Source organism: Nipponia nippon, unplaced genomic scaffold (assembly GCF_047370975.1).
Source record: "Nipponia nippon isolate SJK-2023a ecotype South Korea unplaced genomic scaffold, ASM4737097v1 scaffold_35, whole genome shotgun sequence".
NCBI classification, from domain to species: domain Eukaryota; kingdom Metazoa; phylum Chordata; class Aves; order Pelecaniformes; family Threskiornithidae; genus Nipponia; species Nipponia nippon.
The window spans coordinates 2,538,625-2,606,770 of NW_028262353.1; the positions used below are offsets into that span (position 1 = coordinate 2,538,625).

At 48.3% G+C, this 68,146-nt stretch overlaps 5 protein-coding genes and 1 long non-coding RNA gene across 6 annotated transcripts; 5 read left to right on the plus strand and 1 right to left on the minus strand.

Moving 5' to 3' along the window:
• The first annotated feature begins 3,984 nt into the window (after positions 1-3,984).
• Positions 3,985-9,472, plus strand: LOC104019217 (keratin, type II cytoskeletal 4). The gene is made up of 9 exons (XM_087771584.1): positions 3,985-4,443; positions 5,283-5,497; positions 5,827-5,887; positions 6,544-6,639; positions 7,241-7,405; positions 7,511-7,636; positions 7,914-8,134; positions 8,448-8,476; positions 8,994-9,472. Exons 1-9 carry the CDS (start codon positions 3,985-3,987, stop codon positions 9,470-9,472), a joined length of 1,851 nt encoding a protein of 616 aa, XP_087627710.1.
• A 14,366-nt stretch (positions 9,473-23,838) lies between these two features.
• On the plus strand, positions 23,839-30,463 carry LOC104019216 (keratin, type II cytoskeletal 4-like). Its single transcript, XM_009472443.2, has 9 exons — positions 23,839-24,390; positions 25,588-25,802; positions 26,952-27,012; positions 27,270-27,365; positions 28,164-28,328; positions 28,774-28,899; positions 29,303-29,523; positions 29,925-29,953; positions 30,069-30,463. Exons 1-9 carry the CDS (start codon positions 23,839-23,841, stop codon positions 30,461-30,463), a joined length of 1,860 nt encoding a protein of 619 aa, XP_009470718.2.
• LOC148053989 (uncharacterized) lies at positions 24,197-28,800 on the minus strand. The gene is made up of 3 exons (XR_015707786.1): positions 28,630-28,800; positions 24,596-24,664; positions 24,197-24,310 (listed from the first exon to the last, which is right to left on the minus strand). It is a non-coding gene; the product is annotated as an uncharacterized LOC148053989 (long non-coding RNA).
• Positions 30,464-34,944: 4,481 nt separating the features above from the next.
• Positions 34,945-40,390, plus strand: LOC104019215 (keratin, type II cytoskeletal 75). The gene is made up of 11 exons (XM_087771856.1): positions 34,945-35,236; positions 35,279-35,341; positions 35,450-35,622; positions 36,441-36,661; positions 37,252-37,312; positions 37,809-37,904; positions 38,028-38,192; positions 38,311-38,436; positions 38,784-38,989; positions 39,109-39,143; positions 39,909-40,390. Exons 1-11 carry the CDS (start codon positions 34,945-34,947, stop codon positions 40,388-40,390), a joined length of 1,920 nt encoding a protein of 639 aa, XP_087627982.1.
• Positions 40,391-45,671: 5,281 nt separating this feature from the next.
• On the plus strand, positions 45,672-52,138 carry LOC104019197 (keratin, type II cytoskeletal 5). The gene is made up of 9 exons (XM_009472424.2): positions 45,672-46,247; positions 46,856-47,070; positions 48,804-48,864; positions 49,373-49,468; positions 49,770-49,934; positions 50,476-50,601; positions 51,079-51,299; positions 51,682-51,716; positions 51,843-52,138. The coding sequence occupies exons 1-9, from the start codon at positions 45,672-45,674 to the stop codon at positions 52,136-52,138; spliced, it is 1,791 nt and encodes a 596-aa protein (XP_009470699.1).
• A 7,739-nt stretch (positions 52,139-59,877) lies between these two features.
• Positions 59,878-64,349, plus strand: LOC104019195 (keratin, type II cytoskeletal 6A). The gene is made up of 9 exons (XM_009472422.1): positions 59,878-60,381; positions 61,413-61,627; positions 62,168-62,228; positions 62,427-62,522; positions 62,749-62,913; positions 63,129-63,254; positions 63,501-63,721; positions 64,015-64,046; positions 64,153-64,349. Exons 1-9 carry the CDS (start codon positions 59,878-59,880, stop codon positions 64,347-64,349), a joined length of 1,617 nt encoding a protein of 538 aa, XP_009470697.1.
• The last annotated feature ends 3,797 nt before the right edge of the window (positions 64,350-68,146 follow it).

The following is a 68,146-nucleotide window of genomic DNA, read 5'->3' on the forward strand; positions in this document are numbered from 1 at the left end:
GTTAATTTAGCAAGTGCTTTACTTTAAACCTGTGACCAGCCTCTCTGAACATCAGCGCTCCATGAGTCAGCCAGGCGTTTCCTCAGCCGGTCAGCAGTACATCGCAAAGCTGCCCAAATCAAATCAAATGTGGGCTTGGGCACTGGGGCTTTAGCCTAACAAAAGGAAGAGTTTGTCTCCTGCCGGCTGAATATGCTTCCCAGGAGGACCTGACCCAGCTTCCATGGGCGATTCCTTCTGTATGGCTCAGAGACTCTCTTCTGCCCAAGAAAACAGCTTCAACTGGAAGGGATAAGAGCTCCTGTAGGTTTATAGGGAAGTTGCTGTAACCTAATAACAACTGCAGTATTTTTTTTCCCTTTCCTAATCTTTCTGCTTTAACAGGCAGTGTGATGCCATCCCATTCAGGGGCCTGGATTCCCATACAGCCCACATTCATTTCCATTGTGCAATTCTGTGGGAGGAAGACATCAACATGAAAAACATCAAAACAATCCTTTGCTTTGTTGCAAGGCTCAGCTTTACAGGCGCTAATCACCGCACGGAGATATGATATATGCATGCATCAGGAACTGAGCAAATCTAGAGAGCATGTGATGTTGTGTGTACTCTCATTAAGACTTCAAAGGTGCTAAAGAAATTTGGCGCCCAAAGGGTGGGACTAATTTCACCTAACTTTAACCGTCCAGAAGTGGGGCGCCTGGTCTAGTTGTCTGGTTGTCTAGACTGCCTCTGGTAGTCAGTAAGAAGAGAGGTAAGTACCTCCAGAGGTGGATTCCTCCCACCTGACTTAGCTGCCTATTTTAGGATGCGATGACTCACCGTCTGGAGATGCCTATCTCTTTCTATTAACCATAGATGGAGTCTCAAAGATGAAATTAGAATACATGGCTAGTTTGATGGCTGAAGTAGGGAGGAAGGTGCACCCAGGCGCAGTGTTTGATGAATTTTATGAGGAACATCCTTTGAAAATCCCAGCCTTGACTTCTAACATAGAGCAGATGTAGGCTAATGAGAGGAAAAAATACATGACCAAATTGAATTCCCTTGGACAACTTTGGCTTTAGGATACAAGGGAATGAGGCCGCACTAATCAAATCAATTCTTTAACAGCTCGTGAATGACATGGACAAGAGTCTATGCAGTCCATGAAACTGTGTGTATAAAAATACATGTTATGACCCAATCTTACATCTATCAAATGCTGTTAGCACAGGTAGGTTATTGCCATTGTCCTATCTGAATGCAATGAGTTTTCTATGGCTATGGATAATTACAGAGATGGAGCATGGCTCTTTGAGATTATCGCATAAAACATACTTTAAGAGCTAGTTCAGATTCATCTCCAGAGGCAACAAACAAATTAGTGAACTTCACATGTTCTTGTAATGAATTCCATTTTCAGCAGCACATTCAGGGAGAAGAATGCTGACAAAGGGAGAGATTGCAAGTTGTCAAAATGACTCATTCAACCCCTCACCAAAATATTTTCCTTTTTTGCTTCCTCAGTCCTTCCCCTCCTTTTTTTTGAGTCAAAAAGATGTAATTTTTGCTTCGGAGTACTCTCCCATTTCCCATGTCCATACTCACAATAACAAATTGTTGATTCCCGAGATCTTAGGCACCAACAGGCAAAACTCTCGTTGTTCCTTGGAAAGACCTAGAAGACATTAAGTGAGCCTTCTGCATAGCTGCCTTCTCCCTGGGATTCAGGAGCAACAACAGGGATTTGGCTAACACAGAAATTTTACCCAATACCGGGCAATTTATGCCCAAAATCTCTTACCTCTCAGGAAGCCAGTGGCTCTGGTGAGGCGTTTTGGAACTGGGGCTGCTGCAGCACAGTCGGTTCACAGATGTTTAATTGCAGTCTATGATATGTTCCAGGTGTCTCCCACACAGCCGCCGCGTATAATGGGGTGCAGAAAGGGAGCAGTGGCACAGCAGCCTTCAGTCTGACTTCTGGTCCAAGATGCAGTTTTCCTATATAGAGCTCGTAACAACTGGCTTTTGTACTCGTCTTTGGATTCAAATACGCATTTTGCTTCTGATCAATCTTTGTTTAGAACTTAAAGGATCTGGGAAGCTACAAGCTTTAGCTTGAAGTCTCTAATATTTGTTTTAACTGATATTGCCAATTGTGCTGGCAACCCGGTATAAACTGTGAGCCTAAAACACTATAAACAAAGGTGTAATCTGAAAGTCATGCTGTAAATATGTTGAATTATCCCATTTGTATAGGGCAAAAGTATCAGCTTAGGCAACTAATTTATACCACCAGCCCCTCAAACTCACATAAGTTGCAATTACACGTTCAATTAATAGCCTTGTGAACCTCGGTGCTGCAGTCACGTCCTATGGTTTCGGTGTGCATGTGTTCTTTTTAAGAACTTGATATTAGAAGGTTTAATGTCTTAAGGAGGCTTAACATTGTTTTTATGATTTGCACCACATGATCCTAACTCTTGGAAAATGTTTTCGGAGGGGGTTAATGAGGATGAGGGAACACAGCTACGAGGTGTCTCCAGATACCCTCATGTTGTATGTATAACAGGCAGACTTCTCCAAGCGTCGCTCCCCTTCAGTTAGGAAGGGCTGAGGGCATTTAGTTATTTGCACTATAATGTCTCTTTTTCTCCCAAACATTTTACTCTCAAAGAGCTGAAAGAGCCCTGTTGTTCTGACTTTCCAAACGTCAGTTTGGAGAAGGCCCTGAGATGGTTGGCAGCTAGGTTCACTGTCTCACCTCCTTGGGCTGGTGATGAGGACAGAGCGAGAGAGATTCATCTTGCCAATGTGAGTCAAAGCCATCTCTGGTGTCCAGTCTAATCTACTCATTAAGACTTCCTCTGTTGATGGAGAAAGACCAGCGCCTGCAGAGAGTGAATCACCCCAGTTCCCCTAAGCACGGACCCAGGGGCTGTCATCTCTCTCTTGGAGGTATATCTGCATTGAATGTCAAGGATGTGTCTGACAAACTCGCCCCAAATTTTAGCGGCTGCTTCTTGAATGCAGTGGATCTCACCAGGCTGAAATGTGCTACTGTTCCTGTTTTGTTCCCTGTAGAGACTACCAGAAGATGAGTCAAAAAGGTCTCTGACATCCAGCTTGGTAGGAGCTCCAGTACAGCGAGGGCCAAAGATTCAACTGTGTCAAATGGACTTCAGGTTAAGAATTCGCAGCATTACTCAAGTGAAAATGTCACTGCCTGCACAGAACATAAACCTAGTAAGAAAACTGAAATATGCCAAATATGCCTCAGTTCCTAGATGCAGCCTGCTCTGGTTTGGTGGTGGTTCATGTGGTAAGAGGTCCGTGTGAGATGTTGCATGGGAACGGTTTTGGGGGGCATTTTGAGTCCTTGCATATGAATCCAGACCCATAACTCAGTGAATTTGCTGGTGTTTCAGGCACAGAAATGAGCCATCTGTCACAACACAACTTCCACAGTGTTTTTCCATGGTTGACTTTCTTTTTTGTTTTGGTTACTTTTCCGCACCCAAACCAAGCCTGGTGAGAGAAAAAAGGAGAGATTGTGAAATTACCCCCACAAAGTGCAAGTCTGCAAAACATGCCATCACACACAAAAACCTATGAGACACAAAACCCCAAGCGACACACTGCAAACAAATCACAAAGAGTTTCTTCAAAAATGTTTGCTAAACTATAATTAGTGTAAGTTAGGGGAACACTTCAAACCGTAATATATTCTAAGCCAACTTGCAAACAGAGCACTTTTAGATTCCTTTTTATTTCCTCAGTAGTTAGTATTTGCTGGGCTGTTTTGCATTTTGAGCAGCATTTATTGCTGCCAGGCAAACCAAACCCTTAAGCACTTTAAATTAATATCCTGATCCTATCAAGGCCAGCTTCCCAAATGTATATAAGGGGTAGCATCACTGTGTCACTTCAGCGGGATCTCTGTTCCTCTCCTGCAGAAGAGCTTCCCCTAAACTTTCACATTCCACCTTCAAATAAGCCACGATGAGCAGACAGGCACCTACAGTGAGATCTGTCCTGGGACGAAGAGGCTTCAGTTCAGCTTCAGAGATTTGTGGTCGAAGCTACGCTGCCTCTGCCTGCCAACCTGTCCGATGCGGAGCTGGTGCCTATAGCAGCAGGAGCGTCTGCAACCTGGGTGGAAACAGGAGAATCTCCTATGTGAACGGGGTCTGTGGTACTGGATGTTTTGGAGAGTTCGGCTTTGGCGGTGTAGGCTTCGGTAATGTTGGAGGAAGGGTTGGTCTTTGTGGCCCCAGGGGATATAGTATTGTGAGAGGTTACCCCGATCGCAAGGCTGATGGCATCCAAGGTATCTGCATTGATGAACGGCTTCTGAAGCCCCTCTGCGTTGGGATCGACCCGCTGGAACATGAAATACGCTGTCAGGAGAAGGAACAGATCAAGACCCTCAACACCCAATTTGCCTGCTTCATCGACAAGGTGAGTGCAAATCTGCTCTGTACTTGCACTTCTTTTTGAGAAAAATAAACCACAACCAGTCTCCTCTAAAGCCCCAGCCCAGCTCATGCCATGAATCACTGAGCCGGGTCCATGCAAAGGTCCAGATTCCCGCAGAGCCATGCTGGTCCAGGGTGAGATCTTCAGCATTAGGGAAGGACTCATTTCAGCCACGTACCAGTCCTAGGATTTGATGGTGTTTGCGTCACGGCCACGGTAGCACTGGACTTTCTTGCAGGTGTCTCCGCTCTGGACGGTCTCAGTTCAAGGCTGGATTTCTGATTGCAGCCTTGTTTTAGCTCAGCTGGAAGTTACAGCCCTGACGGGCTCATCCTTCTGTCCTGCATTAGACCCTTTCCCCCCCTTTGTCTTTAAATATATCGACTGTTCCAAAAACATTCCTGAAGGTAAAGGAGGTTAATCTTGATTCAGGCACCTAAGCATTAGATATCTAAGTCTGAGCTGTCACCTTAGGCTCCCTTTGTAGAAAAAACAGAGACAAACAGGTTCCACCCTCCGGGGACTCAATCTCATCCTAAAATTCATCAGAGGCATCATCCAGAGGAGCTTTATTTCTATTCATTGGTGAGAAAGGCAGATTTACACAGGTGACTTTTAGATTTCTAAACAATTTAGACGTGACTTTTAGATTTCTAAATAAGGGCAGATAATTTCATCTTCATCATGGCACATCACCTCTCACTTCCCGAAAATCCTATTCTTCCACTTGCAGTTTCACAATGAGAGCAGACAGTTAAACCAGGTGTCGAGGCATTGCCGTCATCCCTTTATTTGAAGAATTGCTATTTTTTGGCCTGCAGGTCCGATTCCTGGAGCAGCAGAACAAAGTGCTGGAGACCAAGTGGGGCCTCCTGCAGCAATACGTCCTACCCAAGAAAGGGAAAAACCTTGAACTGTACTTCGAGAATTACATCTGTGACCTGCGGAAGCGCCTGGACTGCTTGCTATGCGAAAAGCAAAAACTGGGCAGCGAAGAGTGTGCCACAAGCCAGCTGGTGGAGGAGTTCAAGTGCAAGTAAGGACCTTCAGGTCTCCTCTAGCCATTGGCATTTCACTTCTCCTCTGGTTCATCCCAGGCAACATCTCCCAGACATGTGGCACATCCCCTTTGGGGATGTCACATTCTTCTGTCTCACTTGCAAGCTCTTTGCATTGTTAATGGTGTTGTTCATGAAGAAGCTTCTGATCTTGGGATGGTCTAATGTTCGGTCTCCAGACACTGATCTTACAGTGCCTGATGGCAGTCTGTGAGCAAGCAAAGGTTGTTATTTATACCTGATGGTTAATGTCTGCGTGTCTGATAGTACTGCTTGGCTCAGCCCTTTTCTTCTCCTTTTCCAACAGATATGAAGAGGAAATCAACAGGCGTACAACCGTGGAGAATGAGTTTGTGGCACTCAAAAAGGTGAGAAGCTCAAAATACATGAATCATTATACCTATGATAGGTTTATTTGGTGTAAAGCTTGGCTGAAATAGTGCGTTATTAGCAAATACCTGGCAAAAGTGTTATAATGAGCAGGAGTGAAGAGGCACAGGGTCAGAAAAAGAGGCAAATGCAAGTCGAAAGTAAAATAATGTATCCTCAAAGCTTATATCATCAGCACTACAGCAATACTTTTGTTACCCCAAGCACATTCTTGAAGTGTAATGGGAAGGTGCATTTGTAGAAGGGGGACAGAGTGGGAGAGGTCACACTGGAATAGCTGGTGTCTAAGACACTGGTTATTTTCTGTCCGTCTCTTCACATCCTTTATACTTGGACATCAGAAAAGCAGAAATCATTTGGACAATATTAAAAAATTGTGTTTAAATACTCATTAGTCAATTCTGAGCTTGCAGCTAGGTCCTAATAAATAAACTAATCCCTGTAAGTCACATTGGAATGGTTTTGTTTTCCTTTAGGAGACACCAGGGCATCTTGACTCACCCTCTCACACCTTTCTGCTCTTGAAATCTTGTTGAAACATGTTCCTGTTTTATTGGCACTGCCTGTGTCTTCTGTGTGTATTTCTCCAATGTTTTCAGCGAGATTGGGCTGGAACGTGTCTCCTCTCTTTCAGGATGCAGACTGTATCTTTTTGAATAAGGAAGAGCTGGAGGTGAAGGTGGATCTGTTAAGAAGGCAGTTGGAGCTGTTGAAATGCGTGTTTGAGGAGGTGAGTTTCTCTGGTCCGTCCCAGGAGTTTGGTGGTGCTGTATCATCCTTCAGGCGCTCCAAATTTCTACAGCTTGAAACCTCTTGGACATGTCTCATCCCAAGCCCTGAATACTTGAAAGCATGGAAGTACAAGGTTGATATAATATTAACATGATTATGCTGGAAATAGGGTGGTTCCCCCTTTCTTAATGCAGCTCCAGGTATGAATGGGCTGTGTCCTAACTCTGCCCCTGAGAAAAGAGATGCATCGGTCTAGTTCCTCCGGATTGCAGGTGTCTGATTAGAGCTAAAGAAACTCCCAGCTTCATCCTGTCATTAACATCAGTGAAGCAGCTGAAGATGACAGGATACCAAGGGTTAAGTCACTCAAATTCCTTGCCCTTGATGTGGGCAGAATTGCTGCAGGTCAGCATGTAGGTCAGCAGCTGACATGTGGCAACTCATCCAGCAAGGAGGATTTTCTGCTGAGCCAACCTGAGGGACATTTCTTGACTTGTTATATCCACCAGCTGAGCAGTGTGGCTCTTTGTCCCAACCCTTCCTTCACTACAAAGTCTGTGAATTGCTAACAGCTGACTAAGCTGTTCCCCAACTTGTAGGAACGGGCTCAGGTAGATCGCCAGCTATGCGACACTTCGGTCATCGTGAAAATGGACAACAACCGAGACCTGGACATGGAAAGCATCATCAAGAATGTTGAATGCTGGTACCAAGAAATAGCTCAGAAGAGCAAAGAAGAAGTCGATGCTTTCTACCAAACCAGGGTGAGTAGGAAGCAAGCTGGGTGTCTGCCTGGCTGCAGGTCAAAAACAACCTGGCTAACAGGCTGCAGGTCAAAAAAAGATGATTGTGTTGTTTCTTGGTTCCAGTTTCAGGAGCTTCAGGATAAGAGAGGCAAGTATTGCGATGATCTGCAAAGCAACAAATGCGAGATTTCGGAGCTAACCCGGATGATACAGAAGCTGCAGTGTGAACTGGAGAATGTGAAGAAGCAGGTAGGAGAGGCCCAGAGGAGATGTTTCCAGAAAGGGCAATGTCTTGGAGTACAGCTCAGATATGGGGGAAGATGACGCATTGGCCTTTAGTAGACTTAAGACCTGCTCTAGGCTGTAGTTGGAAAGTGTATAGTTGAAAAGTGGATAGAGAGAAGGGACACTGGTGTTTTTTTAATCTGTTTGCAATTGGAAGAGCAGATTAATCCAAAACCAGAATGCCCAGGAATTAGGAAACAAAGCCTTGAAGACACTTGCACTGTTATCCTCCCTCTGACAGGTCTCCTGCCTGCAAACCTCCATTTGTGATGTTGAGCAGCGTGGGGATTGTGCCCTGAAAGATGCCCGGGAGAAGCACGTTGAGCTGCAGAATGCCCTCCAGAAGGCCAAGGATGAGCTGGCTTGCATGCTGCGGGACTACCAGGAGCTGCTGAATGTCAAACTGGCCCTGGATATTGAGATTGCAACATATAAGACTCTCCTGGAGGGCGAAGAGAACAGGTGGGTGACAGAGACCTTGTCCCTTTTCTCCTGTATATCAGAGGCCAGAATGATTCCAGCTCCGAAGTGAATTTTGCAGCTCCAGGATCCTTCCAGGCTCATGGAAAGTGGGGCTGGAGAGACGGCTGGAGGCCATACAGGCCACCCTTATGCCAGCAAAAACAGTTCCTGTCCTAGGGATAGTCAGACGTGTTACAACAAGGGAGTAAGTGGGCTGGATATATGGCTGGAAGTTATGAGTAACGTCAGGTTTCTAGATGTGCATGCAACTGGTTAATAGGATAACATGCATTTCTCTTCTCTCCCCTAACAGGATATGTGTGGGGAACCCAGTGAGCGTGTGTAAGTAACCTGAAGATTTTCAGCCATGAGGGTTTCTCATTTTAGGAAAGGTGGTTTATGGAGTAGCATTATTTGTCTGCCCCATCTTCCTCTGCCTCCCTTTTCCATTTCAGCCCAGGCTGATGTTGAAGGTTTAGTCCCAGAAATCTCAAATACCTCTGAATTTTAAAAAAATCAGCTTTTGGATGGAGGGGGTTAAGTCAAATTCGTGACCCTTTTCTGCTCTTGGAGGCAACAGTGAGTTGTCCTGGTGAACCTGCCAAGCGATGCACCGATGTGCATTGAACCTGGGAAAGAATACGCCACCAGCCAGATGAGCAATGTGGGAACTGGGAGGATCTGTGAGGGGATGTGTTGGGACATGGGGGAGGAGTTGGAAGGAGCAGGGGCTCAGATACGTTGGACAAATCTAGAGGAAATCAGGTTTGGTTGGTTCTGTCACTCATGAAACAACTTGCCTTGTGGGACTCTTCCAGTTTTCCTCTATAAATAATTAATTCTGTGGGCTGTCTTGCAGCTGTGGTCAGCAGTGGCTACAATATCCCCGATGACTGCGCGATGCTGGCTGCAAACGGGGCTGTGTGTGGCTACAGCTCCCTGGGGAGACGGTCCGGACGACACAGCTCCCAGACTGGAGCATTCAGCTCCCGGAGTGCTGGGATCCACCCCAAGAGAGTCATTAGCTCAGTGGCCAAGCAGTGTGTCCCAGAGGTGTATTGCCAAGCCGGAGGGGTCAGCTGCAAAAATGGAGGATTCAGCTCCCGGAGTGGGGGGTACCCAGCCCGCACCGTCATCAGCACGGGAAACGGGGGCTTGAATGCTAGGATGGGGGCTTGCCAAGCTGGTGGGGTGGTCAGCTTCGGGAACCAAGGCTGCGTCATCAGGCAGCTGGGGGGCTCTCCCGTCGTCGTTGCAAACAGCCCTGAAGTTGTGGCGTGCAACAACGGCATGGTGGGGAACTACGGGGTTGTCAGAGACCCGTGCGTTGTTCCATAGGGCCATCAGCTGGGGAGGTGGCACAGCCAGCAGTGTCGGAGGGCAACGCTCAGACGCGCCGTTCCTCCAATTGAGATGATGCAGGATAGTTTCTCTGCCCACTAGTAGCAACATTGGTCACCAAGCCCATTCCCACATTTATTAGCATCGGTTATATACCCCACCAAGTTATGTTTTCAGAGTCCCCAACCCTAAAGACACATCTAGCAAGCTTCTCCAGTAGGTGCTCAACACAGTATTATTTCTCTGAGTTTATACTGTCTAGATTATCACAGCTTTAAGGGTTTGCTTGTTGCACTGCCTTCTCTCTCTGGCTTTTCCCATAACGAGCAGATTCATCAACAATGTTCTTCTTTACAAGACACCTCTTTTTCTTCCAGCTCTTCCCAAAGCATTTCAGAAAAGAGAGTGATGATTTAACTTTCCCAGGAGGTACTGCAAAGAGCACGCTCCCCCCCCCCCCCTTTTTTTTTGTCAAAGAAGAAACCCTGAGCTGCAAATTTGAGCTTAAATTTTAAACAAGGCAATTTCAGCCTTCAAAACACCTGCTAGTTACACTGCAGCCATAGGCTTTTTGTGGAATTTGCTTACAGATGAATACGTAGTACTTTCATTTGCTTCTGCATGTTAGGGATGGCTAGTTCAAAGTGTGCTGATTTTTAGAAGAGCTCCCCTCCCCATCCCCCCCCCCCCCCCCCCCCAAAACGCCAAGGGAAGTTATTGGTGCATAAATCTTCTGAGTTGACATCTTGTACTCACATAACCAGAGCTTCTTTCATTGACCGCTCAAACTTCCCAGCTTTTCACTGCGCCTTCAATAAACTGCATTGAAAGTACATGGTTTGTCTCCGAATTTTTCCACAGACGGTATTTAAAGAAATTACAAAATGGGTGAAGAAGGGCTCTCTCACAGTCTATGGGGGGAAGAAAGGACCAAAGAGATCTTTTGATTCTCTTTAGGCAGTTTGGAGCATGGTGGGACTCAGATGCCAGGAGAGTCCAATGGGGTTTATTCTGTTTGATTTACCTCCTTATATCGCACCACCTATAAGATATTTTATAGCGCAAGTAACAACTGATGTCAAAGATTGCCAGAAACCCCAAAATAGTTTTAAGCACTGTAAGATGTCCTCTACGACAAGTTTGCCAGCCTGTAGCTTCATTTGTCACTGCAACCTCAGAACAACCTATTTGTGTGGCCCTTCCATGTCACAGCAGTTGAATGAAGACAGATGCTAATGCTCACCTTCTGGGCTCAACGGGCTTGTGATCAGGGCTGTGTTCTGCCGGAGTCATATGTATTTCAGACATAAAAACCTTTGCTTCAGTGGCATTAGGGCTGACAAAGTGTGACATTTACCCTGCATGACTTAAAAGGCAAAGGGATAAGTTATGAGATCTCGTGGTCATAACGAGGTGGGATTGACTTTGCCTTAGTTTTGAAGCTTCCCACGTAGAGCTCAACATGTGAGCTGCTTGCTGGGAGCTCATTTCACGGCAAGAAACCAACATTTCCATGGGTTGATTCATCTGACCAAACACAGGCGTCTAATTTAGCACCAAATGCATCAAGCTCTAGACTCTACTCACTGCATCAATTAGACCTCTCCCGGCTTTGCAGGCAGCCTGGGGCAGGGATATTAGCGCAAATGGAGACATCACCATGCGAGACGCCTGCATGCACTCAGACAAATACACCCTGCCTGTCATCCGCTGGATTTGCAGACGCTGTTATCAGAGCGAATTTCTCCCTGTCTCCAGCACATGAAGAATTACAGGTCACATGGCACCACTAATCTCCCCGCTCTCAGAGGGCAAAACTCTAATTGCAACCTAAGAAAAGTGAATATTAAAGACTGACAAAAGGAAGAAGATAAGCACCTTTGGGGAAGGGCATGAGATGTAATTTCTATGCTAAGAGTAGAAACTGCCTCATCTAACTTTGACCATCTGCGTGTCAGACTCCAGCGAGGTGAGGTAGACAGTCCTCCACTTGAGCCCCTCTCTCAAACGAGGAAACCCAGTTCAGCAGTTTATCATCTAACTTTTAAGTGGCTACAATTAGATGAGATGGAGCCCATCTAGGTGGGTAATTTTGCATCTGAGCTTAATGCATTCACCACTTGCAAATGTAATTTGGAAAGAAGGCAAGCCCGATGCCTAGAGTCCCTGCTGAGCCATTAGGCAGCTCCAGTTAATTGCCTGAACGTCACTAATTCCCTGTACGGTTTCAAGACGTCACTCTGGGCCACAGCCAGGCGGTGTGCACAGGATGACTGTCCAGGAACCACTGTAGCTCCAAGTTTGGGTCTTCCTTGTGGCTATGAGGAAGCATGGCCATCCCTTTGCAATCCATAGCCAGAACGACGCGGCTTGGCTTTGTTTCAGAGGCCACTTTTCATTAGGTTTTTGCTGTTGTTAAAAAAGACAGTTGCTTGAGAAAGAGGAGGTGGAGAAAGCCACAGCTTTGGGACCTGGGCTTAGTCCTCACCAGCTGCTGCTGGTTGACTCGACCAGTTGGTCTCGCCATCGCTTGCTCTCCCTCCATGGCCCGGCAAAACAGGAACTGGCTTTGCATGACGTTCCCAGCCTCGAAGGGGTGAAAGCCCAGCAAGCCCTAGGTTTTCCAGAGCTTTCCCTTCTTGATCATTAGAGTCGGGACACCAAGGTGTCCCCAGATAAGAGAAGACACAAGCCTGGGCTGTCGGTTGCAGTGCCTCATTCTCTTGCTTCAGGGATGAACTGCAGACAGGAGTCTAAAATAGCTTCCTAACATTAGCAAGGGTGACTTCTCCCATCCCAACCAAGGAAGCAGTAGGCGACTGCCTAATTTCAGTGGGAGAATAATTATCTTCTAGTGGACTGAATAATAGAGAGAAGAAAGGAAGATGATACTACCTCTTCCAAAACAAGGGCAGCTCCTTCCCTCCTCATGTTTGAGCCAACACCCAAATATTCTTAGCTATAATTTTAGCAAACCAAAGAGGAAAATGAAGGCTGCATTTATTTGTCTCTATGGCTACAGCTGAATGGGCTAGCTCTTAAGGTTTTGTCACAGTAGCAAAAGGAAAAGGTTCATCTCAAATGGTTTTCAAACTATTCATTAAAGCTTGTATTACAAGTTCAGGAACATTTCCTGATAAGTAATTGCTATTTTTCCTTCCTAGATTTTTTTTTTTAAATCTTGAGTATTGTTGACTATTTTTTTGCTCTTCTTTCTAATAGCAATTATCTTAAACAAACAGTTGTTTTAAGCTGGGGAACTGGATTTTCTGTCAGTTAAAAATAACCAGAGAAAACCTTTTGATAATTGAGAAATGTTTCATTCAGTTCTTTTAGTAAAAAAATATTAATAATTTAAAAATACCATTCCAGAAATTTTATTCTATGAAATGTTTTAGTTTTGATGTTTTGGCTGACCAATACAAGCACTCCAAGCCAAAGCCTACCGTGGTCAAGAAGATGAAGAAGAAAGTGGGAAGAAGCAAAGCCATGGAGACTAGGTGCATGGTCCAGGTCTCCCCCATCACCCATGGGGACAGATGGGCAACTCGGAGGGTGCCCCCTCCGAAACCCAAGCATATCTTGGGTGTGTTGCAAAAAGAGCAGTATGAAGACAGGGGTGATTGTACTCCTGCGTCAGGCAACCTCCTGTAAATATGTCACCACCCTTTATATCCAGCATTTTCCAGTTCAACCATCCTGTCCAGGGTGGAATGCTTCTGCCACAAATTCATCTTCCAAAAAGACAGCCTTATCACACTGACCTACTCAATTTATAGACTAGAAAGGGTGACTCACCTTCTCCTAAAGCATCTCTCGGCACTAAATACACCAAGACAAGAATGCGGGAAGAGGAGGAAGAGGTGGGACTCTTACAGGAACAGAGAGAAAGTCATCTCCACGAAAGTCATCTCCACAGCGTGTCTCTGCAGTATGAGGCAGAAGAGATGGCACAACCACAGCAATCAACTCAAAGAACACACTTTGCAGTAAATATTTGAACTGGTAATTAACCCAAGTGGAACACATTAAACAAGGAAGTGTTCTCCGAGCCAAGATTGCCATTTAAGCTTTTTTACTTGCTCATTATTCTCTGTGTGTGTGTGTGATAGCTACTATAATGTTTTTTCATGTCAAAAGCAGCTACCAATTACCACTAGCCAAACAAAACCATGCAGGCTCAAAGACGTTTGTCTCATCCAACCATGCCCAACATAAGGGATATTTTCAAAGTCTGCCACTAGACGGGCTCTTTCCCTTCCTGCTCTGCCCCTTCCCTGCAGGGAAGGTGCTCTTTTCTTCTCTCCCTACCTGGAATGAGCTAAGGATGCAACCTCGGCAGTCTAGCATTGGACAATGGATCTTTGCTTTTGTCTTTTCTGCTGCTTGTGAGCTAAAAAGGCCTCAGACTCATCCAGCCTTTGAATCAGTAGCAACAGCAAGAAATCCGAACAGGTTTTCTGGAACAAGAATCCCCTTTGGTCTCTGCGCAAACCTATGGAGACCTTGGTGGAGGACCACACACAGGATTCAGCGAGGGTGGCACAAGATGTGGAAGTACGTACCATAGATTTGGCTTTAAAGGTCTCAGAGATTGCAGGAACCCCAGTGAGTGCAGAAGGTCTGGAGTTTATAGCAGCAGAGGAGCTTGCAGGTTGAATTATGGTGGTGGTGATCCTGGGCCCATTCATTCTGCAAGCAGTGAAAACAGCCAAAGCATCAGCATAGATGAAAGCTCCCAGGAATGGTACAGCTCTGGGGCTAAATCATCTGGGACTACGAAGTACATAGATAAAGAAATCTCAGGAGCAAATCTGCCTACTTGCTGATAAGGTAGGTGAAGGAATTTTGCTTTATTCTGCAGTGATTTCCTTGCAGAGCCAAACTGGGAAGTCCCCAGCCACATCAGAAAGATATGGTTTGGAATATCCCACTTAAAAAAAAAAAAAAATCAACTTGTTTAATTTCAGCTTTTTATCCTAGGCATTAAAAAAAAAGTTTACTAAGTCAGAGTTTCCTGGAGGACAGAAGTTGCATTTTTGTGGTCTGACAAAGCAGATGTGGATTTATTGCATTTTTTTACCATTACTCAGGGAATCATTATCAGGGATCATTTGCCCCCCCCCCCCTTTTTTTTTTTCTTCAGATATCCAGTTTTCAAGCTACGTATCCAGCACCCAGAAAGCACAGTGGTTTCATTTCCCCTTTCTGACCCCTGGACCAAATGAGATTGCCTAGCCGTCTTCCTGATACGTTGCTTTCTGTTCTTCAATGAACACACCATTTACTGGAATCATTACTGTATTATCATTACTACTAGCACACAGGGTAGGCGGCCAAGTGCGGTGTCTTGTGGCTGCACAGATGGGAAATCCCAGGCTGTATTTTCAGCCCTGCATCTGCAGCCCGAGGAAGCGGATAGACACTTTGCACGGCAGGTGGGAACAAACGATACCCAAAGAGCCTGCCACAAAGCAGATTGTGGATAAATACAGGTAAGAAATTAGCCAGTAATTAGTTCCTCTTGTGAACACTCATTCCTTGCAGCCAGACGGCTCCACAATCCACATTATATTCAAAAGCAAGCTGTTTCTTGTGATGTGGTCAACATTACTAACGGGAGGGAGAAGGAAGCTTTTAGTCAGAGATCTCACTTGAAAAGGGATGGATCAGGGTAGGAGCAAGATATTCTGGGCTTGTGGTCCAGGCTCAGCTTGTGGGTGGAGGATTCTCCACCTCCTCGGGTACAAGCAATATAGGATCGTGCTGGCTCTTTCTCACCTCTGTTTAATAAAACTTCTTTCCTTTTAAGGTGATTTTAATGGAAAACCATCAGTCGTCTTTGGATGCTTCAACTCAGCTGCACCAGAACAAAGTGAATTTTGGACCTTTCTGTGTGGTGGTCAAACCAAACATCCGGGTAAATTCTGACCTGGCTGCCCCCAAGAGCTGTTTTCTGCCTTTGGTCAGGATTTCAGAGTTTCCCTTCTACATCAATAAAACCTTTTCAGGAGGTCTACTCTTCTCAAAACACCGGCAGATTTAACTTTCCTTCTCCGCTTTTTCTAGGCTTGTGTCATTGAGGTGGCTTGAGGAAACTCCTAACTGCAGACAACACGATCTGCAAGTCTGCTTAGAATAAATGAAGGGAGCCCAAACCCAAACCAGCCATGCAAACCAACTGGCTAGTTGAGTGTGAACTGCTCGGTGTCTGCTTGCAGCTGCTCCTGCATCAGCTCCCAAGGAGCTGGACGGTGCACGCCATGCCATGACAGAGCCATGGGGCAGGGCAGATTTGTTGAGGCAGGAGCTGGAATTGCCGAGATGTGTGTTTGAAGAGGTAGCAATTCCTCCCTTTCTGTCCACAGGGAAATGCAGGTTATGTTTTTTTTCCTGGAAACACCCTCATCTTTAGCACAGCCCAGTTTAGTGCAGGCAGAGTTGGGTTTCGGAGCTGGACCGTCTACTTATCCGACAAATCTACTAATCGGGCTTATGTGCCAGTTGCATACGGGAACAAAAAAGCCACTGATATTCTTCAGGGTTCAGGTGTTACCTACATGGGGAATCCTCTGTCTATACCCAATGCTCGTTGGCCATGGTCCAGTTCAGTAGGTGGATTTATCCTTTTTCAGGATTAAAGGAGGCTTGGTATATTCCAACGATGAATCACTCCAGGTCAGATTTTAGCTGCAGGATGAAGACTCTCATTATACAATTAGTTCTGTGTTTCCCCAAAAGTGATGCAAATGAGGGGGAATCGCTCTGGACTGCAACTTTTTTTCAACCTTTAGGCACAAGCTTTGCAACACCACCATCACTGTGAAAATGGACAACCAATGGCAGATGGGCACCGTCAGAAACCCCAACACTGAACAGAGCTCAGAGCAGACATCAAGGCTTTGGGCCATAAACGAAGGATGCATCAGCTACTGAATACCATCGCACAAGTGCAACCCCCAGCTCTGGAGGAGCCCAGATGTTGACCTAGGACAGTGTGTTAAACAGGATCTCTGCTAGCTTGCTTGAAATGGGCTATTTTGTACAACAGAAATTAAATTAACGATGTTATTATGTGAAGAAAGCAAGCAGGTGGAAGGGTAAAGCATAAAAACCTTTTCTGTTTTAAGGTGCTCTTTCAGTTCTGGGGTCAAGGAAAGACGATTCAGTGTAACTGAGAAACAGGGTCTGAACACTCAGCGTCCGAGACCTCTGGCTTTGGAGCTGAGACCATGAGCTTGCCCAGCTGCACTCTGCTTGTGACAGCGATGAAGGGTTTGGGTGGGAAGGAGGTGCTAAACCTCTGCAGAGCAACTGGCAATTATGCCAAACCCAGTAGCAATCTCATAAGCAACTGGTTCTCTTTATCATATACTCTTGGAGTAACTTGAAAGAAGTCACTCAAAGGGAGTATGACGCTTTGGGGACAGTGCGCCTTGGGTGTTTGTCCGTCCTTAATTGAAATGAGGACAATGAAGCCACAGCTGTCATGCTCAGTAATTAAAGGGAAAGTAAAGCCAGCCGTCCGTCCTTTGACAGGTAGCCTGTCTGCAGACGGATATTTGCGATGCTGAGCAGCGTGGTGACAGCATTTGCAAAAATGCCTGGGAGATAAAACACGAAATGCTCTCTACGTTAAGCCAAGGAGGAGCTGGAAGGCCAAGTGTGCAATTATTAGGATGTCTTGAACACCAAGCTGGCTTTTGGTCATTGAGATTTCCACATGCATTTCCACATGCATCCATTTCTGGATGGAGAACAAGAGAGGCAGGTGCTTAACACTCCCTGGTATCACACGCAGAGCCCAGCAGGTGGATTACCCCATAGGATATTCAAGGAGAAAAGCAACCACATAATAACAAGAACAAAGAGAATAACAAGGCAACACACCGATGCGTGGATGTTGCTTCAAGTAATTACACCGGAGTTCCCCAAATTAATCTCCTCAGTGTGTGCATCCCCACTGAGTGGAGGAGGAAGACGGGTGCCTGATTCACTCGGGATCACCTGGGTGCAAAGTTAAGAGTAGCTGTTAAATGAAATAATGAATTTCTAGGATCCCACTCAGCGCAGTTTCTTCTGGAAGCGGCAGATTTGCCTAATAACGTATTTCCTTTTATCCTCCAACAGAGAGTGGCCAGGGAGTCCTGTTGGCACAGCTATGAAAAATGTATGATTCACAGGAAGATTTTCTCTTTTCCATTTCTCTGTGCCGTTTCTGGGTTTCTTTTCCAGTTACTGAGCGCTGGGTTTTCTCGCAGCGCAGGTTCCCAAGTCTGGTGCAACGGACGGTGATAGTGGCCCAGCTGGATTTCAAACTCAGTATGGGCACATCTCTGGCCACGGAAGAAAAAGTTTCCTAAAACAGGAGATTTAGATCGAAAAGTGAAGGAATCCACCTCAGAAACACAGTGAAATCAAAGCGTGACTTTGCATGTCTGAAGGCATAGTGATCTTGCACGCTGGAGGACATAGCTGCGGCAGAGAAGCGTTTAGCTTTGGGAGGAAGGATTACTAGTCCAGAGGTATAATCATTACCGTTGCTTGCCTTTATCTCCCTGAGCGTGTGGTTTGCTAGCAATTCAGAGAGTTAATCTCTGGAAATGGAGGTTACAACCCTGTAGGCTTGCTGAGCTGGGGAAATAAAGACTGTGGTGCCCAATGTTTCAGCTGGCTGCTCTCCAGGGCAGATAGCACCGGGGCTTTAGGGAGCAGGTGTTTCTGAGTATTAGGGCTGTGATGAATAGAAGTTGGTTGCAAATTCCTCTAGGACAAATACTGCTCTTTATCTCTAGTTAACGCAGTGGAGACAACCATAATACAGAGCTTGTGCACCAAGCCACCACCTCTGGAGTGACACATCGCAAGTTTTTTGCATGTTGGTGGCAAAATGAATCACAAAAGTGACTCCAACCATTCATTAAGATAATAGGTATGTCCTCTAGAAGCTATACCTTCTGTAATCTCCTTAATCTGAGTGTCCATCTGGCAAGCTTAATGAATAGGTGCTCATAAACACAGCATTGTTATTTCTCCTGGTTTGTATTTGTCCTTTTATTCTGCTGAGGCTGGTAGCCGCGTACAGATATCACCTCTGCTCTTGGATCATGCCCCCGTGGCCCTGCAAAGCGTGACTCCTTGTCTCCAGGTTCTCCTAGGCTGGTGACTTTAGAAAACAATCTTCTGTTTGATGACACCAAGCTCTCTCATTAACTATTCATGGAGGCCATGCCTCTAGTTTCAACTTGGTGACTAGTTTGTAGGTAGCAGAATTCAGGTGACTCCCACGCTAGAAGTGTTTTTATTCTTTTATGTTATCTTGCCCAAGTCATTTTTACAAGGCCAGCAATAGGGTTTGCTCTCTACTGAACACATGTCCTTGTCCCTCTCTGTAGAGTGATGCTTTTTAATTCAAGACGGCACACAGAGATTGTATTGCTGATAAAAGCTCGGTGTTCTCTGCTGCCAATAAACTGCACACAATGTTTGTGCATTGTCTCTACTTCACCTTTTTTTTTAAAGAAACCTGTTTATAAGTTTGCAAAATTAACTCTATTACCTTAACCACATGCACTGAACAGCTACTTTCTATGGTCATTATTATATATACTCGTGTGCACGCACAGACATAGATTTACAGACCTATCGATGGGAACTAGTTGAAATTCAGTGGCTGAATTTCCCTCCTCCCACACTCTCCTTTTTCACTCAGCTGCTGGAGGGCATCTCTGGAGTCCCTGGTTGGCTTTGTGCATGAAGGAACATGTTTTCTGGCTAAAAAAAGTCTGTATCAGGGAAGAGACGAGACAACTGTCCCGTGAAACAGCGCAGCAGTATTTCCAACCTCAAAATCTGATGTGCTTCTCATGGCTGCTTTTTACAAGGATTGCCCACCTTTCCCCAGAAAAACACTTTCAGTGCGAACCTCGTGCCCTTCCCTTGGCATGCGGTTGCTCTGCCTCTGCAGTGGCAATTCCCAATGCTTAGTCCTGGCTGTTGTGCTTTCGTCATGACACTGCCATACCAATTCCACCCCATTACTCAGAGCCCTAATAGTCCACCGGGCCCCGAGCGTTAGCAGAAAGTTGGTTAGATGACGCAAAAGTGCCTTACAAATTCCTATGCAAAAGAGGAACGTTACAAAGGAAGGGGGTGGACACCCAGGGTGTTTGGTACGAAACCTATTTGTCTCTTGCAAAATAAGATGGTAAATATGAAGGAGAGTTTCTTGGCTTAGGTCACCTGGTAACACCATCAAAAGGGAGATTTTAAAAATCCAAACAGGCTGCCTTGTGCTGCTGCTGGCACCCTGCCTACTGCAGTCAAACATCCAGAAGTCGCAGAAGCTCTGTCTGAAAGATGCATGCAGCTCTGCATCCAACGCCCAGGTTTTCCACCACATGAATAAAGAAAGAACTGCCCAGAACATGACAAAGTTGCCCTGAACGAAGCACCTGGATTTGCTGGCAGGGCACCAAGCGTGGCCAGTGCATCACAGTGGACACAGGCAGGGCAGTCATCCAGCTCTGGCTAGTAGGTAGCTCTCCATGTTCCTTGCATGAGACATCGCCTTTGGGAGCTATACTCTCTTCTGCTTAGCTACTGCCATGATAACCCAATGTCTTCTCACCAATACTGGTGATGTGACTGACATTGGTCACCTACAGTTTATTGTTGTCCGGCAGAAAGACTGCAGAAAGAGGGTAAAGGTTTTGGCAAGGTCTTATTTGGATGCACTGCAAATTCAGATGATGCATATGGACAGTGACCACCAATGCTCTGGGCACAGCCTGGAAGGAACCTCAGGAATTATCTTGTCCATCTTTTTGCCCCAAAGCAGCACAAAAGCTATGTAATGGCCAGGGACAAGCCAGGCTGAGGGCGAACAGTTGCTGTGGAGCAAGGTTATGGGGAGCAAAGCAAGGTGCCCAGTGGCGATGGAAGGAGCCCAGACCATCATCTCTACCCTGCTCCCCACAAATCCACCATCTGCTTTGATGTGGGAGCAGAATCAAGTTGCAGTTAAGAGACCGGGAACAGCCACCTTTGGAGGGCTGGACCCATGAAACTAAAGGCAGATGTCCCAGGGGCCTCATTAGCCATTTTAATGGTGACTTCGCGGTCCCTTTCACAAGGAGCCACAAAAACTGCCCAGCCTGCAGGGAGGGAGGGAAAGCACCAGCATGGCCAAGCCCTGCCAACCCTGTTTTCTCAGGAGAGGGTCTTAAAAAGCGGTTTTCTCTCTGGGAGAAAGGCGGCTTGGATGGCTGGGTCGTTACAGCTGGAATCATCACAGGAGACTGGAAAAACCCCTAGGCTCTCCCTATCTGCATGGATGGCTTAACAGGTCCCAATTTAGTAAGGTGCTTAAGCAGAATTAATTTATCGTAATGCACCTGGGTACATGTAAATCTCAAAGGCATAAGTCTCATGGAAGCCACCACAGTTCAAGGCATATTTAGGGCCAAGGACCTCAGGGGTTTCCCCAGTAAATCTGGGTATAAGATACTGCTTTAAAGCTTTGCTGAATCCCATCAGCGTGAAAACAGGAGTTTCATCTCTTCCTTATAAAGAGGAAGGTTAGTCCCTTTCTACTGCTCTTCAAACACTATCTGACGTGCAATCAACCAGGACAAAACATGGAGACATGAAGAAGGTCTCTACGAAAAAGGGATTTGCATCTGACTTGAGCCAGTCCTGTGCATGTGTGCGGCTGATAAAATAAAAGTGATTGCAATCCTTCTCTTCAGAAGACCAGCTCACATCAGAGCGCTTCCTCCTTTGAAGCTGATGTAACCAGTGCTCAGGGCTTCCACCATGTGACTGCGAACCGGCTTTGTGAAAGCTCAGCAGATGGAAACCACAAGTGCTGCCCTGAACTGTCTCTCTCTGATGTGCAAGGCTGGGCACCTGGAAGAAGCCACTTCTTAGGGCTGTGAGGAGGAGCCGAAGGTTGAAGCGCAGGTTTGTTGCTTTCGATCCGCGGGGAAACAGCCTGGCAGCATGTCGTATGCAAGAAGGGATCTCAGGGCTCGCAGCTGGTGGAGGAACGTGGATGGTTGTCCCACAAGTGGCATTTTCCCTGCTTTCCAACAAAACCAGGGGCTTGGAGGGTCTACAGCCCTCAGATTGTGCCTGTATCACCCACTTGGCACAAGGCACTCTACAGTGGGCAGCCAAGAAGAGATATGGAGGAAAGCAGGGACCTGATCCGAACCAGATCCAGGTTTCTCACAGCTGGAAAAACCGGCAAATCGCTGCCCTCAAGGATGAAGGGCCGTGTCTTTCTTGCCATGAAAAGGAGCTGGCGTCTCTCTCTGTGCTTCTGCTGGATGGGAGAGCTCGGAGCAGCGGCTGCGTCCCTGTATCTCTGATCACCATCTCTGATGCCACGTCTCTGCCCCACCGCAGCTGCATCAAGCCAGCCCGCCTGGCTTAGTCACGCAGAAAGCAGGACCACAGCCAGTTGTGCCACTGATGGCCTGGCTTCTCCCTGTTTTTCAGCTTGTCCATGGTTATGCCCACCTAGAAGAGTTCATGGAAGTCATGTTGTATGGACCTACCCAAAGGCTAAGCGATGCTTAAGCCCATCCATGAATGCCCTATTCCTAGGCAGTGCTCCAGGTTTGGCTTCAGACCAATCTGTCCTCCGCACTGCTTGTACCAACACTTCAGCACAAAATAAAATAAATTTCCAAAATAATTCTCCCTTTCACTTACTAGCAAGAGGTCCTGGTGCTTGGATTATCTTGGGCAGAACGACATGAAGGACGCAGTGCCCAAAAGCTCCTCTGTTTTCTCCAGCTACCTCAATCTCACAAATGAAAGCACATCTCATTGCAAGACGTGCATCCTAATATAGTCAGACCAATGCAGCTACAACGGAACTACTGCTTGATTATAATTGCATATAGTATTATATAGTTCATTTCAACCCACTGCGAGACCTGTAAAAGAAAAGGACGATCTTTACCTAGAGAGACTCCGCAAATATTCTAAATCATCATAATTCCTTTGCATTATTTTTAATTCAAGACAACCTATTTCAAGTTTACAATAGCATTAACTAGGAAGCCTTCCAGAACCAGTTAAGTTTGCCCCAGCAAAGATGCAAAGCCTTCTTAGGGCAAGCCACGCAATCGCTTGTGATTCTGTGATTAGACCCCTTTGTTAAGGCAAAAAAGGAACTTTATTTGTTTCCAAGCAAATTCAAAAATCTTTTTAAGAATTTTAATTAAGACGGTATGGTACCTTCTCATTAACAGATATTACTAGAATAATTTAGAGTCAAATAGGTGTGTCACAGGAATACGAGGAAAAAAGTTCACTCCGGCTAACATTTCTCAACCTGTTTGTAACACTTCGCTTCACTTCTTTATTGCATCTCCAGCTATCGTTTGCATGAATTCGCCGTGTGCGCCAGTCACATCACACCCAGATACTAAACACAATTATCGCCTTCCCTAGGCACATAATTCGACAATAAATCGCTGTCTACAGTGAAGCTTTTCCCAGAAATGCCTTACCTTCAACTCCATATATTCTAAGGGGCACACAAAAGCCAGCTGGACCGGTGCCTCAACTTCATGTGCATGAACCCCCAATTTGCCAGAGCATCCCCCCCCCGACCAAACTCGTCCTCGACGCCATCTCGCACAGTTCAGTCCATCGATAAGGAAACTGCCAACCCCATCCTGCTCCGCTTATCAGCCCGCGAGCCGGCAAACACGGCTGCAACCAAATCACCGGCGAGAGCCGCAGCCATACCCATGAGAGGAAAAAAGGAATGCTTACAAGAACGCTCCCGACAACGTCAGTGCTGTGCTTTGGCAGATATGCCTTCCTTCTCCCCTGTTGCCACCGGTCATTGCTCAAGAGCCAGCCCTGAGCTGGCGCGAGACCCTGGAAGAGGCGGCATTGCCACGACATTTTTGCAGGAGGTCCTGAAACATAATTAAACGCTGTGGTGAAACCGAACTGTAAACAAGCCATGAATAAAAACCCCTTGAATTATTTTGCTAAACTATAATTACACAATAAGGAAGCAGATTAATTAAGTAAAATATAAGTCCTGAAACTGAAGCTTGCAAGCAAAGCAGTTTATTTTAATTTCCACATTATTTCGTATGAGATAGAAGTGTTTGCTGTGGGTTTAAAATGTTGGAAGCCATTCCTTGCTGCCAGGCAGACCAAACCCAGTGGATAAATTAAATTTTTGCATCTCAGGCACCTCCTGAAATGTATATAAGGAGAAGGGCTCTGCCTCAGAGAAGCTAAAGGAGATCTCCTTCTTTCACTCCCTGCTCCTCTCTAGCTCTTCTTCTTTGCCGTTACTGCTTCACCGCCCGTCTCCCCCCGCCACCATGAGTCGACAGTGCTACACCTCCAGCTCTCTCCTGGGAAGACGGGGCTTTTCCTCCGCGTCCGCCGTCTGCGGCCTCGGCAGGGGCAACAGCAGCTCGGCCTCCGTCTGCCAGCCGGTGGGACGCAGATGTGGAATCGGTGGCTTCAGCAGCCGGAGCGTCTGTGACCTGGGGAGAGGGCAAAGGATTTCCTTCGGCGGGAGCTGCCGCAGCGGGGTCTACGGCGGTGCCGGCATCGGACGTTGTGGCGTGGCTTACGGCGGAGGCCGCTTTGGCGTGGGCACGGTCGTGGGGTTTGGTAACTGCGCAAACTACGGAGGCCTGGGCAGCTACAGAGGTCTCGGGGACGGTGTGGCTATCGGAGGCTACGGCGGCGGCATTGGCATCGGCCTCAGCGGAGGTAGATCTGAAGGGATTCGGGGCGTCAGCATCCACCCGGAGCTCCTCAAGCCCCTCTGCGTGGGGGTCGACCCTGAGGAGTGCCAAGTGCGGACCCATGAGAAAGAGCAGATCAAGAACCTCAACAACCAGTTCGCCTGCTTCATTGACAAGGTGAGACCCCGCTTCCCTCCGCGCAGGTTGTTTGTCTCATGTCTCTAGGCTCTGACGGATGGATTGTCTCTAGAGAGACAATGTCGGTAGCTATTTTCTCCTGGCACCTCGATATTGTAAACATTTCTGATAGACCATGGTGGTCCTGACCCGGAGACTGTTTGGATTTAAGCCTTGCACCAAGGCAACCGCACCGGTATTTTACCTTTTGATGGTCACCAATCTGCTAAATAGCTAAATCAGGAGCAGCTCCGGGGATACAGTAAATCAAAACCTGTGAGAAAAGAGATGGAGACACGGAAATGTAAAAAGGCAAAATGGGAAGTTTTAGTACAAATGTATAATCTGACATTGCTATCATACCTCTATAAACTCCAAAGGACTTTTGCATTTTTAAAGTAGTTTGTGTGATGTAGAAAGACAGATGTCTAGCTAAAATGAGATGAGCAATTTTAACTTCTCTGTCCCTCCACTCTGAATGAAATGATTTGGTGATTTCCTAAACAGATGTAATTTATCATTGTTTTCTTAGCTAAGCTTAGGTTTTCATTACTGTTTAGAGATGTGTTATAGGAAATGATTTTTCAAATGGCAGAGAAACCTTTGCTCTGGCTGATCTTGATTTTCCTTGTGAGTTGTTCTGCAGCTGGAAAAACCAAACCCACGTAAGAGGAGCAACTCCGCTTCCTCCCATTTGAAAAATGACTTATTCATGATCCATAAAGGTTCTCAAGTACTAGAGAGCTCTTTAATCTAGAAGTGAAAGGCATGATGAATATCCGTGGTTAGAGTTGAAATCAGATACATTTAAATGAGATCCTGGATGGAGCTTTTAGTGCTGCGAAAGACTCGTTACTGTACTCAGCCCATCAGGGGAGGCAGCGGATGCTCCACCAGCCAGTCGTCGCAGGGGAAGAGGTGGTGTTTGGCTGAACTGAGCTTTGGTCAAACAGATGATTGGCCTCAACACAGAGCAAACGCACCAACGTTGTTCAGCCTGTGATACGAGTCCTGGGTGGGACCGGGTTTAGCTCAGAGAAGATGCTGGTCTCACTCAGGCTGCTGAGAAATCAGCGCTTAACCATTTTCATTTCTGATTTTATTTTTACTTTTTCCTTTTGGAAGTGGAGAAACCCAAAGCGCCTTTGCCTGGGACAAGAGGGGGTTGCGTGACTCTCGCATCTCTTGCTTCCCCAGGTCCGGCTGCTGGAGCAGCAGAACAAGGTGCTGACCACCAAGTGGGAGCTGCTGCAGCAGTATGTCCTCCCAGCCTCCAGGAGAAACCTGGAGCCCGTTTTCGAGAACTTCATCTGCAACCTGAGGAAGCAGCTGGAGTGTGTGCTGGGGGAGCGAGAGAGGCTGGAAAACGAGGAGCGGTGCCTCAGGGACCTGGTTCAAGAGTACAAGTGCAAGTAAGTAGTACGCAGAGAGACGCTGCAGACCGGGGTGTTTGCTGGCCTGAGCGGTGTTTCTGAGCGTGAAGCCAATGCAATTGCAAAAATGGGGGCACAGGAGGGGAGCAGGGCAGGGCATACCAGTACTGGGCTGGTTTCCTGTACTGGGGTCCCACTGCTGTACCTCAGATGCTGGTGATGGACTGGGAGAGCTCTTCAACCACAGTGTTTCCTTAGGGAGAGGGACAGGGAACCGCTTTTCCTCTCCCTAATGCTCCTGCACACCATCGTGGTTTGCCATATCAAATCTCCCACATCATTTTTGCCTGTGGCTCCCCCAAATCTCATGTCCCCGGTACCATCCGTTCCCCCAAAACCCTCAGCCTATTTGTCTCCAGCCCACGCTTTATCCACATCGTCTCTGTTGAGGTTCATTCTCTCTTCCCAGAGGGAATGTGGGAATTGGTTTTTTAATCTAAGCTGCAGATATTCCTTAATAGCTCCCTGTGTGCTCTGCTAAGCCACGAACCAGGACACTTGGTGGTTGGTGGGCTACAGCACCGGATAAAAGAGTAATCCATTCTCCAGGGATCTTACAGGCAAGCATCTCAGATGTTTTTTCTTGTTGAGCCACCACCAAGAAGGTCAGACTCATAGAATCATGGAATCATCTTGTGAAAGTTCTTCTAGGTCCCAATTACTTGGTCATTACGCACTGGCTTTCTTTCCCATTGCACCTGGGAGTTTCAGGGGTTGCTCAAGCTCCTGACCTCCCTTGGGGCATTTTGGCCACAGTCTCCCCATAAACACTCAGAGCAGAGTCCTGGATGCTTCAGAAAAACATCACACAAAGCAGCAGGGCTGGAAGCAGCAATCCAAGCCTTCAGCTGAGGAACAGGGTTTTGCATTTCTAGTGGTTTGGCCTGATTTACTGCCATCTCGCTCCAGCCACCGATACTGCTGGCGTGGACTACTTAAAACTGCTGAACAAAGCCCAGTGGGGAGGAAAGAAACAGCAACAAAGCAAAAATCAAAAAGGAGGTACAAAGGGAATAGGGAGAGGCTCTGGTTTTAATCACACTTCACACGTTCTGCATTGGCCGCTTGGGTGGGGGGGGACGGGACCCCCGGGGCTCAGCATCCCACCCCTCTCCTTTCCTCCTGCAGATATGAAGATGAGATCAACAAGCGCACGGCTGCGGAGAACGAGTTTGTGGTCCTCAAGAAGGTGAGTCAGGCCAGGGGGAGAAACGGGGAGTCCTGGCACCATGACACTGCCCGAGTCCTCGTCGGGTAGCCCCAAAATAGAGGGAACCCAATGAATTTGGAGAACCCCTATCAGGTTGTAAGCACATACAACACAAACCCAGATAGTCTTAAGGGCTGGAAATTGTGAGGTTTTCTCCAAATCTAACCGAAAACATGGGCTTTGCCACAGTCCTTGTTTCTTCACCTCTTTTCACCGAATACGTGGTGTCTCTCCAGGACGTGGACTGTCTCTACCTGACCAAGGAGGAGCTGGAGGTGAGAGTGGGCCTCCTGCGGCAGCAGCTGGAGTTCCTGAAGTGCATCTACGCCGAGGTAAGAGCTCCCGGCTCCCTGTCTGCTGCCCCCCGAGCTCTTACACCAAACCTAAATGCAGGGAAAGGGGTCTTTTCTAAAAATCCTGAAATTGCATCCCAAAAATCGATATCTCTTTCTATGTATTTGACAACAAGACTGTTGCACACATTTTGGGAAGGCAAAGGGAGTTCTTGGTTGTCTCCCATATGGCTGGCTGCAAAGGGAGGGATCTTTCGCACACAAAAGCCCCTCAAATCCTAATCCAAACCATCCCTGCGAACTGCTGAAACATTTCACTCCTCAAAACCCAAATATTTTTGGCACTTCACCTTTTAAGCTACATTAGTCAAAATATTTTGCTGAAAGTAACACTTTTGTCTAAAATAGGGCAAGTTTTTAACAAAACACACAGGGAAGGCTTTGTATTTGCCCCTTTTCTAGCCAAACAGCTCCCAGCAGCCTGTAGGCAATGGGGCCCAAAGCACGCACCCCTGAGGGATTCACAGCCCAGAACACTGCTGATGCAGCCAGAAACACCAAGTCGCAACGAAGCGAGTTGCTCCACCGGGATTCCCCACCCTTCCTTGGGGAATTGCATGCAGCAATCCCATATTGTGCCACCAAAACAGCTCCCAGCTGCCAGCTTTTGCTGGAAACCAGTCACCCACCTGGGCAACCCCATGTTCTAGTTGGGTGTTAATGGGAGAACCTCCCCCAGCCCTCCACCTTCTCACCAGACCCCCTTTGCCAGGGGTACCTGCATGCCCGGCTTGGGCTGGTTGAGGGAAGGGGACTGACATGCGATGGATCTTGCAGGAGAGAGCTCAGCTGGATTGCCAGCTGTGTGACACCTCTGTCATCGTGCAAATGGACAACAGCCGGGACCTGGACATGGAGGGCATCATCAAAAGTGTTGAGTGCTGCTATGAGGAGATTGCCCAGAAGAGCAAGGCTGAAGTGGAGGCTTTCTACCAAACCAGAGTGAGTATTCACACCACCAGCACAGATGGCAATGAAATCCCTTGGCCAACAAAACTCTGAGGACCATTTCTGTCCTCCATGACACAACTTAAACCACCCCACAGTTTGCATGCACTGTAGCTTGCTAAAGAAAGTAATGCCCCCCCCCCCCCCCCCAAACCCCAACCTTAAAACTGTGGTTTAAGACTTCTCTGTAAAAACAGAGCACAGCAGATCACAGTGGTGCTTCAGAGAGGTCTCCTCTCTGCACACCCACCAGGAACACCATCCCCTTCCCAAAGGGCAAATGCTCAGGACCTACCTGGGACTGTTGTCTTGTCTGGGCTGAGGTCATGTCTGGGTGCTTCCCCAGGAGCACCGACGTCAGCGTGGCTCCGGAGAGCTGCCACCTTCCCTGGAAGGGGCGATTCGGGTGCACTAACGTCATCCTCTTCCCGCGCAATAGCTGGAGGAGCTCCACAGCAGCAGGGGCAAGTTCTGTGATGACCTGAGAAACAACCAGAGCGAGATAGCCGAGCTGAACCGGATGATCCAGAAGCTGCAGTGTGAGTCGGATAATGTGAAGAAACAGGTAGGACGAAGGGTTGAATGCTGCCTGGGTAGCGGGGTGTGCAACTTCTCCAGCAAAGGGCTTCATCCCTTTGCAAAGAACCCCTTCACCCCAGCTTAAGCCTGTATTTGTAGCTTCTCATCTGCTGTCGATACACAAAGAAGCAGATTTATTTCTCACTTAGCAAATACGCAGAAGCCAATTGGTTTGGGTATATCAGAAACAGCATTTGCTGTATGCTTCCTGCTGGGGTGCAGCCAACAGGTCCCCTTCATCCCAAATAGCTTGGCCATCACATGTGTCCAGCCTAAATCTAGGCTTTCTGGCAGTTCCTAGCTGAGAAACATGGGGGTACATCAGCAACCCTGTGGAGATGCCTCTTAATATCACCACTGGCCACCCTCTTGCCCGTTACTGTCCACAGATTGCAGCTCTGCAGACGGCCATCTGCGACGCTGAGCAGCGGGGCGACTGCGCCCTCAAAGATGCCCGGCAAAAGCTGATCGACCTGCAGACTGCACTGCAGCAAGCCAAGGACAAGATGGCATGCTTGCTGAGAGACTACCAGGAGCTGCTGAACGTCAAGCTGGCCCTGGACATTGAGATTGCCACTTACAGGACACTGCTGGAAGGAGAGGAGAGCAGGTAGGAGCATCCCTGGCTGCACCTTGTAACGATAGCTGGCAAAACCCACTGGGAGGAGAGAGACGCAGTGAGAAATGCAGGGTGGAGGCAGCTCCCCATGGGTGCAGAGAGGACCATTGGTCCCGTTCCCTCCTCATCCTCCCAGGGCAGCTGGATCGCAGCACAGCAAGCATGCTGCGGTCAGATCCCCTGCTTGCGGTACAGAAAGAGGATGGGACATTAAGGTGTCTGTGGGATTTGGGGATCCAAGCCCGCAGTGCTTCGGTGGGCAATTTGGACCAGCACCTCACACCTGGGTGCACAGAAAAGCAGGGTTCCTAAGGAGGCAATGACCTATTTGCTTCTGTATTTGGGGAATATTTCCCTAAATACATCTTTGAGACATTCCTTTTCTTAAACAGGATATGTACCGGCAACCCTGTGAGCGTAGGTAAGCTAATGAAGCATTCCCTTAATTTCCTTACAAGTCTTTTAAGCTTATAACTTTCCTTATAAGCTGGGTTTTAGCTGCTCTGGGAGTGACTGAGCCTGTTTTTCTCCCACAGCTGTGGTCAGCGGCGGTGGCACCGTTGGGGAGTGCCGATCCCTATCTGGAATTGGAGGCAAATGTGCCGTCAAGACCGGAGGGGCTGGCCCGGGGATAGGGGTGATCTCCTCCTTCGGTGTCGGCGGTGCCAGCTTTAGCACCCGGAGCGTAGATTGCCTCCCGAGGGTGGGGGGTGGATTTGGGGCGAGGAGCGCGGTCAGCTGCGTGGGGCGAGAAGTCATCTCCGGTGCAGAGGGGGTGCAGTGTGCCACTGGCGTGGGCAACCTGGGGAACGTCGTGTGCGCTGGCGTGGAGCAGTGCAGCCCGGGAGCCGTCATCATTCCTGGGGCAGGGGTCTGCGGCACCGGGAGCAGGTACAGCACAGCTGTGCGCGTGGTCAGAACAACCCGGTAGAGACCGGAGGGTAACAAGACATCATATTTTAAAATAATCAGCATTTCTGCAATAAAACAGTATTCCCCTTCCTTCTGACAGCTACAGGGATCACACAACCATGCGCTGCCCATGTCCACACAATTAGGCTAGTTGCTCTGCCGAAAACTCTTTGCATGATCAAAACCCACCTTCTCTTGCATGCCCTGTTGGGGGGGAACTTACCCCCACGGTCTCAGCCAGGGAGATTTTCATTTCAGAGAGTCCATACCTGTCTTCAGACATCATCTTGGCTCTTAAATCAGTCTTCTCTGCTTGACCCCTTTTCAGCAGGAATTTTCTTTCCCTAATAATGCAGCTATTGCAAAAACATGAACAGTTTGGTCATCCCAACTTCAGAAAGAGAAGCCACATTTTAATTGTCCAAGATGGAGCTGCAACTATTATTTAACTTCTTTAATGACACCAGAAACTCCAATTTTTCCTGTTTACGAGAGGGTTGGTAATGCTTATGTAAATTGGTCCAAGTTGCTACACCAGGTTCGGTAGAGCAGATTTTAATTACACACCGATGAGCACCTTATATTTCTGTAGTTAAATGCATGCGTTGTTTTTCCTGTGTGTGTACTAGATAGACAGATTTAATGCTTTTAATGTGTAAGTGAACAGAGTTGATTATCCTTCGCTTACTCCAAACTTTCAGCTGTACCTTCAATAAACTACATGCATAATTCATGCTTCGCTTCATGGCTTTTATTTCCCTCCCTGATATTACAAAAGCATAGATACTTTCTCAAATATGACTCTCCAAATGGGTGGGGTTGGTAGCTCGCAAGAAGTGGAGTTTTAACAAAGCGTTTTTGAGACTTTGCTCTCCTTCCTGATGCACTTTTGCATACCTTTATTCCATCCAGAGATGAGTTTGGCCACCAGAAAGTCTGGAAATGCAGTGTAAACCAGGACATTTAACCGCTCGTGGGATGTGCGGCTCACTTGGGATCTCTCACACTGTCTGGGATCTCTGGGGGCAGAACAAAAAAGCAGCCAGGCCCTTGTTTAAAGAAACCGGTGAGAACCAGCTCAGGTAGTAACAAAAAGAAAATAATCCCACACCCCATCCCTGAAACCCTCTCACAAGAGTAGGCTAATTTTAAAAGAAAGCAAGAGAAAAGTGTACCTTCCCAAAACGCAGCATCAGGGCCTTTCTTCCTCCGCCACCCCACCTTCCTTAAAACACATGAACAAAGAGCAGAGTGCGTAGGCTGTGCCTGGACGTCCCTCTCCAACATCCCGCGCAGGGAGGAGAAAACCCTCTCCCATCATTTTAGACTGGGATTTAGGTGAGATCAGGTTGCCCCTTCCCTTTTCTCTGTGAGGGTCCCCAGTTTCCACGGGATGGTGACACCCTGCAAGGTCTCTATAACATGGTTGGGAAGGGCTTGCCACGGTGGCATTCATCCCAGCTGGATGCACAGCTGGATACCGGGAAAACCAGCCGGCCCTGCCGGCTTCTTCCCTCCCACGGCTCGCCTGGGCACAGCCGAAAGCCCCTGAGAACTTCGCTCTGAATTGCCCTTTGGAGAAATCCGTCTCTCACCCAGTCTGGAAGCAGCACAGGGTGTGGACAGGTTAATTTATGCCATGAAAGGTACACCGAGGACCGGGTGTTGTAATTTATTCCCCGACATCCCGCTCTGCTTCCTAGACTTTACTGCTGACTCACGGCTTGTCTGCCCCAACTTCTCCATGGCTGAAGGATGAGTTCAACCACCCCGCCAGGCTCGGTCTGTCCACGCCGGTCTGATGGTGATGAACCCAGCACTGGTTCCCACTGGTTGAGCATCTGCCTCTGCTTCTCTCCCAGCACAGAGGCTGTGCCGAGCGTGGTGGAATCTGGCTCCCCATGTCTGCAGTGCTTTTCTGATGGAAAGCAAGATGGTTTATTGGATGTGATCAGCAGGTAGCAGATCACTAATTATTTTTTAATAAACGGCATGCCTTAGCAACACTTTCTGGACTAGGGGTTGGTGAAATCCAAATGGATCAGCCCTTCCTGAGAAGGCAAAACCCACCCACCTAAAAGAGGATGTTTTTCGAAAGGTTATCTTCATCTTTTCTGTCTCAATGTATACCACTTGGACTTCATCTCATTTGTATGTAAATAACAAGCAGAAACACTCAAACAAGAAGCTCCCATTGCCCCAACAGCTCATAATTTATGTTGATCTCCTCCCTGCAAAACAAAACCTGCACACAAATAACCAGCCGGCTCCCCAGGGTACCAAAGCAGCCCAGCAGCTCTTGCATTTCTGGAAGAATACCTTTAATCATCCCTGCCCTTCTCAACCCCCGAGTATTGCAAAACCCATGGTTTCTGCTGCCTACTTGAAAACGTTCATGTAGATCAGGCTATTTTGGAGAAAAAAAAAGTCCAGGAGCAAGTTTTTTGGGACAGCTGGGGACCAAATCCTGCTCAGTGTCGCTCCAGACATGCCCCTTTGTAGATTGACGGAGTCTAGTAGAGTTGATCCAAATTGACAGATGCAAAAGGCCACATCTGCCTCTGGGCATGGAGCCCACAAACCCCAGCTCCTCCACACAATAACCCGGCCTTTGCATCACTCGCATACCTTGTGGACAGTGGGCTGAAGGAAGAAGAGTGTGGGAGCCTAAAATGACAATTCCCTCTTTCTTGTTGGCAGCCCCACCTTTAATCCCATTATATTCATTCAGCTCTAATATCTGATTCGAACCCGTTTGTCAGCTTCAGGACAATCTGCCTTTACTGGGGTCAAGAAAGCATGAAGACAATCTCGTTTTCCCATCACACCTGGGCTTTGAATTTTATGCAAATAATCAAGGCAATAGACGTTCATGAATTTCAGGTCACATGCCAGGCAGATTCAGCCCAAGATTTTCCAAAGAGAAGCAAGCCGACCTGTACCAACCGGGAATTTCGCATTGCAATGGGAAAGTCTATTTGAGTGACCCAACTCTCCCAGTTGGAGCCAGCCTGGCAGCATTTCTCCAAGGATAATCAGATATTTGGTCTTCTGTATTTGGTAGAACACGAAGCACCTGCTTAATTTTTCTTCCAGAGATGCCATTGGGATTTTTAGCTCGTACTTAATGGGTTTGTAGCACTGGGGCACACGAATGTATTTCGCAGGGCATGTAGAGTCCTGTCCTGCAAATATGTTTAAGCTCCAGTCATGCACACAGCATGGGCAATGCCACTGGTACAGCAACATGCTGAAAACGAACCGAGTCCTTAAATATGAAGAATAAAATACTCTGAACGTTGCAATTCCACAAAGTCTGAGATGCCAGCAAATGTCACCACACCCTATTGAATTTGCTCTTTTTCCCAAGGACTCCAGGAAGTAAAATAATGAGAATTTGTGGGAGTATTTTTCATGCTGGTTAAATCTTTGCTTTTGGCAACATTTTGAACGGAAAGGTTCAAAGGTCTGTAAAAGAAATCACAGCTGTAAAGAGCTAGAAACTCAAGACTGATTACATCTTCATGTTAGCATGCAAATAATACAGTTCCACAAAGCCGGGCAAAGTGTCTTTCAGAAAATCTGCCTCTTTCATTGAAATGCTTTTTAAATCAAGATGAAAATGTATTGATCACATGATCATTTGGCTGGAGACATTGCAATGGCAACCTCTGGGTGGGATGGATGTCCTCTGGAGGTGCCAAGGAAGGTGCTAGGAAGCCAAGGAAACCTGCTATAGACTAAATAACTAATACTAAATGAGCAAAATTTGAGGTGACATTTAAATATAGTGTTTCAGAGGAAAATCATGGATCAGGACCTCTGTACACTAGGTACCGAGTCAGCTCAAAAAGACGGTCTCTGCCTGACTAGTGTGAACAGGCAGCCGGGGTAAATTAGAGCCCTGAAAGAGACGTCAGGCTTCATGAACATCACACCTGCACTTTCCCTTCAGGTGAAGAAGCCCTGTGAAAATTTTATGTTCAGATTTAGCCATCTTAGTCTCACTGCCGTTTGCCCAAGTTAATTCAGAGGACTCTCCACTAAGCTCTGTACTGATCTACTGCATCTTATAAGCAGCATAGGGGTACCTGGGTAGACATTTCTCTTTTTCACTCCTTTTTCTTTCTTTTCTTTTGCTTCGCAGCAAGGAAATAAAACAATACGTCTCTACAAGCATTACAGAGGCTTTGCACTAAGGCTGAGCTCTCCCTGCCAAAATCAGGGAGTTAGTTAGATAACTCTTCTAGCTGAGCAGATTCGCACCGGCTCCAATAGGTGTGTTTGAGTGCACTCGGTGTTTAACAAGTTTCAATAAGACAGCTGGCTGCCTGGCACGTCAAAACCATGAAGGCATTAAATTGATCAGTGGACTTCCATGCAACCAAGCCCAGATCCCCAGAGGGATAAAAAGGGCATCCTGCACTCCCTTCCATCAGAGAGCTGCACTCTCCCAGTTTGCTGCTTCTCGCCAGGGCCGGGCTGTTATCTCCTGCTGCAATGAACCGGCAAACTTACAGCACGAGAGCGGGAGGTGGAGGCAGATCTTACAGTGCTGCCTCAGCTATTATTCCAAGCGGCAACAGGGCTGGCTTTAGTTCGATGTCTGTGGCACGATCTGGAGGAGGTGGAGGTGGTTTCGGAAGGCTCATCGGAGGAGCTGGTGGTGGTGGAGGTTTTGGCAGCAGGAGCCTCTACAACCTTGGTGGTAGCAAGAGGATATCCACTGGTGTTGGAAGCAGCTTCCGAGCTGCTTTTGGGAGTGGAGGTGGCGGTGGCTTTGGCCTGGGAGGTGGCGGTGGTGTTGGCTATGGATTTGGTGCTGGCGGAGCAGGTGGAAGTCTTGGACTTGGTCTCGGTGGTGGAGGTGGTGGATATGGCTTTGGTGGAGGTGCTGGTGGGCTTGGCTTTGGTGGTGGACACGGAGGTGGTGGAGGGTTTGGCTTTGGTGGAGTAGGGGGGCTGGGAGGATTCAGTGGAGGCCTGGGTGGTGGCAGAAACCCAGCAGGATTTGGTGGTGGCCCACCTGGAGTCGGTACAATCCAAGAAGTGACTGTCAACCAGAGTCTCCTGGCACCGCTGAACCTGGAGATAGATCCAAACATCCATCAGGTGCGAAAAGATGAGAAGGAGCAAATCAAGACCCTCAACAACAAGTTTGCTTCTTTCATTGACAAGGTGAGACTTCATCAAGTGCTGTGGAATCATGATAGAGAGGGAGCGAGACAGCCTTGTAGCTACAAAAATATAACTTCAGAGATCTACAGTCTATTGCCTATTTCCTATCTGCATGTCTTCATTAAAGTAATCAAAAAAGACCAGTCTTCTAAACAGTTCCAAGGTAGAAAACCACACATCAGTAACTACTAATAAGAGGATTAGATCTAGGTTTTGTGCCTGAGAAAGAAGATATATTAGCTCAAACGGAGTAAGCCAGTTTCAGGTCCAGACCTGGCTGCTTAACCCAGCTCTCTCTGTGGGGAATCACAGCAGACGTGTTAGTCCTTATTGCTTTATTGCCTGCAAGCTAAAGTCCTTTTTATATTGACTCAACTTAAGTCCTTCCTTGGCTTTTACTTGGGTAAATATGTCGTATATATGAGCAAAAGGAAAGGCAATTAAGTACTTGTCTTTTAATCTCAGATCTTAGCTTTAATGAAGGAAGAAAAATATCTCTTACAAAGAAGGAAAAACCAAAGGATGCTAAAGAAAGCAAGCAATGAAAGAGCTGAACCCACATTTTCTAATGATTGCTCATTGGCTTGCTAAATTAAATTGTCTCTACAGAGAACTCTCCGCTGAGGGCAGATTTGCTTAGCTACTGGATGGGCTAACACAGCCCTAGATAATCTGAAGGATATTCACAGCTGGACTTAATACTCTTGGTTTGGGATTTCCTTGGTTTATGCTATGTGTCAGTCCCAGTTACTGATTCTTGGCCATCAGCATGCTCACAGGTATCTTCTGCTAAGCCTTTTCTGCTTCCCAATGCTCAGGTTCGCTTCCTGGAGCAGCAGAACAAGGTGCTTGAGACCAAATGGACCCTCCTGCAGGACCAGGGTCAAAAAACCAACTCAGGCAAAACCAACCTGGACCCGCTCTTTGAGGCTTACATCAACAACTTGAAACGGCAGCTGGCCAACCTGCTCAACGAGAGAGGACGCATGGACGGGGAGCTGAAGAGCATGCAAGACCTCGTTGAGGATTTCAAGAACAAGTGAGTGCCTGTTAGCGGCACATCCAGGCACCCTGTGATGAAACGGGATGCAAATGGTTCAGCTTAGCATTAGGCAGTAGGATTAATCTCACTTAAATTTAGCTTTCTGAAAGTCAACCATCTAGCCTGAGATATTCACCGAACTTTCTACAGGAAAGGTAAAAAAACGTATCTCCAGTCTGTGCTCTAGCCCGTAACATGGTACCCAACTAATCTCCCTCTAATATACCACTCCTGTGAGGTATCGCTCCCTGCGGAACCCCTGCCTTCCTTGACAGCAGCAGAAAGGTGGTCCATCGTCATGTTTCCAATCAGAAAACACAGGTTCAGCCAGGACACAACAACTTGTGATGACACTTGCAAAGGAAAACGATCTAAAAAAGCTTTACCCTCCTTGTTCCATCTGCATTATGTCAAAATGTCATTTCAACCTTTTGAGAAATGGGATTGTCACAGACTAGAGCTGGGCAGGTTCCAGGAGGTTGATTTGGAAATGCCATACCCAGCCCAGATAACCTTGCAGTCCTACCTGTACAACCGTTCTGCTTACCAAGGTATGATCCAGCACGTCTTTCCCTTTATCCCTGCAGGTATGAAGAGGAAATCAACCGACGCACAGCAGCGGAGAATGAATTTGTGGTGCTGAAGAAGGTGGGTGAGACAGGAGATGTTACGGATGCTGAGCTAACCCTAACCATTGCACAGGCTGCGAGAGTCCTAAGGGATGGGTGATCTCATGGAGCTGCATCCTCATCCTTTAAAAGCTGGCATTTGGATTGTGGTTTGGGGGAAAAGGAATGGAGAGGGTTTGAGGATGGAAGTGAATTCTTGTCCCACTCCTGTCCCACAACATACACACATGGTTGCCTGGGCAAAACAGACCATGTAGAATCAAAGACGGTCAGCAGTGCTAGGAACCCCAGGTGCCTCCTTATCCACTAACAAAGTTACACACAGCACTTCTTTTGGCCAAGAGATGTTCTCTTGGTGCTCTCCAGGTGGATGTGCCAAGCACAGCTTCTCCAGTCAGACAGCACCACTGCAGCAGTGAAAGGGGCAGCCTCACCTCCAGGCTGGGCCAGTTCTTGGCTGAGCTAAAGAAGAGGTACCAGGTGCTGCAGATGTCCCCATGGTTGCTCTTTTCCAGGACGTGGATGCTGCTTACATGAACAAGGTGGAGCTGGAGGCCAAGGTGGATGCCCTGACCGATGAACTCAGTTTCCTCCGAGCCCTCTACGATGCGGTACAAACCCCCTCCTCCCCTGATTTCTGTCCTGTTGTCACCGCAAGGACAGCGACCGCCATCATTCATGGCATTTGAAAAGGTAAGTGCAGCCGGCCCGGCATCCTGTGTGCTTCCTCGCAGGAGCTGGCTCAGGTCAGTGCACAAGTGTCCGACACTGCTGTCGTTCTGTCGATGGACAACAACCGGGACCTGGACCTCAGCAGCATCATAGCTGAAGTCAAAGCTCAGTACGAAGACATTGCTAACAGGAGCCGGGCCGAGGCGGAGGCTTGGTACCAAACCAAGGTGAACAGACCCATAGATGCCATGGATGCATTTACTGCTGTCCCTATATAAGGCTGTTTGAGCCACATCTTGTCCACCTGGACATCTCAGATGGTTTACTCTTCCTTCTGAACCTCAGTTCGAGGAGCTGCAGGCCACAGCTGGGAAGCACGGGGACGACCTGCGCAACACAAAGGGGGAAATCTCTGAGCTCAACCGGCTGATCCAAAGGATCCGGTCAGAGATAGAGAACACAAGGAACCAGGTAGGAATGGCAAAAGGAGCCCACAGAGCCCCGTTCTGTGGTCCCTTAGCACCGCAGCTCTGCTTTGCTGATCAGGGACTTTAGCAGCCACAGAGTATGATGTACCTCATTAAATGTCTTGAATTCTCTCCTGAAAAGGGTACCATGCTGTAACACGTATTAAATCATCCTTGCCAGGCTGGCATTTCAACTCCAGCAATGGTAGCTATGGGTGAATGACCTCAGTCATAACTTTTTTCATTAACGCCCCAACCAGAATGGTTTTCTTCCTTGGGTGACTCTTACCCAAAAAGAAAAGCAGCATTTAAGAGTTCCAATCCCTCCTCTTGCAGTGTGCCACCCTGCAGACGGCCATCGGAGACTCTGAGGAGCGTGGGGAGCTGGCCCTCAAAGATGCCAAGGCAAAGATGATTGACCTGGAAGATGCCCTGCAGAAAGCCAAAGCTGACATGGCCCGACAGCTCCGTGAGTACCAGGAGCTGATGAACGTCAAGCTGGCCCTGGACATCGAGATCGCGACCTACAGGAAGCTGCTGGAGGGAGAAGAGAGCAGGTGGGAGCAAAATCCCTGCGGGAATAACAGCGACTATCACTTTGTCCCTGCCAGCAGGTCGTTCCCCTGCCCGTCTCCTTCATTTTGCTCTAACCTCCCCTTTATCTGCCCTCCAACAGGCTGAGCGGAGAGGGACTCAACCCCATCAGCTACTGTAAGTACCACAGTGCTTGTCTTGCTTTGGGCTCATTGGGAGCAGGGGCTGTGAGCAACCTTGGGAAAAGGAAGGTTTTGCCCAATATAAGATGTTCAGAGCCTAGCACCAGCATTGACTTGGCACTGGTGAAGCCACACCTCGAATCCCGCGCTCGGTGCTGGGCCCCCGGCCACAAGAAGGACACGGAGGGGCTGAAGCGTGGCCAGGGCAGGGCAGCGAGGCTGGGGCAGGGGCTGGAGCCCGAGGGTGGTGAGGGGCAGCTGGGGGAGCTGGGGGTGCTCAGCCTGGAGAGGAGGAGGCTGAGGGGAGCCCTCATCGCTCTCTGCAACTGCCTGAAAGGAGGCTGAAGCCGGGGGGGGTCGGTCTCTTCTCCCCAGTAACAAGCGATGGGACGAGAGGGAATGGCCTCAAGTTGCGCCAGGTGAGGTTTAGGTTGGATATTAGGAAAAAATTTCTTCACCGAAAGGGTAGTCAGGCCACCAGGGCAGTGGTTGAGTCCCCATCCCTGGAGGTATTTAAAAGATGTATAGATGTGGTGTTTAGGGACATGGTTTAGTGATGGCCTTGGCAGCGCTGGGTTAACAGTTGGACTTGATGATCTTAAAGGTCTTTTCCAACCTAAACGATTCCATGATTCTATGATTCTATGGCTTGCACAGAGTTGGGTTCAAGTCCTGTAGGTCCAGGTCCTGACAACGGTGCTTTCTGGAACTGGGTGACTGCCAAGCAGACGTCCAACCCTCTGGTTGTTTTTTCTTCCAGCTGTCATCAGCTCCAGCTCTGGCATGGCTGGTGGAGCTGGGTTAGGAGGAGGATTTGGTGGACTGAGCCTAAGCGGAGGAGGCGGTGGAAGCGGTTTTGGTCTTGGAGGAGGCGGTGGAAGCGGCTTTGGTCTTGGAGGAGGCGGCGGAAGTGGTTTTGGTCTTGGAGGCGGCGGTGGAAGCGGTTTTGGTCTTGGAGGTGGCGGCGGTGGTGGAGGCTACAGCTTTGGAAGTGGAGGAGGACTTGGACTCGGAGGGGGTGGTGGTCTCGGAGGTGGATCTGGAGGAGGCAGTGGTCTCGGTGTTGTAAACCGTCTTGGCTACGGAGGAGGTGGCGGCAGCGGTGTGAGCACCAGCGGAGGGAATTTCAGCTCTGGAAGTGCAAAAGGCACCAATCCGGGTGTGAAAATCGTCTCCAAAACCTCCTCCAGCAAAAAGAGCATAAAAAGCCAAAGCCTGAAGAATGCTACACAGCCCGAGTAAAACCAACACCAGACCCTCCCCAAAACCATCGCTCCCACATTGCTCCTGCATTACTCCTGTATCACTCCTGCACACCACCGTCCCCTCCACCCACCTCTGTCCCGGCTCCTCGCACCGTAGTTCTTAAGCATTTGGATCACAGTTCAAGAAAAGCAGCGGAGCACGTGCTAACAAGATCTCTCAAAGTACCTGAAACAGGATTAAAAGGGAAACATGGGCCTAAGTGATCTTCTGAACAGGGAATTGTTTTTTCTTTGTTTGCTTGCTTTTAATGAGGCTGAGCAGCTTGTTTGTAATTGTGGCTAGCAGACAGCCATCAGCTAAGACAGATCAAATAGCAGTGAAGATGCAATAACTTGGGGGTTTAGCTCAGTTCTGGCCCACAGAAGCCCAGGGATGGGCTGGGAACTTGGCTTCAGTTCAGCCTGCTTTGCCTTCACTGCTGGGATGAACCAAACTTGCTCCTTCAAGTTAAGCAACTCATCTTCATCAGAGATGCGGGTTATTTTTCTGCTATGTAGAAATACCCCAGGAGGTTGCTGAAAGATCCCGGGCAGTGGTTTGCAAGCGTGGGGCCCCTCTTAAAACATCCCTTATTATGGGAGCACAGAGCCCGTTAGGAGTCACTTCTGAGTCACTCGAGTGCAATGGAAAATCCCTTTTTTCCCCATTCGCAGCCAAGCTTCAAAAAACGTTTCTTCCAGATGTGCTGAGCATTGCAGCTGCGTGAAGTCAGGCACACGAGCCTGGCCAGTGGTTCAGAGCACAATATTAGGAAAGCAATCTGAGATACCTCCATCTGGAAAGTACCACCCACAGGGATGAGGATTCAACTTGCAACAAGCTTTTCTAAAAGGAAGCCCAAACTACTCTCACATTCCTGTCCTTTCTCTTCTTAGATGAAAGTTTGCTCATAGTGGCACCTTACATGTCATCTCATGGGTGTATTTTGTCAGAGGAGCCACCAGTGACTGATCCAAAGCATGTAGAAAAGAGCGTGTTCTCTAAATTATAGGATTTTTTCATTCTAAATAATAACTGAGGCAAGGAGTTCTTCAAAGGCAAGATCAGTGTTTGCAGTTAAATTGGGTTGCTGTCCTGTCTCATGCTAGGTTTTGTGGGAATGGCTTAAAAAATGCAAAAATCATCCAACAGTCCAAGTCTCACTGACTTTCCCCACTGTCTTGGTAGCAGCAGTCAAGGTGAAAGTCTGAGACAGTGAAAATTACATTAAAAAAAAGGGCCTGAAGGGCCATGTCCGCACTGCTCCTGGGGGTATTTCAGCATCTCCACTATGTGTGGGTTTCTCTGCCAAAAGACAGACATTTGGTAAATTGAAAAGCGCAGTCAGGTTTCAGCCCAGCACGTGGGAAATGAGGCAATCGGGAGCAGGAGCCCAAAGGCACGCCAGTGCCCCAAATCTACTTTCCCCTTTCTGATGGAGTTCACCCCTCTAGCCTTCCACCGTGTCTTTTTATTTTTGTGAACATACCATTAAAAAAGAAAATTGCAGCTTTTTATACTTCCATGATAGTGATATGACGCTGTGTTTTCCTTCCTCTTTCTTTTTGGAACGTGTCCAATAAAACTGGATTGTAATTTATTTGTTCCTACCTCTTTTTATTCTAAACCAGAACCAGTAGCATGACATATTCCCAGCCTTCAGCAGAGTGAGCTGAAGGGGTCTTTTGCTTTACTTTGGGGGAAAAGTTACGAAATTCTGATAAAATTATAATGAAAAGCTTGAACTCGGTTGTCCCAAAACAAATTGAAGAATCAGAGAAAAGAGGAGGAGGAAGAGGGCAGGGGTTTACCCATTAAGTGAAAAAAAAAAATCAATCACTGTTCATTTCTTAACATATGCTTGGGGTTGATCCAAAAGCCTTGCTTCCATGGAAGGGAGTGTTTTGCACAGCTCTGCTAGCTCAGGCAAACCCCCAGTATTTAATTTTTGTTTTCTTAAAAAGACGTAGCAAAACCAAGCATCTACAGGGCTCTGGGGGAGGATTTTATCAGGATGATCTAGATTGAGGATGGGTTTCGGTGAGCTGGAGCAGAGCAACTCACCAACCGATGCAGGTATTTTGGCCAGCCGTCATTGCAAAAGAATAAAAAAGAAAAAAGGAAAAAAAACCCAAACCCTCAGACAAACCCTCACACCTTATTGCATTTCAAAGAGTCAGACGCTTCGCTCTTCCCTGACCTCTCAACATCCCGGCTTTACATAACTCAGTGCAGCAAATGGGGAAGAGCAAGCAAGTACACGCCAGCCCCGCAGCGTCACAGCAGACGCTCACAACCGCTTCAGCAAAACCTCACTGAAACCCAGATGCACCCAAACACGGGAGCATCAAATCTCCCTGCGCCCAGAAAACCAAAGGAGCCGCACGAAGAAAGACCAAAGTCTGGGGACAAAACCCAACGCCTCGGTCCCCGCTGTCGGAGGATGCTGCAGACAGGCCAAAAATCAGTGAAGGTTAAAAATAAAACTCTGAGTCACCTCGATTTCGGTACTCGCCTGTGTGAACGCTGAATTACACGGCACGGGTGTGAGGAATTAATAGAGCTAATGACATCCTAACCTTAACTAACCTTAAAAGTTTTGAATGTCTTTCTTCCAGCCTGCGCTGAAACAAAAGCAAATAACAGAGTCCAAAAGTGGGGCTCACAGGCAGCTGAGCTCCTGCAAACATCTCGGCTGGCCCCGTTCCTCCTCCCTTTGCGCTGCATCCCCTGCCCACCCGCCACCCCCAGCGGTGCCTGAACCCCCCCCCAGGCAACCCCTCTGCAGCAAATCCTGCCTCCCAGATTGCCATCCTCCCTGCGGGCAACCTTCCCGTCTGATGGGGCAAACACAGCCCACCTGCGGCCCACAGCAGCTTCAGGAGGACCGTGCACATGAGCGACAGAAGCCAAGCAAGGAAACTGTGTGGGACTGCGAGATGCTGCAAGAATTTTCCTTGTTTTGGTGCCTAAAAAATCATTTGATTTACTCTTCCAGATCCTTTGTAATATTCCACTTAATTACCGTTGTCTGCAGCAACAGGCTTTCCTAGAAGGGCTGGGGAGGTAATGACTGCCTTCAACGTGAATCCTTTCTCTTTGCTTTAATTAAAGCATTTGCAGCCTGTGCTCCGGTTCCCAGGTGTGACTTTGCATAGCTTTTTGGAAGTTGAAGGCAGGCTCCCTGCCTGGCCCCCTCCACAGGATCCACACATGTGCCAATTCACATCTGCAGGCTTAGGAAAGCATATCTCCGTATATCTGCCATGCTTGTAACAGAATTTATTTATTTGCAATATCAGCATAACCCCAGTGGTGTTATTATCGAGGTTACCTGCCGCTGTGCATCGCCTGTGAAATGGGGGGGTCGTTGCTTCGGGATGTGCGAGCATGGGTGCAGTTTTCCCTGCGAAACTCTGCATTTCCAGCACCCAGGAGGTTCCCACGTCTCCACTCCCGAGGCGAGAGCACCCCCTTGCTACCGCCCAGCCGTCTCCCTTTCAGCGGGAGGGTGCCTTGCAACACCCCGTCCAAGGATCGGCTTCCAAGGATCGGCTTCCCGATAGCTCGCCCGAAGGCGCTGCGGGTGCCGGTGACTCACACTATTGGCAATAAGCAGTGACAGGAGTGCTTGCAGGAGATGATAGTTGGGAGCGCTAGCTTCTTCTGATTGCAATGAGAAAAAAAAAAAAAAACACAATAAAAAAAAAAACAAACCACCCAACCCAACCCTTCTGCTCAGGTTCTTTCAAGTTCCCAGACAGAGAAAACGGCAGTTGGAAACACATCAACAGAAACAAGCTATGAGGTGCAGCAGATACCCTTAAGCCGCTCATTTTGGATTACGCTTCTGTACTTATTGCTCACGTAGCCGATTTCGAGAATCTTTGTGATTTAGCTGCTCAGGGTTTCATCTCTGCCTTTGCACTATTATTTTATCTGACAGATAACATGACCGAGGTGGGCAGCCCTCGAGGCACAAGGATGCGGCTGGGCAGAGTCTGGTTTGCAGAAGTATTTTTGGGCAGGAGGGAGGAGATATTTTCTCTTGTAACCTGTGTCCAGCTCTTCATGGACGCAAGAGAAGAGGTCCCTGGCTCTCCTGCCACCATCCTAAAGCACAACCCAGCCTCACCGGGGGGATTGAAGCTCCTGGGCAAGGGTTCACCCGAGAGCCCAAGATCAAGGGGCAAAGGCTATTTTAGAAAAATCTTCCTCAGGGGCTGAATGATCTCAGCAGAGTGAAGGCGGGGGTGGGAGAGAGCTGGAAGAAAAGCCAGTGAATTCCCCTTCACAGACCGTCTTGGAGAGGCAGCAATGACATGTGATAAAAAGTGATAAAAATACCACTTCACAGGGAGCTTTTGAACCCTGAGCCTGACAAGGAGCTTCAAAAGAAGAGCAATCATTTCAAGCATCTTTTTAATAACTATTTTATAAGTCTCGTAGTACTATTTAATGTAATTTGAAGTTATTTTGGAAAAGGGATTTACTTGCTGCCTTTGAAAGCCGTGCTACCTAATTTCTCAGTTTCCCCTGCAATAAGGGGAGACAATTTTTTTGGTAAGATCCCAGAAAATACTACCACGAGACAACTTCCACTCAGCTGTTCTCTGCAAGCCCATGATCATTTAGGTGCCTTTTCTGAGAAAAATCAAAAAAGCTGCACTGATAAGTAAAACCACCTTCAGCCCCAGCTTTCCCAAGCCAATACCAGGACGTGCACGTCCAGTCCCAGAGCTGGCAGCCTCAGAAAAGGCCCTATTTATGCTGCCCTGTTTGCTGTGCAACATGTTAAACCCTAAACTTCACCTTGCAAAAGCTTCAGCACAAGGAACCTTCCTCAGAGTGAGCCCTTGGCTTGCCTAAGGAAAACCGGCTCCCAGGGTCTCGGGAGAATCGTGTTGCATCCTGCTCCTGAGCGTAGACCTCAGCGAGTCCTCCCATTCAATTCTAATTTCATGACTCAGAGCGGCAGGCTTTGGTAGAGGGGGGAGCTCCCTCACTCCGTTACTTTCTTGCCTGCAAACAATGCATTTTTCAGCGCCTCGCTGTAGCCTAGGTGTGTTTGACAAGGCAAGTTGCTGCAAGGCACGTCAAGTTCTGAATTCCCGTGCCAAGTTTTCCAAGCAGATAAAAGAGGAGGCTCCCAAGCTCTCCCATCACAGGGGATTCTGTCTCCATTGCCCTCTGCTCTTTCCCTGCTGCGCAGCTTTTATTCACCAGCCTTTTTTTTTTCCCTCTCCTGCTCTTTGCATTTCCAATTGAACAAGCAACCATGAGTCGGATCTCTTTCAGATCATCTACTGGAGGGGGCATGAGGGGCTTTAGCTCAGGCTCTGCTATCGTAGGAGGTGGCGGTGGTACCAGAAGCAGTTTTAGCTCTGTCTCTGTCTCCAGAGTTGGAGGAGGAAGAGCCGGAGGTGGAGGAGGCTATGGAGCTGGTGGTGGCTTCGGCAGCAGAAGTCTCTATAACATAGGTGGAAACAAAAGAATTTCCTACAGCTCAGTTGGTGGAGGTCTACGGAGCGGAGCCGGTGGTGGATACAGCTTTGGTGGAGGAGCTGGCTTTGGTCTTGGCTATGGTGGTGGAGCAGGCGCTGGTTTTGGCTTAGGAGGAGCTGGTGGTGGTGGCGGCTATGGGCTGGGCAGTGGATTTGGGCTGGGAGGTCCCGGATTTGGTGGTCGAGGGTTCCCTGTTTGCCCACCTGGTGGCATCCAAGAAGTGACCGTCAACCAGAGCCTCCTGGCCCCCCTCAAGCTGGATATTGACCCAGAAATCCAGAAGGTGCGAACACAGGAGCGGGAGCAGATCAAGACCCTCAACAACAAATTTGCCTCCTTCATCGACAAGGTGAGAGTTTGGTCTTAAACATCAACCCATGCATGTTATCAGTTGCCTCGGGAAAGAACAATAGGAAGAAATTTCCCTTGGATTTAGGGGCTTGCCTGAACTAATCCCAGCCGACAAGCAGCATGGGCTTGGCTGAAAACTAAGAACTGTCTTATGTTTCCTCTTTGCAAGGATGAGTTTTTCAGCACCTTATTTTATGGAAAAAGTAAATCCCCCTCCTCCCTGTAAAAAACATCCTGGGGGCTGGATGGATCTGCTACTGTTTGTAAAATGGCAAAGCTCTACACAACTCAACAGGATAACACCAACTTAAACCAGTAAGGTGGGCTGAGCATCTAGGGGGGGAGAAACACCTGAAGTTGCGAATACATGTGTTTGGCCTACTTAATAGCTCTTAAAAAATCTTGCTAAACACCTTAGCTGCTTTTGATGCTTTTGAGAATCTGGTGCCCTACATTAGGAAGATCCTAATAATTTCCCCCCGATTGTCCCAGCGTCTCTTGTCGTTTTCTTTCTGTGTTGAATGATCCCTCCTTTTCCTGGCAGTGGGGGTTTTTGTGCATTGTTCGCATGGGCTTCAGCATGTCCCTGTTTTTGTTTCTCCCCAGGTGCGCTTTTTGGAGCAACAGAACAAAGTGCTGGAGACCAAGTGGAGCCTCCTCCAAGAGCAAGGTCACACAGTCACCAGGAAGTCCCTCGAGCCCCTTTTTGAAGCCTACATCAACAACCTCAGACGGCAGCTGGACAGTCTTATGGGAGAGAGGGGAAGGTTGGACTCTGAACTGAGGAACATGCAGGACATGGTGGAAGACTTTAAGAACAAGTAAGAAATCGTGCTCTGTAGCATAAATGATTAACAGACAGGGAAAGTCAGGGCAGGCGGTTCATGCTTGCTGGTGCACACCTTGTGTTTGCACCGAGTTCCTCTTCCAGTTTGCAAAATTAACATATAAAAGCAAAGCTTCATCTCAGAATTACCTCTAGTTAAGCCAGGTTTCTTATGTGCAGGATCAGCATTTAGCACAGAATTCAGGCACCCGTGGGACGCTGCTCCGGTGTAACAGAGGTCACAGTCTGATCCCTTGAGTCCCGCAAAATAATACACCTTGAGACAGAAAAACGTGTAACTCATGAGTATAATGGACATGCAAAAAGGGAATGAAACATAGCCATAAACTGCCAGCTCCAAAATCCCCCATTTCTCTTTTTGCAAAGGAAATCCCAGCCTTTCCAGAGGGCCCCAGGTGACCTGCGTGCGCTCGGTCTCGCTCAGCTCCCATCACCTGAAAGACGCTCAGCAATTTTCTCTGACCGTGGTCAAAGAAAACGATTTCCCTGGGGAGGCAATTAATCCCATCCTGAGATAAGGTGTCCAGCGGAGGGGGGATGAATCGTCGTAAGGGCATGCCAGCTGGCGTCTGCTGACTATAAGGGACATTTAGGTGGTTTTTTTAGGCGAGGCCGTTCATTTTTATTTGTCTGTAGTCTGGCGAGAACAATCTCTCACTCATTCAACCAGATCTGGCCAAGTGCGCATTTGAGAAAAACACCCTGGGGGCCTGAAATATGTTTATATTATGTGAAGAGACAGATTTTGGGGGGTGGACAGACGGTGAGATGGCACTTAGAGCTAACAGGATGGACTGACATAGCTTCTGGTATGTCGTACTTGGGTGCATTTCAGGTCTCTATACGTATTACAGGCTTTTAGAAATACTGATCGGGCCCAAAATGACAGAAGATATCGTCTGGATTTTGGAGCTACTGCCTGGGAAAGAGAATGCATTTTATTTCAAGTCTAGACTTGGTTCGCAGTCCACTGGCTCATTTCCATTTCTTCCCATGTCCGCTCGGAGACCCATCTGCAGGGATATCTCTGCCAATATTGGTTAGAGGACTGGCACAAACCTGCCCTTAAAATCCAGGTCTTTGCCTCAACAGCCTACATGTTCTCTCTACTTTCTAACTAAGCCCTGCCCTGATTATCTGATGAGAGGATGTTGCTCAGAGCCATAAAAAGTTCCACAGAAACATAGTCTGAGGCATAATGATCTGCTCTTGCACAACCACGGCTAAAGAATCACAGACTTTTTTTTTAATTAAATGCTGCAGTGGGTTATTGAGAGCCATTAGCATTATTATAATATCAAATATCAGATTGTTACATTATTATATATTTGTAGACATTGCAATGCAGGTTCGCTGAAAGCCTTTTGCATAACTTTGCTTTGGGCAAAGGTCACCAAGAATACCTGCTCCTGCTTCCTACCGAAACGGGCTCTGATCCTGTGCACATTTATGTATGAGCTTGACTTTAAGGGCAGGGATTAAAAGCTATTAATTTTAGCTGAGACTACTCACACCATGGAGCCTTGCAGGCTCAGAGTCAGTAATCATTTGCTTGGCATCTGCTCTGGACTGGAAAGAGGTGGGAGTAAGGAACAGATCTGTGAGCCACAACTAGGGACTGGGGACTGGAGTGGTCCCACCTCCGCTTCCCATGCTGGCTTTGCTCTTCATTTCCACCAAAACCCTCTCACTCTTTTATCCTAACAGATATGAAGATGAGATCAACCGGCGCACTGGTGCAGAGAACGAGTTCGTGGTCCTCAAGAAGGTGAGTGAACTGGGAGTTATGGGATGGACAATGAAATTAACTGGGCATGCACAGAGCTCAAGCAAAGCTCATGGGAGCTGGGGTCCTCCAACCTCATGGCTGGGTCAGGCTATGATGTTGGCACGTCTAGGAGCAAGTGTGGGGTAAGTATGGGCTGGGTCCTCCTGAGGCAATGAATGGGCATAACCTTCTCCATGCCGATGGAGCTGCCCTGTTGTCTGAAGATAGCTCCTCCGGTTGCAGTTGCAAACCATCTGGCCTCCTGTGGCTCAGTTCAACTCTGTCTTGGGTCACATCCCCATGAGTCAGAGCTTTGCCTTCTGCCCAAGAATCTGGTTCTGGCTCACAGTAAATGTCCAACATTACATTAAAAAAAAAACCCTTGATCATAGCAATATAAAAACAAGCCTGAAGAATAGCAGACCTGGAAGCAGAGAGATGGTCCCACTGTCCTGAAGCCCCTTTGGCTTGTGGTTTCATCAGAAGCCTTTGGTTTTCTTTTCTTTAGGATGTGGATGGCGCTTACATGAACAAGGTCGAGCTGCAGGCCAAAGCAGATGCACTGGCAGATGAAATTAACTTCCTGAGAGCTCTCTACGAAGCGGTAAGCACTCAGCTCTCCCCCCGATAGCATCCTCCACAGCTCCCTGCTGTACGGCTCTCCATGCCCTGGAGCTCCGGCCACCAGGCTCAGTGCTGTACAGCAGTAAAAGAGAGGGTAGTCACTGCCTTTTTGGAGTTATAATGCAGGCATAAGATAGAAAAGCATGGATTGTTAGAGACAGAGCAGGGGGAAATGCAAGAAAATGGCTTGGCGGAGAGGGTTCCCGAGCCACCTCTTGTCTGCACGGTTTCCACCCCAGATACCAGACCATTAACTTAATTTTTTGTATTATCTTCTGCAGGAATTGTCCCAGATGCAGCAGCAAGTATCTGACACCTCTGTGGTCCTGTCCATGGACAACAACCGTAACTTGGACCTCAACAGCATCATTGCAGAGGTCAAAGCGCAGTACGAGGACATCGCCAACCGGAGCCGGGCTGAGGCTGAGGCTTGGTACCAAAACAAGGTGCGTAACCAGAACGACAGACTGATCTCTGTGATTCATGTGGCATCACACTAGCTGATGGGAGGCAGGACTAACAGAGGAAGGATCACTGCATTACACCAGAGATTGATTTATTTTCTATGCGTGTTGCAATAGGCTCTTGCATACAGATCCTCAGTGTTCGCTTGTGGACCGGTACTCTTGACCAGCCTTATATTCTTTGTGGTGAAACCAAGGGCCAAGATGCTTAAATGCCTCGACCCTGGGCTCACAAGGAGTCACCGGTAGATCTGCCTTAGACACAGCGCACTCCTCCTTCCCTTCCAGGTTCTTAACAGTAGGTGACAACCCACAGGTGCTCTATGCAACGCAATAGCTGCTGCCTTAGCATATATTGATAACTAAGGGCAAATGCTGTTACTCCACGGACAGGTTGCTCAGAAGAATGTTGTCCCCCACCCTTAACCTGCATCCAGACCTGCACTTTGTGCCCTGAAGTCCCCTCACCCTTATCTGAGCCCCGTGGTGCCTAACCAGTGCTCTCCTCCTTTCTACCTATCAGTACGAGGAACTCCAGGTCTCCGCTGGGCGGCACGGTGACGACCTGCGTAACACCAAGATAGAAATTTCGGAGATCAACCGGATGGTCCAGAGGCTGAGGAATGAGATCGAGAGCGTGAAGAAACAGGTAGGAGGGGATGCTCCTGCAGAGCAGCTGCTGCATGGTGGAGGGCAGGTAGGAGGTGATGGTGGCCAGGCACAGCAGAAAGAGCCAGCTCCTGGCATTTGAGTGGGGCTGGAAGTCCAGGCTTCCTCCCCTGCATTAAAGAGGGCATGGCCACCTCTCTCTCTGCCCACCCGAGAAGGTCCCTCAGTGCAAGGATGTGCTGTGACAGCTGCTTCTTGCTGGAGAAGCAAGTTGTGAGCTACTAAGCCACCCCAGCAAAGGCGTGTAGCAAAGCAAAGAGATGTAGATTGTCTCTCCTTTTCTTGGGGACAGGATTATGGCTGCAGCTCCCCAGTTCCCCACCCTACGGCACCTTCCCAGTGGCCCATCAGGAGCTCTCAGTGCCATGTTGGGAGCCAGTATCTACAATACCATAGCAATACTCAGGGGAGCGGTTTGGGGTAGCCCAAGTTAAACAACTGTTTCCCTTGCTTTTAGTGTGCCAACCTCCAAGCAGCCATCGCTGAGGCAGAGGAGCGCGGGGAGCTGGCCCTCAAGGATGCCAAGGCCAAACTGTCCGAGCTGGAGGATGCTCTGCAGAAGGCCAAGGCTGACCTGGCCCGGCAGCTCCGCGAGTACCAGGAGCTGATGAACGTCAAGCTGGCCCTGGACATCGAGATTGCGACCTACAGGAAGCTGCTGGAGGGAGAGGAGAGCAGGTGAGGACAAGCACATGGACCTGTCGTGTGCTGCTCTTCAGAGCAGGGCACATCTCCTTGGGTTCAAAGAGAGAGCTTGCCCCAACGGGCTGGAGGACCAAGTTGGTGAAGATGTAAAAGAGCACCAAGATGTAAAACAAGGGCAGAGAGAGGGATACTTTGAATTGTGAGCTTTCTAGGAAAAGATGAGTTTCTCCAGCTCTTGGAACATGCTGCACTAAGAAAAATGAGCAATATCGCCTTTCACCTGTGATGCAGACATACCCCACCAGAGGATAGTCCCTACTGAAGGCCACGAAAGTCTAATTAGATGGTCCCAGTGGCTAATGTTACAGCTTGTCTGTCCTTTGACGTTATTGCTTACTTTTCCCTTTCCCAACAGGCTTGCCGGAGAGGGAGTTGGAGCCGTGAGCGTCTGTAAGTATCTCCCCCCCTTCCACCCTTGCTCACTCTCCACCCTGCCGCAGGGGTGGTGGTGCAGGTCCCCCCACCTTGGGCAACCGGCAGGACCCTAAAGCGGGTGTGAACTGTGTCTCCCTGCAGCCGTGGTCAGCAGCTCGAGTGGGATGGGCTACAGCGGTGGCATGGGTGGAGGTCTCGGCATGGGCGGAGGTCTCGGCATGGGAGGCGGCGGCGGCGGCAGCTACAGCATGAGCAGTGTCAGCGGCGGCGGTGGCTTCGGAGGCGGGAGCGGAGGGTTTGGCGGGGGGCTCGGCTATGGCGGAGGCAGCGCCTTCAGCTCCGGGAGCAGCCGAGGCATCAGCTACAGCACAGGAGGCACAGGAGGCAGCGTGAAGATCGTTTCCAAGACCACCACTAGCAAAAAGTCCATCAGATAAGGATGGCAAGCACGGGGCCCCCCGCGCAGACGACGACATGTTTCCTGCCTTCCGAAAGCAAGTGCTGCCCTACGAAATCAATGGTGTAAATAGCTGCGCTAGATCCTCTCTTTCCTCCGTCCTTCACCCTCCACCTTTTGGGCAGCGGGGGGAGACCAGGACCCCACCGCGAGAACCTGGAGCACCTTTGGCTAAAGCATAGGTTGTAACAGGTCACTGACAGGGCTTTGGAGAGCCGTCGTGGACCCCGGTGGTGGCCCTCTTTCAGCACAGTCCTTGCTCTTCCCTTGTTCTCCCCCTGGAGCCACGCGTTTAAAGCGAAGTGGAAGCACTTTGCTGAACGGGGACAGCCGCGCTCGGCCACGCACATTCATTTCATTTGTCCTAAAACGAGGGTGACAGCCTTGTGAAACCACCGTCCTGGGTCCTCAGCAATGAAAATAGCTCCAAAATGCTCTAAAAGCCTCTGCCACGTGTTACAATCTCCAAATGTTTTGTCTGCAAGTAAAGATTTTTCCAGCCCCTTCTGTTTTCTCAGGCACCCGTGGGAAAGGTTATTGCTTTCTGTGTATATGAATTGCCACACTGTTTTCTAACTCTTTGCCCTCATGGCTACAGCCTCTTCACTCCCAAGCCTACCATACTGTATGGTCCAATAAAGAGCATTTGTCATTTTTAAAATCTGCTTTTTTTTGGCTTTTCTTCTCTGCTGATCTGGGTATGGATGTGTGCTGTGCCCCAGCTGCAGTGGGGACTCTCTGTAGGCAGTTTATGAGAAAGGATTGTTGCCTTCAGGAAAAAAACCTCAGTTTTAGGACTCAGGCTCTGGCATGGCTCTGGGACAGGCTGGGGAGCATGGAAAGAAGGGTGGGATGGACGGAGAACTGAGGCACGGGGAGGAAAAGCTGCCTCAGGGCTGAGCCAAAAGCTGGATGAATCCCACCACAGTGGTTAACTGCAAAGCTGCCCTTTCTGCCCATCACTGCAGGAGTGAGAAAGGGCAGGGGAGTGGGAGAAGGAGGGTGATTCCCAAAGGTTTAGCTGGGATTCACGAGTTAGCACGTGTGGGGCACGGCTCAGCCCGGCCGTTAATGCAAACAGGAGGAAATCTTACGGCAGAGGAGCCCGGCTCTGGCATCAGCGCTACGGCAAGGACACAGCGAGAATGGCATCACACAGGGAGGGGAATGGAGCAGCCAAACATCGCCCTAACCAGAGAGAGCAACTGGAGGGAGGGCAGCACTAGAAAGAGGGGTGGACACAGGGCAAAGCGCCCAATATCTGCACGTGCAGTGTTTGCACATCGAGGTTGCCCTAGCACAGGCAAATACCTCACTAAATATCCTGGCTGCTCCTCTGGAAGGGCTGTTTTGGGGTCTCACCTTCATTTTGAATCAACCTGAGGTCTTCCAGGGTGCCCGCAGCACCCGGCCTCCCAATTGCCATCCAGCCCCCAGGGGAGGTTTCAAAGACCTGCCTGGACAGAGGGTTTCAGTCAGGCTCCCACGCTGTTCCCGGGCTCCCTCCTGTGGCTCCATGGGCATCCCCTGGCTCTTGCTCCCTGCCAGGCTGCAGGACCAGGCACAAATCCTGGCAGGAGCGACTGGGAAGCACGGGGTGAGGTGGGAAGCCAGCCCCAAAGGCAGGAGCTGGAGGATGAACCAAGGGTGAGGAAAGGGGCCAGGGAAGGAGGGGAGGAGATGAGGAAGGATCTGCAGCCCCTTGGGCATGCCGGTCTCAAAAGGAGACTGGTTGGTGTCCACCAGCCCACCCCTCATCCCCTGCAAACTCCAACTGGGGGTGCACCCAGGCAGGACACCGGGGAGTGAGAGGAGAGGAGGGCATCAGCCATGTCCGCAAGGCAAAAGCACCTCATGCATGGCGTGCCAGAGCGCTCACCGCAGGGAAATACCTCCGAGCTCCTGAGTCAACGGGGCCCCACACACCCATCTTGCTGCGCAGAGCTGTGCAAGCACCGGACTATCCAGCATGGTGTCTCCAGCAGGTGGGGACCCAGAGCAAGAGAAAGGCATGGTGCCACCCTGCAAGGGCTCAAAGGTCCTACGGTGGGGCTGGGTGGGGCTCACACCCACGAGTCTCCCCTCCAGCGCGTGGGAAGGGGCAAGGAAATGGTGGCTTTGGAAAGTCAGGGTAGCCCGCTTGCACCAGAGGAGGTTTTGTGAAGGGTGAATGGGTTGGGCTTCGTTCATTTAACAGTTTGCATCAGTTTTCAAGCATCTGACCTTGTTTCTTAGACTGTTTTAAGGAAACAGAGTAAAGTTTGCAAAGCAGAGGCATTTGTAACAGGCACAGCATCCCAACCGGGCTATTGTTGCTAAACTATATTTTGTTGTGTTTTGTTTTTTTTTTTTTTTAATTATTGAAAATGTCAAATATAAGTTTGTTTTGTTTTGTTTTTAACAGAAGTGTGCACAACATGTTGCTGTGCCATCAGCCGCATCAACATGTGGGCCACCACCACCACCGAACCCTCCGTGAAACTTGTTTGTGAGCCGCACCGCCAAGCCCTGACCCACCCGCGCGGTACCTGGGCATCTCTGCAGCCTCCGTCGGTCCGGTGCCACAGGCTGCTGTCGGGTCCTTCTCCTGCGGTCTGAGGGTGAGGATGCTACCGAGGCAAAAAAAGCACTGAGCAGCTTTCGGTCTCTTTTCTGTTTCCACGGGAAGTGTTTTAAGAACCCACCCTGGCACCTCTTCTCTGAGAAAGCAGACAGCAGATGCAAGAAGTCATCTTCTGATTTGCAGAGACCTGGAAAATTCACATATGCAAGTCAAACTTGACAAGTCATTCTAGCTGGCAACTTAAACATGAGGTGAAATATTTTTTTAAAACCAACATTTAATTTCAGCATTTCCTATGGGAATGATCCTGGCTCTGGAATGCTGAAACATCTCCCCTTAACATTTCCCAAATGTCACTTTGCAGCTTTTTGACTCAAAAGCGGAATTTTCATCAAAGAGAATTATTTTGTTTTAATTTGCAAATGCTTTACGCAGCCTGCAAATGAAAGAAGACACGAAATGGCTGCAGGGAAGGTAACACAGGACGCAGCAAAACCAGCAGCGGAACAATGTTCCCAGCTACCATCTGCGAGGCACGTTCAGTCTGAGCGTTGCTATTTAAACAGGGCAGCAACATCCCGCTGCCCAGAGCGGCTGGAGACCGGAGTCTGGCTGCACACGATGCCAAGCGCCGCAGGACAGCAGCGGGGACCTCCGGGCTCACCTGCGGTGCAATATAGCACTGCATGGTAAATAAACATGAAGCCCCATAAAATTGATGCACCGTGACTGGATACGCTCTCCAGGACACATGAATAATCCTTGTTTATCTTACCAGCTTTGAGAATAGCATTGTGCAGATCCAATTTGTTTTAATAGGGAGAAATTAAACTTCACACAAGTGCTACGGCTCTTTGCAAGGAAACTCGAACCAGGAGCAGCGCTCGGTGCAGGATGGAGCTGAAGGACATGCTACGTGCAGGCACAGAGCTGATCCGAAATACCGCGACTTTCCAGCAACACTGCTTCCAGGGCTCGGTTTTCTTTATCGTGAGAAAAGACGAACCCTAGGGCCATGAGAAAGGATGAAATGCTACAATACTGCTGAAATAACCTTCAGCGTTGAAAGACCTTGCTTTCCACATGGAGCTCGGCGGAGATCACAGCCCCAGCAGCCCTACGCAGGGATTAAGGATAGGCTCAGAAAGCATTACAACGCAATTTGGGATATTTAGTTTTTTTCAAGTACCACCATCTCAGCACCAGTGTTGCATGCAGAATAGGATAAAGGGGGTATCAGCTAACGCCCACCTAAGGTCAGAGGCTCTTTCAAGCCATCGGGGGACATGAGACCTCCCCGCTCTGTATAAAGCATCTGGCAACAACAGCAATAATGAAGGCAAAGTTATTCCAAAACCCTGGGCTGTATCGGTGTCTCTGTGCTAGCACAGAAAACAATTATCTGGAGAAAGCAGGTCACACCTACACTTCAAAGTCATCTAATAGTTATAGCTGACTGGCCTCCAGATACTGCTGGGAACAGGCTCAAAGGACTGCAACACCCATCACGGGGCAACACCTATGGGAAAGCTTCTGAGGAGTTCATCCTAATTCATCCCTTCGGGAAATGAGATTCACGGACACTCGCCTCCCACGCAGGAGGTCTCTCAGAGGTCCCCGTCCCCACAGCACAGGGATGCTGTGCGTTGTGGGGTCCCCCATGGAAAAAGCTCAGGGTGACCAGCAGGACTTCATTAACTTGGGATGAAATAGTAAATTATGGTCAAAATGAGTAAGGTTTGAATTTAGGTTAGCAGCCCAAGTTTAACCCAAAGGCTTTAATTTAAGCAATTAACGTAAATTACAGCCTTGACTTTAGTGATAATTAAACTGAGATTAGGTAGCACAGGTGAACCAACCCAAGTTAGTAAGACACGCTCTTATTTTACAAATATATGTATTTTTGCAAGCAAAACACACAGCGGCACTTCTAAAAATTCCAGCCTTGTCTGAGAAAGGGCATCCACCATCAGATGAAGGCTTCCGAGGCGGATGCTGGAGAGGAGCAGCGGTGCAGAGAGATGGAGAGGAGATGATGAAAAGCTGTAGGAGGTAGCCCCTGTTCACTGGCTGGGTACACAGAAAATGGTTCTAATTTCTCACTAAAGGGGCTGGAGTTGCCTTTATTGCCCTGACAGAGTCAGAACTCACTTTCCTAATCTCAAAGGAGAGTTATTACCTTGATATCAGCATGATGTCAGAACCAAACTCAGCCAAGAATTTACTCCCAGGTAGGTTTACAGCATGGTGTAAAGGGATCTCCCGCCTCTTGGTCTGGGACTCGCACCCGCTGCTGCCTGCCCCCTCTGCTCAGCCTGGTAGGAAGAAATGAGGAGGGGAAGGGAAGAAAAAGGCTTTGGAGCCTGCTCAGCCTCGCAGACGGCCTCTGCCATGTCAGGGAGGCTCTCGCCCGGCGGGACCTGCCCAAACACAGCTCCCTTTGTTTGATTAGGAGGAAAAACTACAGAGCAGCTTGAGCGAGCACAAGCATTATCATCTTCTGGTGGAGGAGAAAAAGGCCGTATCAGAGCAAGCTATCTGCAGCAAATTCATTACATGCCTGGAGCTGCAGGGTGCATGGGAGATACTCCCCCAGGAGCTACCTGGTAACCCTGTGTTTCATCAACAGAGCAGGGTGGGGGCCCCCCTTGCCATCACCCCATACCCCAAACCTGTAGCTACAGCTCCTTGTGCTCACAGTTCTGCCTTTTGTAATTACCTCTCAAATTCCTTCCAGATGAGTGACAACCGCATCACCTCCACCCTAGTGCAAATGTGAAATGGAAAGAAATTAATTTCTTTTTACTTGGTTGGAGGAGCTGTATTATTACTATTATTAACAATGGACTCCAACGCAGCTGGTGTATTCTTTAGCCAAAAAAGACAAGTTTCATATGTAAAAGGAGCCTGAGGGGAAAAAGGAAAGTACTGACGCATCACGCTGTTAGTAACCAAGGGTGGGTTTCAGCCTGGCTAACTCTGCACACCCTGAGTCAGCCACCTGGTCTACCCACGTAGTGGTGGTGAAGGTGGAAAGCCATCTTCAGGGGCCTCTCCGTCCATCTGCCTTGGGATGGGAGAATTTCCCATTTGGTGGTGATCTCCACTGACTACACAAGAACACAGAAAAGCTTGCAGACAGCCAAAGTTATGTGAGATGGATAGCACCTGAGAGAGCAATTCCCAAAGGAGCCATAGGCATTTAAGAAGGCTGGCAACTTGCATCTGCCTTTGAATATCTTGCTATCTGGGACTTGCATCTATATGAATCAAGCACGCTCTGTGGGGGGGAAATCAATCTCATGCATTCAAGTCATGACGTCTGTCGATCGGTGGGCAAAACCCTAAGGCTGATCAATAATCCACTGCCTTCTGGATGCAGACTTGTTGGTTGCAATCCATTTACTTCCAGCTCCCATGGGTGCAAATGTGCAGACAGTCAGACCCACTGAGACAGCCCCGCTGGGCAAAAATTGCAGGATTAAGCCCTTCCTTACAATAAAAAGCTCAGTCTTGTAATAAACACCAAAATAATCTAACAATTGCTATTTACCCCCCCTTCATTTAAAAACTCCATTGCGAATGCAATCTGTCTGAAAGCAAGCAGGGGAAACAACGGGGACACGAACTACTTCTGGGAGTTTCCTTTACCCAGCCACCTTGCAAGACAGGGGCAGATCGAAGCACAACACCCCTCCGCTGCGGTGGTTCCTCAATACTATGTTATTCCTGTACTGCAGCCAGCAGCTGCTCGGACTCGCCGATAACAGGAGAGGAAGCTGTTCGGGGGGGATACGTTTGCAAGCTCACTCTCTTGTATAAATAAATTATGTATGAATCATCTTTTCCTGAACAACTTGAAACACAATGAGGGCCAGAAACACTCGCTGTCCCTCAAAATGAATTATTTTTCACGTTTTTCTATTCGACGTGTTACTCAAACAGCCCGCCTTGCTGAATGCAAAGCAAAGGGCTGTGTTGGTACCTGCGGCTGAGGAAGGAAGGATCCAGGATGTCTTACTGTGTCCAGATCTGGGCAGAGGGAATCCTGTAGAGCAGTTTCCTAGTGGATTCAAGCAGGCAGGATCACACTTTCAGATGTGCAGTGCTGAAAAAGCCGATTAAACCTTTGGGAAACTACGTCGTGTTTATAAACTGTGAGTTGGGAACAGCCCTGGAGCACTCCATTTCCATAGAGCCAGTGGATTCAAAGCAGTTCCCATTCCCACAATCTTTCCTCCTCTTTTTTTTTTTTTTTTTCATTTGTTTGTTTGTTTCCATCCCGCGAAAATACCGAAGTCCAAATCTTCAAAGCCGAGGGACTAGCACAACTATTTGTGATAGAGCTCAATGGCAGCTGTCAACGTCCACTCACAAAAAAAAGACCTTGCCAAAACATTTCACTTTCATTCCTGTATTTTTTTTTTAGTGACAGAAGAATAAGTCTACAGAAGCAGGATTTTCAGAAGAGATCAGCTCAGGGAACTCAGCCTTTACAAGGATGGAAGCAAAACTATTTCTGCAGGTACACCGTGGTGGCATAAAGGGGACCCTGCAGTACATATCGCAAAAACCCAGGGTAGAACAATTTACTATAGGGCTTGCTGTAAAACACTGCTCTGCCCGACACACATCCCTTTCCTAAATCACAAGGGACTGTAACTTTTCAAAGCCCTGCTTGGGAACAGAAAAGGGGCGAAAGCAATCCTGAGGGATGAAGTTTTCAAATGAGGGAGGTGTTGAGTGACAGGCATTTTGAACGGTGTTTTCCTCCCTGTGCCCAGCGTGACTCATTGCAACTTTCAAACGCTTTGATATGGCAAAGAGTCTGGCTGTCTACAAAGACGGCAGAAGGCGACAGTTATTCCCAAACAATACCACTGTTGCTCAGAACCTGGCTATATTATTTCAGAAGGGCGTGTGTGCGGAGTGAGTTTGCTCTCCAGAATGCTGTTGGACATGCCAAGCCTAATTAATCAGAAAGATGATCCACCTCATCAAACCCATCCCAGTCTCATACATGCATAAAAGGGCTCTCCTGAGCCTGTGGAGAGCACAGGTTCATCTTTCTCCTTTCCCTCCTACTCCTTGCTCCAGGCCAGCACCTTTGCTCCTTTATTCTTGCTGTAGCATCCATCCCAATCCAAAAGCCAGCAATGTCTCGCCAGTCCACCGTGAGGATTCAGAGGGGAAGAAGTGGCTTCAGCGCTGCTTCGGCCATCGTCCCAAACACCTGCCGCACCAGCTTCAGTTCACGCTCCGTCACCCGGGTCGGAAGCTGCAATGCTGGCAGCGGGTTTGCTAGGATTGGTGGTGGCTTTGGAAGCAAAAGCCTCTACAATGTTGGTGGATGCAAAAGGATCTCTGTGGCTGGAAGGGGTGGTAGCTTCTATGGATCTGCAGGTTATGGTGGTGGCGCTGGTAGCGTGTACGGTGGTGGCTTTGGCATGCCAGCTAACCTTGGCTATGGATATGGTGCATTTGGTGGTGGCATGGGTGGCCCTGGATTCCCAGCTGGGGGCATCCACGAAGTCTCCGTCAACCAGAGCCTTCTGAAGCCTCTCAACTTGGAGATTGACCCCAGCATCCAAAGGATCCGAAAGGAGGAGAAGGAACAAATCAAAACCCTCAACAACAAATTTGCCTCCTTCATTGACAAGGTGAGACATGAGCTTCCCTAAGTATCTTGTCCTGATTTTTTTGATGGGGACTCTTTTCTTAGCTGCTTTATGAGCACATAAGCTGATCAAGAAGGAACAGAAGTGAGGAATGAGACTGGAAGATGCCCAGTCCCCAGAAACTCCAGGGAACAGTACCTGCTACATAGTCGTTGCTATGAATTAATCATCCACTATTCGAGGTCCTCCTCATTTGCTGCTTGACATCTCATAGGCAGTGGAGAAAGAAAGCTCTAGAAGACAATCTCATCCTTCTGGAGATCTTGGGCTCTCTCCATTGAGCGTTATAGGAGCCTTGATAACAGTTTTTTAGATGGTTAAAGTGAGATGCAAGCAGCCCATCTAAAATGACCAAGAAAGGAATCGCATGAATTGGCACTAGGGAGAAGTAAGTTTCTCATTGCTTGAATTTCCTCAAAGGCATTTAAAGCTATCACTGCAACAGCACCAGCATGTTGGGACTGTTAGTTCAAACCAGCAAAATCTGATCCGACACTGCCTGTCCACTTCATTTCCTTGTTAACTGTATTAGATACACAAGAGCATCTGCTTGATTTCTGCTCTGGTTGAGCAGCTCCTCTTTGGTTTCAAGGAAAATGCTACATTATTTTGGAGCTTTTGTGGGCTGGGGGAGGTATACTGAAGGGAAGGAGAAATGGCACTTTACTATTGTTTTCTTAATAAGAGTGCGAACCCTGTTTTGCTCCTTATCTGATTTTGCATGCACTCTTCACAGAAAAATGCATGTGCCTTGTCTTGATTTAGCAAAGCAACGAAGGGGAAGCCTGGTGCAAGAAAATCAGTAGTCATTCCAGAGTTTGTTTGCAATACTGAGCAGGGTCCCTGGAGTCACAGAGCAAATTCCTTCTTCTACCAGATGAGAATTTGTCTATGAAAACCAGCTGGAAAGGGTACTTCACCACCTCAGCTAGTACTGAGATCCCACATTCGCAAGGAAAGCTCTCCATAATCTCTGCTCTTTCAAAACATCTTCAGGGTATTTCTGCTTGCAGGTCCGATTCCTGGAGCAACAAAATAAAGTGCTGGAAACCAAGTGGAGCCTGCTTCAGGAGCAGGGGATGAAAACAGTTAGGAACAACCTGGAGCCGCTTTTTGAGACTTACATCAACAACCTCAGGATGCAGCTGAACAGTTTGCTGAGTGACAAGGGAAGGCTGGAGGGAGAGCTTGTCAACACACAGTACCTGGTTGAGGATTTCAAGAAGAAGTAAGTCTATTGAGCTAGTGGTCTACTTACCTAGGTAGGTGCAGCCTTTCTCCTTTCAACATCCTTAAGCCAACTGGGGGATCCAGGAGAGTCCGGGACACGGGAATTCCTGACAGTGAAGGTTGTGACGTTTTCTCAAGATAAATGGTAACGGAGTAACAGATCCAAATACAGAAACATTTAGGGAATAATTTAGAATATAATCAAAGACTTATTAACTAAATTACCTACTAAAAAAAAAAATACACAGTAGGTCTGAGAGTTTCAGGACAGCACGCTTAATTTGTTTAAGACAGGCAGAAGGAGTATGACTAATGGCCAGAAATAGTAAAAAAATAATAGATTCTTTAAATTTTTTTTTATGTACTTGTTTTAACTAGTTTAGCCTAGGAACATGTTCATGGTCTTTTATTCAGATGCTCTGTAGCAGAAAAGAACACTGTATGCAAAATGCTCTTAAGGAAGTTCATTCCAGCAAACTAAAATCACCTCTGTCTGTTACTTGCCTAAACAAATGCTCCTTCTGCCTCCCTCCATTAGGTATGAAGATGAAATCAACAGGCGGACAGTTGCAGAGAACGAATTTGTGACACTCAAGAAGGTGAGAGCAAATTACAGAATACCATCAGATGACTGTTTGTAGAGCTCTAATCACCTCCTCATTCACAAATCCAGCCATTCATATTCCAAAAGCTTTTTTTACGGTTTCTTCCCTGGACTGTTATTGCAGAGAGAGACGCGTGTTCCTGACTTGCTAATACGAGTTTAAAACACTTTACCTAAACCTCTCGTCCTCCAGGATGTAGATGCTGCCTATATGAACAAGGTGGAACTACAAGCCAAGGTAGATGCGCTGACCGAAGAAATTAATTTCCTGAGAGCCCTCTACGAAGCAGTGAGTACAACCACCTCCCAAGACATTTCAGCTCTCAGTTAAGAGCTTCCCTCCCTCCTTTCCTCTGAAAGCCTGTAATTTCTTCCCCCAGGAGATGCTAAATCCTTTACTTCTTTAGAGTTATACCAACCGTCTTAGCTGTGCAGATAACAATCTGTAGCCTCTCCCAGGTCTGCATGCTCATCTGAAAGGATGAAAAGGCTCACCTTCCCCTGTGCACTTGCAGGAGCTGTCTCAGATGCAGACACAGATCTCCGACACCTCTGTCGTTCTCACCATGGACAACAACCGAAACCTGGACCTGGACAGCATCATCTCAGAGGTCAAAGCGCAGTACGAGGACATCGCCAACAGAAGCCGGGCTGAAGCAGAGTCCTGGTACCAAACCAAGGTGAAGAAACTGGGGGTTTCCGTGCTGTTATCTTCATGTCTTGTCTTGAACAGATAAAGACAGATTCTTCCAAGAAAACCTCAAATATTGCATCTTGCACAGCAGCACTCCAGCTGCTAGTCTGGGCTCGAGGAGGGACCCATGCTTTCAGGCACCTGGGTTACGCCAAAACCGATGGATTTTACCTTGGGTGATTGTTCCTCTCTCTGTGACAGTACGAAGAGCTGCAGGCTACAGCAGGCAGGCACGGGGACGACCTCCGTAACACCAAGCAGGAGATCTCCGAGCTCAACCGCCACGTCCAGCGGCTGCGGTCTGAAATCGACAGCGTGAAGAAACAGGTAAAAAGCAGCAAATCCCACACTTTTAACCAATTTACACCCTGACTTGCAAGGGAGAGGAAGGAAAACGTCAGAGGCAACCTAGGCAAGTTCTGCCCAGTTTGGTCCTTTCTCTCTCTAGAAGAGAGCTGTCACTACAAGTGGTTAAGCTGATGGTGCTGGAATAAGACCTTGTGATTTCAGGGTAGATAAAGAACAAGTCTAGGTCCTGTACGGGGAATTTGACTGGGGGTTTCTCTTCTGTAGTGCGCAAATCTGAAAGCAGCCATCGCGGACGCTGAGGAACGTGGGGAGCTGGCCCTCAAAGATGCCAAAGCCAAACTGGCCGAGCTGGAAGATGCTCTGCAACAGGCCAAGGCTGACCTGGCCCGGCAGCTCCGCGAGTACCAGGAGCTGATGAACGTCAAGCTGGCCCTGGACATCGAGATCGCGACCTACAGGAAGCTGCTGGAGGGAGAGGAGTGCAGGTGGGTGCGAAACACAACCCTTCTAGTCCTGACGTTGGAAGAGCAAAGCAATGCAAGCACTGGAGGTGCATTTCTGAAATGCTAAACAGGGCATTTGGATGCTGGGGTGGGGGGGAGACTGTCCTAGCTAATGGAAATAAAATTGCGGGAAGCATCCCCAAATCACGCCAAGTTTTTATTTTTCTCCCCAAAGGTCTCTAGGAAACGTACCCTATCGTCCCCCCCCGTCCCCACCCCCCCCATTATCAACAGACTTCTTATCTCTGACCTTGTCGTGTTCTGTCCCCTAACAGGCTGGCTGGGGATGGCGTCCCAGTGAATATCTGTAAGTCTCTAAAATACACGCAATTACCTTATTTAAGCATTATTGTGTCCCTGCACCAAGAAGCCAATGCCCAGAGAAACTGAGTTTTTCCTTCTCCTTCTTGCAGCCGTGACCAGAACAACTGTGGGAACGGGATACGGCGGAGGAAGCAGCCTCAGCATGGGAGGGGGAATCTGCAATATGGGGAACAGCTTCAGCTGTGCAAGCGGTCCCGGGGTTAGCAGCACCACCCTCGGAGGCGGCAGCAGCTCCAGCGTGAAGTTCGTCTCGACCTCCTCCACCAGAAGAAGTTACAGAAGCTAAAAGTTTCCTTTCCGATGCCTTCGCTCGCCAGAAAACACCTTAACACTGGTCCTTTACTAAAGCATAGTTGGGGTCAACAGAATGAGGGCCACCCAAACCCTATGTCTTGTCGCACAGGAGCCTCACTTTGGGAACTCTCTCTCAGCTGCGTTGTCTAGCACGCGTCGTGTAGGGCTCTGCTATTGAACGTGAGTCCAAGTGTTTTAAATTTGCAACTTGCTTGTTACAGCTCAGCATTTTTTGGCCGGATTTTGTATATAAAATGTGTCCCATGACTGTTTGTCTCTCTTCACTTTCTGGTGTTTGTCTAATAAAAATGCATATGTAATTTATTCTATTGTGTGGACCTTTTAATTAAAGACGTGGAACAGTAAATGCAAATGCAGATAACAAGCACTTTTCCTAGGGCCCTGCCCAGTTAAAGGCGCAGATTTTTGCTCCTCGTTCACATTTCTCGAATCTCTCCATGAGCAGCCAAAACACACAGGCAGAGCGTAGCACCAAAGGGAGCTTTGCCGTTGACTTCAATGTTCTCCCCACCGTGCAAGTAAAACACCTGGAAGCGAAATACAGGGCACGCCAAGGCAGGAGTCGGGCACAGGGGAAAAGGTCTAAGATTCATTTACTATGCAGCTTCCAGCCAATGCAACATCCAACAGCCTGGCTCCCAGGGGGTACAAAGGGCAGTGCCAAGTGTGTGATGTACCTGCATAAACTTCTAACAATAGGGAACTAATTACTAGGGGAGTCAGAGCAACCACCCGACTTGTTCAAGTATATCAGTCCATCTCAAAACCCCGTTGACTGTGAGCTGTCTCACCTAAGTGTAGGTGCCAGCAGTGCAAACGTCTGCCTGAGCAGGCTGAAAGCGCTCCCTTTCTGTTCAGAGCACTGGGCACACTGTTTTAGGCGTTTATCTTGGGTCTTGATGCTGACGTTCCCTCTCCTTTGACTATAAGCAGGTGGAGGATCTGCTCCATATGCATTCACGTGCTACAGTGAATTAGACGTCGCTTATCCAATAGCTATAAAAATTATCCAGGAACGGGGTACCTGTTGGAAAGTGAAAGTCTTCAAGATCCAAAGTTTCTTCACACTCCTAGAATACATTGGAGACAAGATCTTGTTTTGAGAAGGTGGAGAGAAACCAGAAGAGGTGTAGCAATTTTAGATGTGGTTCTGACTAATCGGGAGAAATTAATTGAGAAGTGAAAGCAGAGCATCATCTGGCTGAAACCTACAGAGTGATAGATCTCATTGCTGGAAGATCAGTTGAACAAATAGATGTGATTAGAAAAAAAGCCCCAACCCTCGCCCCAGGTATTTCAAGAAGTTCAAGTAATGGGTAGAGAAGCATTCTTAGGAAAGTACTCGAAGAGATGGGCAAATAGAGGGGAATTGGCGGTGCCTGAGCGATAGACTGTATTCGGGTTTTCCTTTGAGATGAGCAGTTTCCCATAATTTTCTAGGATGCTCTGAACTCTGCATGTTCCCCTCTCTATCCCTCAGGAAATCTCCTTCCCAAAAACCTGCAGGCTTGGTTATGGGTCTGCTGCAGCTCTCCCCTCCAGCTCCACCACCTCTCCCTGCTGAATACTCACAGCAGCTTCCTAGGAAGGAGCAATATCCTCGCTCTGAACGGCAGCCTGGGCAAGGTTAACGGTCCTCCTCACTGCTGCCCAAACACACTCTCTAACCAAAGAGGATATAATACAATACCCAACAGGCACATCAGACGGATGCCATCCATTGCATCAACACCTGGGTCATAACACAGAGATTACGGAGGCCTTCATCTAGCATGGGAAAGGCTGAGGCCAGAATATTCGTTCTCCCAGGGCACCCCTTTTTAAGCAAGATACAAAAAACCACCCTGGCAAAGGTTTGCATCTCTGGATACATGGCCAACGTACAGCTGTCCTTGCTGCACAGCAGGGCTCTGGTCACCCCGTACGTAACCTTCTGCATCCAGTCCTGCCGGACAAGTTAAACAGATGTAGCAGTGACCTGGGGCTTATATTTCAGTGGGAGAGGACAACCCTCGTTAATTCTAGCACAGCCCAGATTAAAACCTTAGTCATAATGAAATGAATGGTGCTGGCACTCAGGGGCTTGAATTTGCAATGCATGGAGGGAATTGATTGCTAATTGCTACCCATAAAGTTTTTACAGAGTTCTTTAGGACAGGCAGTCGGTAGCTTAGTCACAGAAGCTCCTCTCTTGTAAAAACTGCTGCTTGTTGTAACGCACAGTAGCTGAAACACTCCCAGAACAGTTATTTTAGCTTCGTTCCAGGGTGTGTAATGGAAACATTAGAAGAACAGAGAGGAAAATATAAAAAAAAAAAAAAAAGCATGGCTGAAAGGCAAAAAGAGATGACAGGCATCTGCAAATTACCCTCCTGGGACCGTCTGGTCAAACTCACTTTGCTCGGCCTCCACGTGTGAAATGGCAAGCACAAGCGCACACTTGAAAGATGGATCTGCGAACACCTCCTCCATACCCCGGTGTCTGCGCGGCCTTTTTAATGGCTGGGGAAAGCTACAACTTGCCAGGAACGCTCTGTAGGTGGGCTGCTACCTCCTCTGATGAGCAGATGTTCAGCTTGGGCATGGGCATCCACAAGAGAGACATACCTTAGCAAACACAAAGGGCTGCAGGGTCCGAGAGAAGCATGTCCATCCCCGGGCATCCAGACAAGACCCTGGGAGTGACTTTCAAGCATCTTGCCTGCTCTAGAAGTGCCCATGTGTACAGTGCTACCACACAGCATGCACAGGGCGAATCAAGACACCACGTGTCTTTCACCAGAGAAATGCGCTATTTGACTTTTCCTGGGTGGTATGCGGAGTAAGAGTAAAGGGAGTTGCCTGTGAACCATGTCGTAAGCCCACATCCCAAGCACTGAATTTCCTTGTGAGTAAGAGATATCAGAGGGGGAAGACAAGAGGCATGGGGAGGGCAGCCTGGGAACAGGCTTCACACTGTGTAGAGACAAGGTCACCCATGAGTCAGGAAACAGCCCAAAAATCTGTGAAGGTGAAGGCCCGAGAAATCGCCAACTCAGGTTTTGTGTCATCACAGACAACAGTAACTCCCTCCCAGGTCATATTCTGATATTTCATCATTTGTTGTCAGTCTGAATCAGGATGAAACGTAGACACTTTTCGCAGAAAGAAAAGGACTGAAAATACCATTCATGAAACTACCTTGCATGACTTTCCCACTCCCCCGTTGCTTTTTGATAGCTGATGGTCCAAGACTTCCACTAATGCCCTATCACCATCCTAGCTTTCCCCCCCATCACCTCTTTCTCCCTTCTGTATCAGTTCTGGTTTAAACGACTCTTGTTTGGGCATGAGACCAAGAGTCCAGAATTTCCGACAAGTCGGGGCCTGAGGTGCCGATGCCCTGCCGGGCTTTACTCAAAACCACAGCAGCAGGAAAACACGGACCCGCAATAACAGATTTCTCAGACCTTGGACCACTGGACCATGAAATAATGCACCTTTACGCAACAGAAGGATTGATTCATCCATGAAGTAGAGATGAGTGAGCGCTTGCCCAACATGGGGAACCATCTACTGCAGAGGTGAAAGGAGGGAGTGGGAAAGGCATGGCTGCAAACAAGAGTTGAGCAGGCAGTATTTAGTGTTTTCTCAGATATTTCGACAGCCAGATCATGACTGTCACAAAAAAATGCAACTCCTGCACTTTGTGAGTTCTTCATAGGTGCTTGTGCTCATGGTGAACTCACTGTCTGCTTTGCTGCTGGGTGTGCCGAGCCCAGTTAATCA

Coding starts and splice junctions, on each gene's coding strand:
- LOC104019217 (XM_087771584.1), top strand. CDS start 3,985: ATGAGCAGACAGGCACCTACAGTGAGATCTGTCCTGGGACGAAGAGGC. Junction 4,444..5,282: donor TTGCCTGCTTCATCGACAAG/GTGAGTGCAAAT, acceptor TTTGGCCTGCAG/GTCCGATTCCTGGAGCAGCA. Junction 7,637..7,913: donor TGGAGAATGTGAAGAAGCAG/GTAGGAGAGGCC, acceptor TCCCTCTGACAG/GTCTCCTGCCTGCAAACCTC.
- LOC104019216 (XM_009472443.2), top strand. CDS start 23,839: ATGAGTCGACAGTGCTACACCTCCAGCTCTCTCCTGGGAAGACGGGGC. Junction 28,900..29,302: donor CGGATAATGTGAAGAAACAG/GTAGGACGAAGG, acceptor TACTGTCCACAG/ATTGCAGCTCTGCAGACGGC. Junction 29,954..30,068: donor CGGCAACCCTGTGAGCGTAG/GTAAGCTAATGA, acceptor TTTCTCCCACAG/CTGTGGTCAGCGGCGGTGGC.
- LOC104019215 (XM_087771856.1), top strand. CDS start 34,945: ATGAACCGGCAAACTTACAGCACGAGAGCGGGAGGTGGAGGCAGATCT. Junction 35,237..35,278: donor CGGTGGCTTTGGCCTGGGAG/GTGGCGGTGGTG, acceptor CTGGCGGAGCAG/GTGGAAGTCTTGGACTTGGT. Junction 38,437..38,783: donor TAGAGAACACAAGGAACCAG/GTAGGAATGGCA, acceptor GCCACCCTGCAG/ACGGCCATCGGAGACTCTGA.
- LOC104019197 (XM_009472424.2), top strand. CDS start 45,672: ATGAGTCGGATCTCTTTCAGATCATCTACTGGAGGGGGCATGAGGGGC. Junction 49,935..50,475: donor AGGCTTGGTACCAAAACAAG/GTGCGTAACCAG, acceptor TCTACCTATCAG/TACGAGGAACTCCAGGTCTC. Junction 50,602..51,078: donor TCGAGAGCGTGAAGAAACAG/GTAGGAGGGGAT, acceptor CCTTGCTTTTAG/TGTGCCAACCTCCAAGCAGC.
- LOC104019195 (XM_009472422.1), top strand. CDS start 59,878: ATGTCTCGCCAGTCCACCGTGAGGATTCAGAGGGGAAGAAGTGGCTTC. Junction 60,382..61,412: donor TTGCCTCCTTCATTGACAAG/GTGAGACATGAG, acceptor TTCTGCTTGCAG/GTCCGATTCCTGGAGCAACA. Junction 62,229..62,426: donor AATTTGTGACACTCAAGAAG/GTGAGAGCAAAT, acceptor CTCGTCCTCCAG/GATGTAGATGCTGCCTATAT.